This window comes from Eubalaena glacialis, chromosome 1, assembly GCF_028564815.1.
Source record: "Eubalaena glacialis isolate mEubGla1 chromosome 1, mEubGla1.1.hap2.+ XY, whole genome shotgun sequence".
Lineage (NCBI taxonomy): Eukaryota > Metazoa > Chordata > Mammalia > Artiodactyla > Balaenidae > Eubalaena > Eubalaena glacialis.
In genome coordinates, this window is record NC_083716.1 from 163,583,341 (window position 1) to 163,655,429 (window position 72,089).

General features: G+C 38.3%; 1 pseudogene; it reads left to right on the forward strand.

Annotated features, from left to right (window-relative positions):
- Positions 1–23,384: 23,384 nt before the first annotated feature.
- Positions 23,385–33,537, forward strand: LOC133091484 (lysocardiolipin acyltransferase 1-like; annotated as a pseudogene).
- Positions 33,538–72,089: the final 38,552 nt, after the last annotated feature.

A 72,089-nucleotide genomic window follows, 5' to 3' on the forward strand; every position in this document is an offset into this window, starting at 1 on the left:
TCATTTTGTAATATATTTAAATATACTATATTTTGCACCTGAAACTAACATATTGTATTGTCAACTATATTTCAATTTTAAAAAGTGGAAGGATTATCTGGAAAGTAATAAAAAATGGTTACTCCGTCGGAAGGAAAGAGTAAGAAAGGGAGAAGGTGAAGCTGGAAACCTAAAGTATTTCGGTTCATAGTTTTGACTTTGGAATTATGTCAATATTTTTCATGGATTAAAAGCTAAAATTAAATAAAAACAAACAGAAAACCAAAGCAATCCCTTAAAATGGAAATGAACAAAAATAAAATGAACAGTATATAAGGTTGGTGGAATAACCAGATATAGAAGGGTTATTTCAAATGATCTTTTAAAACACAATACTTTTTTTTTTTTTTGGGCCACACCGCACAGCTTGTGGGATCTTAGTTCCTCCGACCAGGGATTGAACCCAGGCCATGGCAGTGAAAGCGCCGAGTCTTAACCACTGGATCGCCAGGGAATTCCCAAAAAACACAATACTTTAAATAAAAATTGTAGAATTACATATTCTAAGGTCTGAAAAGAACCACACAGATTTTAAAATGCTTTCAGCTGGCAGGTTTATTTTTAATGACAATGCAGGTAACTATACTTTGTATATATACACAAACTATTTTATATACATATGTATTATTGTAAAATAAAGCAAATATAATTACGTTAATGTCTAAAATTTTCAGAAAGGGAAAAAATACACATACTTTAAAAATCAAGTTTTATACATTAAGTAAAACTCTGTAATGCCAATTCCAAATATCAGTATGAATTCAAGATTTATTGTTTTCCTAAAATTTGTGTATTTTCTGACTCTGTGCCCTGAAAAGTCCTAGAAGCAAAAAGCATCTCTAATGCTCATACTGTCATTTCTTACTGCAACTTTCTATGAAAGGAAGCAGGACTCCTTGGACAAATGGCTGACTCAGAGTCTAGGGCAGGAAATGTAAAAGATGAACCTGAAATATCTATTTGTACCTAAAAAAGGAAGAAATCCATCAAAGAAAGAGGAGCCAAGAACCTCTTGCATTGACAGGACAGCCTGAACATCAAAAAGAATAATGGCTGCAATGGACTGAAACCATAAAATATGTTAAAATCCGTGAGTTCTGAAAACAAAACAAAAATTAAAAATGACAAAGCAGAGCACAAATTATTGGTCTCCTTAAGAGTATACAAGGGCACCACATCATTATTTTGAGAACTGGCAAGGAGGAAGAATCAAGCATCTAGCCTACCTGTCTTCAATAGAGTTTCAGAGTCATAAAATTGGATATAAAGATCTCCTTTATGTAAGAATCACGGCTAATAAATGCAAGGATAATGATAAAACTACCAAGTCACTATTTTGCAATATCAAATAAAATATCTAGGCAATACCATTAATAGATGCTAAAATCCTTAGGTTAAAAATTTGATAGATATATAAGAGAGAGATGGCACTGTGGGAACCTATTGATGAATCTTTACAATAAATTTAGACAACCAGGTAAAACGTGTCTCTTGATGGCATGCAAGAGGATGCTCAACAAGTAGATCTAGCTACCTATTCACAGAAAATAAAGAAAATCATTGATGAAATAATCAGAGCAGAAAGTTTAGCATTGTTGAAGCTTGGCTATAGGAACATGGGAGTTTGTTTTATTATTCTCTTTATTTCTATGTGTAACACTGGTAAAGAAATATCTCTATATTGGTGAAGAAACATTTTAAGGAGTAGCTTAATTTAAGGTCCTTTGAAAATCTGCAAATTGTATGATTCCATACTTTTCTTCCTTCTCTATCATTTTACAAAGAATGGTATGTATACGTGTTACTCTACAATGAAAACAAAGTATTATAATAAGGTGTTGCCCTTGAAGTGAGAAATTTGGCAATATTTCTAATATTTGTGCAACGTGTGACTTACTAAAAAGAAAATAAAACACTATTCTGGTTTTAAAATGTTGTTTTTAAATTCATGTTTTGTAACAAAACTACAAAAATGAAAGACTTCTGCTTTTTTAAACCTTAAAAAAATCTTACTGGTAAAAAACTACTGAATAGGTGTGTCACTACAATTAATTTTGTTTGGGTCCAAAGTTCAGATTTTGATTATTTCTTCCTTTTGAAAATTTCTTCTAGCAGTGAATTTATGAAAGTGTGTGTCATTTTAAATCAATGAGTGAGTTTTATCTAATGAGCTCAGAATCATAGGCATATGATATAACAATGGCATAATAATAAGCTTAAATGAGTTTGGGAAACTCTTCCCTAGAATTCCAAGTTCTCGGTTTCCTTGTAACAGGTAATGGGTGGGCAGGGGACAAGCTTCCTAACAGCAGTAATCAACAAAAGTCATTTGCAAACCCATTTTTCTCTAAAGAAACTGTAACATGATGATTTTCTTTTACGGACAGTAACTGTGCCTTTGTGGCTTGCCCTTTGTTCTCCAGTCCACCTGAAAATATTACGGTTAATGGGTGGACAATAAGGAATGAATGAAGTAGGAGAAATTAGAGATCAGAATGCCCAGACCAGCTCTAAGAGGTTAAGCAACTAACAGTTAAAGAGTTGCTGAAAAAGTGAAGAGCTGCTCACCACAGCCCCATCAGGGAATGTTTTCCAAGGCAGCTGCACAAATAGACCCATGGAGTAGGGCAGCTTTCACCCTGCAAAGTTTGGAAAATATATCCTCTAGGCTTCTGCCTCCTGCTGTAGATCCATACGGTATATTAATGGCAGGCAAATAGTAGCATGCTGTGTCCAAATGCTAAGGGCATTATTTTTTTTCCCTAAAGTCTGCATCATGGAATATCTTACAAAATGTTTCTAAAGGTCATTTGGAATCTTCTTGAAACTAACAATGAGATGGCTGGAAATGTTGAGACACTTCCTTTCAAATTGATAGCTGAAAATACAATAAGCCTATATATATGTCATTATCAAGACAGCCCTCATTTTCCGCAGAGATGGTCTCTCCCAAAGGAAGCAACATACCTTCCTTCAGTATAATCAGTGCTGAAGTTCTTAAGATATATGTTGTTAAACTCCTATCCCAAACCATTTTGCATATTTCCAAAAATACTGGGTTGGCCAAAAAGTTCCTTTGGTTTTTAAGTAAACATAAAGGACACATTTTTCATTTTCACCAAGAACTTTATTGAACAACCTGTTCACCATTTTGTTCCACTACCTTCTGCCATTTTTCAGGGAACTTCATAATTCCACCTTCCCAAAACTTTTTATCTTTTTGAGCAAAGAACTATTCCAGGTGCCTTTTACAGTCTTCCAAGGAACTGAAATTTTTTCCATTAAGACAATTTTATAAAGAAATAAATGGAAATCCGAATGTGCAATGTCTGGTGAATACAGTGGATGAAACAGAACTTCCCAGCCAAGCTGTAACAGTTTTTCCCTGGTCATCAAAGAAACATGTGGTCTTGTGTTATCCTGATGGAAGACTATGCGTTTTCTGTTGACTAATTCCGGGTGCTTTTCGACGAGTGCTGCTTTCAGTTGGTCTAACTGGGAGCAGTATTTGTTGGATGGAATTAATCGTTTGGTTTTCTGGAAGGAGCTCATCATAGAGGACTCCCTTCCAATCCCACCATATACACAACATCACCCTCTTTGGATGAAGACTGGCCTTTGGTGTGGTTGGTGGTGGTTCATTTCGCTTGCCCCACAATCTGTTCCATTCCACGTTATTGTACAGTATCCACTTTTCATCGCCCAGCACAATTTGTTTTAAAAACAAAATGTTTTCGTTACATTTCAGTAGAGAATCACATGCGGAAACATGGTCAAGAAGGTTTTTTTCGCTTAACTTATGTGGAACCCAAACATCAAAGCGATTCACATGACCAAGCTGGTGCAAATTATTTTCAACACTTGATTTGGATATTTTGAGTATGTTGGCTATCTCCCGCTTGGTATAATGTTGACTGCTCTCAAGGTCTCGATTGGATCGCTATCAACTTCAACTGGTCTACCCAACTGTGACGCATCGTCCAGAGAGAAATCTCCAACACAAAACTTCACAAACCACTTTTGACACATTTGATCAGTCACAGCACCTTTTCCATATACTGCACAAATCTTTTTTTGCGTTTCAGTTGCGTTTTTATCTTTCTTGGAATAATAAAGCATAATACGCCGAAAACGTTACTTTTTTTCTTCCATCTTCAATCTTAAAATGGCTACATAAAAATTCACCAATTTTGATAAGTTTTTTTAAATGCATGCTGATATGACAGCTTTCACAATACAATCTAACAAAATTGTTTTGAATGAAGTTAAAGACAACTAAGTACTACTAGAGCCATCGTACGGGGAAACGAACGAACTTTTTGGCCAACCCAATATAACTTCATTCCTGTCACAGGTCATTCCCAATAATTAGAAAAGAGTTACTAAAATGTAGAAAATCAAAATCCTCACAAATGTGCAGCTAAAGATTCACCCAACGTTAAGATTCTTAAACACAAGTCTCATTTTCCCCCAATAAGCAGCAACACCGTTTAATATAAAATCCTCTGCGACCAATTCTTTTCAATTCTAATAACATTAGTAATGATGTTGATTAAAATAATCATAATGGTCAGAATTAACATGCTTCCATTTGAGAAATATAGTTATTTACCTGTGAACAAGTTAGTGGTATTTACTGCTTATAAATTAAGACAAAATGTTTACTGTATAATATTGTAATTATTAGCAAAATAAAATTTTGCTTAATAATTTTGACATTCATGAAAATCATGTCAAAGTATTCCATTCTGAGGAGTGTGTGAGAAGGGAGACTTATAAAATCATAAAACTTTAGAGCTGAAATGAACTGAGATCATTTCATATAACTTCTTAACTTTTTCACAGAAGGAAACAAGAGGCTCAGGAAGGCAGGAAAGCAATAAGGTCAGCAGGCATCACTACCTTTTTTAGGAGCATGAAAATTCTGGCCCTCCAACTTGGGTAGAGAGGTGTCCATTCCTGTCCTCTCTGATTTGCATTCTTCCTTTTGTATACTTATTCTTCATGCCATTTCCAAGTATATGGTATAAAAACAATTTGGGAGAGTAGCATTTAGGTCTGGGGTGACCAATTAATTTAAGGTGAACCTGCTCTCTCTGTACTCACAATAAACTCTGATTCCTCTATATCCAATTGGGAGGTTCATGGGCACCAGAGGCTACTCCATATCAGGATAAGATGACATAAATATAATACAGGTAACAGCTTCCTAAGGATCAGACACTGTTCCAAAACCCTTTATATGAATAATCTCATTTAAGCTGCCTGCCTTCCATGAGTTGGTTATCACAGATGATGAAAGCAGAGCACATAACATTTCAAGTGATTAACCCAAATCATATAAGCAATGTAAGTGTTGGATCCAAAATTTCAATCCAAAGCTTATGAATCTAGACCCTGTTCATGACAATTATTCTATGCTAAATATGAAAATTATGCCAAATCGACCATTAAACATTGCATTTGCAGTTTTTAAAGTTTCGTTTTGGTTAAGTTCAACTTTAAGAAGCATGTGTTCTATCACAACTCATAAAAAGTAAATAACACTGATAGGATATTGTCTTGGGGATGGGAGGTGATTCCTATGGAAATAGAAAACATCAATCTATTCAACAAATAGTATCTATTTTGCATATCAGGCATCAGGCATAGAGATACAGGAGGAAGCAAGAAAGATGTAAGGAACACAAGTTGTATGACAAACAATGAAAAATAAAAATCCAATTAAGTTTTAGATTTTAAAATTTTTCATGAACTCTCTTTAAAAAGTAGAAGAGATGGTAACTTGATGATTAGAAAGAAGAAAACAAGATAGCTTCTAGAAGCAGAAACATGAAGACTGACTTTTAAAGAAATACTGAGCACTGAAAACACTTGACATCAAAGACCTTTTTTCTCCAATATTGATTAGTGTAGAGGAAAGACCAAATTCTCTTTTGAAGGAATAACCTTGAAAGAGATTTCATTGGGGCAGTGAGTGAGGAAAGAAAGAGCACCTCTTTCTTTAGCTCTCAAGAAAGCATCCATTTTTATTTCTTATTCTTCCCTGAACAAAGAAAAGGTCAAGGGAATTTTTTTTCAACCTCTGCTATACAGCCAGTAAAAGAAGTTTCTTCCATATTTCTGAAGTATGGCAATGAGATTAACAGACAATAAGACCATCCAGAACATACAACGTGGAATGTGATTTAGTCTTTTTCCCCCTCAAGATACATCAGAATATTAGAAGGGAAAAATGAAACTTATTAACACTACAATGGGAAACAGCAGTGAACTTGGCACTGATTTATTTTTATTTATCTCATTCTTCTAACACAGTGTACTTCCCCTTGATCAAAATTAGAAGCAAACAATCCATGTAATATTCATATAAATTTGACTGAGGACTTCTGGGCTATATTCTTACAAAATGATTGTGTATGTCCATATTAACACATTAGTCTTATATAGAAAAATCTGCTGGGTTAATTCTCTTCCTGCTATTCTAGACAACACATGTAATTAGCTCTGAAACTAAAGCTAGCTGAAGAGGGTGACTCATATGCAAATATATCTTTGCTCCAGTGTGCAGCAGTAAGGAAAACCTCATCATCTCCAGTCTCTGCCAACTGCTTTAAATCTCAGCACCTAGATACTTGTTAGTCATTCTTCCCTGAGGTCAAGAGATCTTTTTTCCTTCAGGACCAGCTGAGGAGGCACCACAGTGGCTTTCGGACAAGGGCTCGTGTGTGGCCACATTTGCAGGAAAAGAGTGCTCCTGTCTGGGTCCCAATATCTAAGGAGGGGCTGTGCCAATTCTTATCCAGGACATTTGTTTCTTAAATAGCAGCACAGAGCTTTCCTATTCTGATGCTCCCACGTGGTTTACTCTCTACTTTCTCAGGGCTAGAATATTTTGTGAGTGAAAACTCAGAGAAACACAGGTGGCACCTGAGTTCTTGACAATGCAATCACAGAATTACAGAAGGGGAGAGACAAGATGGAGAAGTAGAAGTACGTGAACTCACCTCCTCTCCCAAAAACACCAAAAGCACAACTAAATGCTGAACAACCAACAAAAATAAACATTGAAACCTACCAAAAAAGATATTCTACATTCAAAGACAAAGAAGAAGCCACAATGAGATGGTAGGAGGGGCGCAAATGCGATAAAAATCAAATCCCATACCCACTGGATGGGGAACCCACGAAGTGAAAAATAGTTATATCACAGAGGTTCTCCCACAGGAGTGAGAGGTCTAAGGCCCAAGTCAGTCCCCCTAGCCTGGGGGTCTGGCATCAGGAGGAGGGAAGGAGGAGCCCCCAGAGCATTTGGCTTTGAAGGCCTGCAGGGTTTGATCACAGGAACTCCACAGGACTGGGGGAAACAAACTCCACCCTTGGGGAGCACACACAAGGTCTTGTGCATACTGTGACCCAGCGGAAAAGCAGTGACTTCAAAAGGAGCCTAAGGGCTTCCCTGGTGGTGCAGTTGTTAAGAATCCACCTGCCAATGCAAGGGACATGGGTCCGAGCCCTGGTCCGGGAAGATCCCACATGCCGCGGAGCAACTAAGCCCGTGCACCACAACTACTGAGCCTGCACTCTAGAGCCCAGGAGCCACAACTACTGAGCCCATATGCCACAACTACTGAAGCCTGCATGCGTAGAGCCTGTGCTCTGCAACAAGAGACACTACTGCAACGAGAAGCCCGCACACCGCAACGAAGAGTAGCCTCCACTCACCGCAACTAGAGAAAGCCCATGCACAGCAACAAAGACCCAACACAGCCAAAAATAAATAAATACATTTATTTAAAAAAAAAAAAAAAAAGGAGTCTAAGCCAGAACTACCTGCTGGTCTTGGAGGGTCTCGTGGCGAGGCGGGGGGCAGATGTGGCTCACTGTGGGGATGGAGACACTGATGGCAGTGGTTCTGGGGACTGCTCATTGGCATGAGTGCTCCTGGAGACCACCATTTTCTCACCAATACCTGGCCCCACCAAAGAGCCTGTAGGCTCCAGTGCTGAGATACTGCAGGCCAAACAACCAACAGGGCAGGAACACAGCCCCACCTATCAGCAGACAGGCTGCCGAAAATCTTCCTGAGCCCACAGCTTCCCACTAAATCCACCCCTTGACATGGCCCTGACAACCAGAGAGACAAGACCCAGCTCCACCAACCAATAGGCAGGCACCAGTCCCTCCTACCAGGAAGCCTGCACAAGCCTCTTAGACCAGCATCACCCACCAGGGGACAGACACCAGAAGCAACAGGAAATACAATCCTGCAGCCTGTGGAACTGAGATTGCAAACAGAGAAAGACAAACAAAATGAGATGGCAAAGGAATATGTACCAGACGAATGGAAAAGATAAAACCCCAGAAGAACAACTAACTGAAGTGGAGATAGGCAATCTACCCAAAAAAGAATTCAGAGTAACAAAAGTAAAGATGATCCAAGATCTCAGAAAAAGAATGCAACCACAAATGAGAAGATACAAGAAATCTTTAATTAAGACCTAGATAATCTAAAGAACAAACAGATATGAACAATACAATAACTGAAATGAAAAATACACTAGAAGGAATGAGAAGAATAAATGAGGCAGAAGAATGGATAAGTGAGCTGAAAGACAGAATGGTGGAAATCACTGCCATGAAACAGAATAAAGAAAAAAGAATGAAAAGAAATGAAGACAGTCTAAGAGATGTCTGTGACAGCATTAAACATACTAACATTCGCATTACATGGGGTCCCAGAAAAAGAAGACAGATAGAAAGTAACTGAGAAAATATTTTGAGATAGTAACTGTAAAATTCCCAAACATGGGAAAGGCAACACTCACCCAAGTCGAGGAAGGGCAGAGAGTCCCAGGCAGGATAAACCCAAGACATATAGTAATCAAACTGACAAAAATTAAAGACAAAGAAACAATATTAAAAACAACAAGGGAAAAGCAACAAATAATGCACAAGGGATCTCCCATAAAGTTATCAGCTAATTTCTCAGCAAAAATTCTGTGGGCCAGAAGGGAGTGGCAAGAAGTATTTAGTGATGAAAGGGAAGAGCCCACAATAAAGAATACTCTACCCAGCAAGGTTATCATTCAGATTTGATGGAGAAATCAAAAGCTTTACAGACAAGCAAAGTTAAGGGATTCCAGTACCACATAAGCAGCTTTGCAACAAACGCTAAAGGAACTTCTCTAAGCAAAATAGAAAATACCACTACTAGAAAAAAGAAAATTATGAATGGAAAATCTCACGGGTAAAGGCAAACATAAAGTAAAGGTAGGAAATCAACTGAACACAAAATCACATCAAAACCAGCAACTGTGAGAGGACGAGAGCACAAATGAAGGATACTGGAAATGAATTTGAAATTAAAACACCAGCAACTTAAAGCAATCTTGTTTTTATATAGACTGCTATATCAAATTCTCATGGTAACCACAAACCAAAAATCTACAAGAGATACACACACAAAAAGAAAGGCAGGGACTTCCCTGGTGGCACAGTGGTTAAGAATCTGCCTGCCAATGCAGGGGACACGGGTTCAAGTCCTGGTCCAGGAAGATCCCACATGCTGCGGAGCAATTAAGCCCGTGTGCCACAACTACTGAGCCTGCTCTCTAGGGCCCACGAGCCACAACTACTGAGCCCTCGTGCTACAACTACTGAAGCCTGCATGCCTAAAGTCCATGGTCCACAACAAGAGAAGCCACCACAATGAGAAGCACATGCACCGCGACGAAGAGTAGCCCCTGCTCGCCACAACTAGAGAAAGCCCGTGCGCAGCAACAAAGACCCAATGAAGCCAAAAATAAATAAATAAAAGTTTTTTAAAAAGTAAAAAAAAGAAAGGGAATCCAAACACAACACTAAAGTTAGTCATCGAATCACAAGAGAAGAATGAAACAGGAAGTGAAGAAAAAAGACCTACAAAAACAAATCCAAAAGAACTAAGAAAATCGCAGTAGGAACATAGATATCGATAATTACCTTAAATGTAAATGGATTAAATGTTCCAACCAAAGGACATACACTGGCTGAATAAATACATAAACAAGACCCATATATACGCAGTCTACACGAGACCCACTTCAGATGTAGGGACACATACAGACTGAAAGTGAGAGGATGGAAAAAGGTATTCCATGCAAATGGAAATCAAAAGAAAGCTGAAGTAGCAACACTCATACCAGACAAAATAGACTTTAAAATAAAGACTCTTACAAGAGACAAAGAAGGACACTACATAAGCATCAAGGGATCAATCCAATAAGAAAATATAACAATTGTAAATATATATGCACCCAACATAGAAGTACCCCAATATATAAGGTAAGTACTAACAGCCATAAAGGGAGAAACCAACAGTAACACAATAATAGTGGGGGACTTTAACATCCCACTTTTATCAATGGACAGATCATCCAGACAGAAAATCAATAAGGAAACACAAGCCTAAAATGACACATTAGATCAGAAGGACTTAATTGATATCTATAGAGCATTCCATCCAAAAGCAGCAGAATACACATACTTCTCAAGTACACATGGAACATTCTCCAGGATTCAGCACATGCCGGGCCACAAAGTGAGTCACAGTAAATTTAAGAAAACTGAAATCCTATCAAGCAACTTTTCCGACCACAATGCTATGAGATTAGAAATCAACTATAAGAAAAAAACTGTAAAAAACACAAACATCTGAAGACTAAACGATATGCTACTAAACAACTAAGGGATCACTGAAGAAATCAAAAAATGCCTAGAGACAAATGAAAACGAAAGTGCAATGATCCAAAACCTATGAGATGTAGCAAAAGAAGTTCTCAGAGGGAAGTTTACACCAACAATCTTACCTCAGGAAACAAACAAAAAAAAATCCCAAATAAACAACCTATCCTTACATCTAAAGCAACTAGAGAAAGAACAACAACAACAACAACAAAAGCCTAAAGTTATTAGAAGGAAAGAAATCATAAAGATCAGAACAGAAATAACTGAAACAGATGAAGAAAAAAATAGAAAAGATCAATGAAACTAAAAGCTGGTTCTTTGAAAAGATAAAATAAATAAACTTTTAGCTAGACTCATCAAGAAAAAAAGGGAGAGTGCTCAAATCAATAAAATTAGAAATGAAAAAGGAGAAGTTACAATGGATACAACAGAACTACAAAGGATCATAAGAGACTACTAAAATCAACTATATTCCAATAAAATGAACAACCAGAAGAAATGGGCAAATTCCTAGAAAGGTACACTCTCCCAAGACTGAACCAGGAAGAAATAGAAAATATGAACAGAACAATCACAAGTAATGAAATTGAAACTGTGATAAAAAACTCCCAACAGACAAAAGTCCAGGATCAGATGGCTTCACAGGCAAATTCTATCAAACATTTAGAGAAGAGTTAACACCTATCCTTCTGAATCTGTTCCAAAAAACTGCAGAGGAAGGAGCACTCCCAAACTCATCCCATGAGGCCTCCATCACCCTGATACCAAAACCAGACAAAGATACCAAAACCCAACAAAGATACCAAAAAAAGAAAATTACAGGCCAATATCACTGATGAACATAGATGAAAAAATCCTCAACAAAATACTAGCAAACTGAATCCAACATCACAATGAAAGGATCATACAACATGATCCAGTGGGATTTATCCCAAGGATACAAGGATTTTTCAATAACCGCAAATCAAACAGTGTGGTACACCACATCAATAAATTGAAGATAAAAACCATATGATCATCTCAATAGATGCAGAAAAAGCTTTTGACAAAATTCAACACCCATTTATGATAAAAACTCTCCAGAAAGTGGGCATAAAGGGGACATACCTCAACATAATTAAGGCCATATATGACAAACTTACAACTAAAATCATACTCATTAAAAGCTGAAAGCATTTCCTCTAAGATAAGGAACAAGACAAGGATGCCCACTCATGCCACTTTTATTCAACATAGTTTTGGAAGTCCTAACCTTGGTAATTAGAGAAGAAAAAGTAATAAAAGGAATCCAAACTGGAAAAGCAGAAGTAAAACTGTCACTGTTTGCAGATGACATGATACTATACATAGAAAATCCTAAAGATGCTGCCAGAAAACTACTAGAGCTCATCTGAGAATTCAATAAATTTATGGGATACAAAATTAATACACAGAAATCTGTTGCACTCTATACACTAACAACAAACATCAGAAAGAGAAATTAAGGAAACAATCGCATTTACCATCACATCAAAAAGATAAAATACCTAGGAATAAACCTACCTAAGGAGGTAAAAGACCCGTACTCCAAAAACTATAAGATGTTGATGAAAGAAATCAAAGATGAAACAAACAAATGGAAAGATATAACATATTCTTCAACTGGAAGAACCAATATGTCAAAATGACTATGTTACCCAAAGCAGTCTACAGATTCAATGCAATCCCTATCAAATTACCAATGGCATTATTCACAGAACTACAACAAAAAAAATTTTTTAATTTTTATGGAAATACAAAAGACTCCGAAGAGCCAAAGCAATCTTGAGAAAGAAAAACGGAGCTGGAGGAATCGGGCCTACTATACTAAGACTACTTCTTCAGACTATACTACAAAGGTACAGTCATCAAAACAGTATGGTACTGGCACAAAAACAGAAATATAGATCCATGGAACAGGATAGAAAATCCAGAGATAAACCCAAGCGCCTACAGTCACTTAATCTATGACAAAGGATACAAGAATATATAATGGAGAAAAGACAGTCTCTTCAATAAGTGGTGCTGGGAAAACTGGACAGTTACATGTAAAAGAATGAAATTAGAACACTCTCTAACAACATACACAAAAAATAAACTCAAAATGAATTAAAGACCTAAATGTAATGCCGGACACTATAAAACTCTTAGAGGAAAACATAGGCAGAACACTCTTTGACATAAATCGCAGCAAGATCTTTTTTGATCCACCTCTTGAGTAATGAAAATAAAAACAAAAATAAACAATTGGGACCTAATTAAACTTAGAAGCTTTTGCACAGCAAGGAATGCATAAACAGAAGAAAAAGAAAACCCTCAGAATGGGAGAAAATATTTGCAAACAAAGCCACCAACAAGGGATTAATCTACAAAATATACAAACAGCTCATACAACTCAAAAACAAAAAAACAAACAACCCAACTGAAAAATGGGCAGAAGAGCTAACTAGACATTTCTCCATACAGATGGCCAAGAGGCACATGAAAAGATGCTCAACGTCGCTAATTATTTGAGAAATGCAAATCAAAACTATGAGATATCACCTCACACAAGTCAGAATGGACATCACCACCAAATCTACAAACAATAAATGATGGAGAGGGTGTGGTGAAAAGAGAACCCTCCTACACTGCTGGTGGGAATGTAAATTGGTACAGCCACCATGGAGAACAGTACGAAGGTTCCTTAAAAATCTAAAAATAGAGCTACCATATGATCCAGTAATCCTACTCCTGGGCATACATCCAGAGAAAACTGTAATTCCAAAAGATACGTGGGGACTTCCCTGGCAGTCCAGTGGTTAAGACTCCATCCTTCCAATGCAGGGGGCGTGGATTCGATCCCGGGTCAGGGAACTAAGATCCCACATGCCATATGGCGTGGCCAAAAAAATATATATTTTTAATTAAAAAAAAAAAAAGATACATGCACCCCAATGTTCATTGCAGCACTATTTACAATAGCCAAAACATGGACGCAACCTAAATGTCCATCAACAGAGGAATGGGTAAAGAAGACGTGGCATATATATACAATGGAATATTACTCAGTCATAAAAAAAAGAATGAAATAATGCCATTTGCAGCAACATGGATGGACCTACAGATGATCGTACTAAGTGAAGTAAGTCAGACAGAGAAAGACATATCATATGGTATCACTTATATGCACAGTCTAAAAAACTGATTCAAATGAACTTATTTACAAAACAGAAACAGACTCACAGACTTAGAAAACAAATTTATGGTTACCAAAGGGGAAAGGCAGTGGCAAGGGATAAATTAGGAGTTTGGGATTAATATATATATGCTACTGTATTTAAAATAGATAACTGACAAGGACCTACTGTATAGCACAGGGAACTCTGCTTAATATTCTGTAATAACCTAAATGAGAAAAGAATTTGAAAAAGAATCGATATATGTACATGTATCACTGAATCACTTTGCTGTACACCTGAAACTAACACAACATTGTAAATCAACTATACTCTAATATAAAATAAAAATTAAAAAAAAAAAGTCTCAGCACCTAAATGATTGTGACACTTAAAAGTTCTCTGTTTCTTACAGCCCTTTTGGATTGATCCATCGTTATTTTAATCTTTATAAAATAAACAACGCTTAAGGGTGGTGGAATTATTTGCTATGATTCGATTGATACTGGAAGGGCCTTAATACCAAAAAAAAAAAATTCTAACACAGCCTGGGTCATACATAATATTTTCACATTTAGCAACAATACATGGCAGGCATTGTAAGTGTTTGTTGAATGAATGGATGAATCCCTTTTGGTCCAAAAGTTCAGAAGAAACCTATCAAAATGAGATTAGAGCTAATTGAAATCAAGGCCCTTTTTAAGTGGAACAGCTTAGGCCTTTGAAGGGACAGAGAAAGGAGAGTGGAGCACCTGGAGGTCATTCACAGGCCATTAAATCCAGAGGAGAAGGTCTCAAAGACCAACTCTCCAATTAACTGCTTTGTACAGCACCTTGGATAGAAAGTCATAAAATCATAAAATTATGTGTGTAGACCTTATATATTGAAACTATCAGGTAACAACACTGATACTGTTATTATATAAATGGGAATTGTGTCAATTATGAATTATTGCTCTGGCACAATACTAACAATGAATTATCAGAAATGAAGATTTAGGGACTTCCCTGGTGGCACAGTGGTTAAGAATCTGCCTGCGAATGTAGGGGACACGGGTTCGAGCCCTGGTCTGGGAAGATCCCACATGCCACGGAGCAACTAAGCCCATGCGCCACAACTACTGAACCTGTGCTCTAGAGCCCGCAAGCCACAACTACTGAAGCCCACGCGCCTAGAGTCCGTGCTCCACAACAAGAGAAGCCACCGCAATGAGAAGCCCGCACGCTGCAATGAAGAGTAGCCGCGGCCTACCACAACTAGAGAAAGCCCATGCGCAGCGACAAAGACCCAATTCAGCCAAAAAAAAAATAAATAAATTTATTTTTAAAAAAGAAATGAAGACTTAATAACCTTCAGAAAAAATCATTAGTAAGCCTCTGTTATTTCAGGCATTGCAAAAGATCAAAGAAATATAGGGAGAGGGCTCCCACACTTTATGATGCACATTATTTAATGCTTATAACAATAAATGGGTATTATTTTCTATTATGTTACAGATGGGCAAATGAAGCTCAGACAGGTTAAATATTTTGTTTACTGTCAGAAAAATAGCAAGAAACTAAACTAGAAAATTTACCAGAAGCCCATTTCCTTTTTATTATTCTACTCTGAAAACCCACGGTAGAAAAAAAAAAAAAAAAAAAGCATAGTAAGCACCAACACTCTTGTAGAAATCAGGACAGAAAAATTATATTAGCAGTGTGCCTGGCTCATAATAGCTCACCTAACCAATACGTAAGGAGTTTGTTAGTGAATGAGTAACACATTTAACACATTGACCTTTAAAATATTTTTATTGGTTTGTATCACTGAGCTAGTACCATTAGACTAACCCCTCAGTCCTTACCACCCTTTTGCCTAAATTAGCTGCATGGTTGTTTCTAGTCTCTATTTTCATGTCAACTGAAAAGACATGGTGAACAGGGTCTTCTTTTTTCACTACAGAATCTGCAAGTCTAGCCACAGAGGAGTGACTTATTAAAGATTAAATTAGAAAAGTGTTTTCTCATCCTCTGTCCTTCAAACAATTTTGGATTTGAATCTTCAGACTTAGAAACCAAGTTTTGCAAGTTCCTAAGTTACATGAGAACATGGAATGCAGTCTTTAAAAGACAAAAAAGGGAAGAGAGTGCATCCTAATCTTCAGAACATTCTCAGGGGTTTATTAATATTTCCCCCAATAAGCTGAAACTATGACTTCAAATGCCCTTGAGGAAATTTGTTACCAAGCCAGGGATGTGGGTGTGGACTTTGGTCTATTTTTATTCCTTCCTGAAAATTCTCTTTGGTTTTCACAACAAAGAAGTGGTGGAAAGGATGGCATTATTAATTACTTTCTCCGTGGTTTATTTATGTTTTCATACCCGGAGGCTACTGGATTGAATTTCTGGGGAGAATGTGAAACATGTCAGAGTCCAAGAATGGTGTGAATACCCACCTGGAGATTCTAAGATAGTGAGCCTGCACAAAAAACCTATGGAGCGGGTATAGTGACTTGTTACTTGAATTACCTCACGATACCTGGAAGGTGAGGGCCTGGGAGAATGCTACCTGGGAAGTTTCCTGATGTAAACATTTGAGTTTATAAATAGAAAAGAGTACACTGAGAATTTACCTTCCAATTCAGCATGCTTTTTTTTTTTTTTTAATGCAGCTATAGATAAAGAGTTATATAATTTGTGCTAGGTAAGGAGACAATTCAAAACCCAGATAAAATACCGGCTCTAACACTTACTAAATATACCACCTTGAGAAGTTAGTCTCTTTTTAATCCTTAGTTTTTTTAATGTATAAAATGGGGACAGTAATAATATCTACTTCACACAGTTGTCTGGATAGTTAAATGAGATAATCTATATTTATTACTTAATAACAAGGTCAGGCACAGGAGTGCTCAAAAATTATTTTGTTGGTGATTATATTTATAGCACTCAAGTTGTTCTCACATTTATGATCTTAAGTTTCTTCAGATATCTACAAAATAAGTAGTAGCCTCAAATTCATGGAGAATAAGGTTTCATGAAACCAGCAAAGGAAACAAACACTTCATCAATTAATTTAAAAAACGATAAAAATTAGGAAGAACAGAGTAGAGAAGGAAGGTTTTCTTGCCTCGGTGCATTCAAGGTTGAGATATTCTACCCTTAAAAGGTATCGGAAGAGCAAAATAATAACCCCCTCCTGTTACTATCAATGGGGATATTTAGTTGACTAGAATAAGTGACTTTCTCAGGATCACAGAATGATTTAGTCACAGATGGAAACCAAAAGCCTCGTGAGTGTTAAATCCCCATGGTCAAGGCTGGGTCTTTTCCAGGCTTTTCCGTTTTTACATTGTTCTTTCTACTGCTTGACAATTGTTCTTTCTACTACTTGACAATGGCACATTAAAAACACTAAGAAATTTTAAGACTAAGAATATTTAGGGAATTCTCTGGTGTTCCAGTGGCTAGGACTCTGTGCTTTCACTGATGAGGGCCTGGGTTCAATCCCTGGTCGGGAAACTAAGATCCCACAAGCTGCGCAGTGTGGCCAAAAAAAAAAAAAAAAAAAAATTTAAAATTTTACTACATACTTATGAGGTAGTATCTGTCATCACACAGTAATGACAACACAAATGATAGATAACGGTAGTTACTACTCTTCGGGAACCACAAGGAACATGATCCAGACCAGGGCTCTATTCATGGAGCCCAAGCTTAGCCCATATACCTGATAGAACTTACCGGAGGGAATCAAGCATATTTAATGTAAAAATTTTGACTATAAGCTATATTCAAAGATTGTGTCTGCCACTTTAACCACATTTTACTTCTTATCCTTGTTAACAGTGATCGTTCATATTGTATGTGATTATAAAGATCAGATTGTGGCTGAGGCTGAACTGCATCCTTTGCAGGGATATTTTTTTTCAAACTGCAGAGGTTCTGGTGTGTTTCAGTTAAAGTTGAGTTACTCTTACCTGGTTAACTTCTTTAATCCTTCGCTCTCTCCCATCCTGTCACTTCCCCAGGATGTTCTTGCCTGGGTGTCAGTCAAAGCCAGGTAACTAGTTATAAGTGCAAGCTAGGGCTCTTTTGTCCTGCAGGGCACTTTTCTCTGTTAGTAATTCATGTTTGTTACTGAGCTTATTTCATTAATGCTCAACTACCTGCACTAAGCTATAGTTTCAGCTAAAGCAGAGACCGTGTTTCATTTACTCAACAGTATCTCCCCAGTTCATTATAGTGCTGGGCACCAAATGACATCCAACAAATATTTGGTGACTGAATACTTGTTTTGAATTGGGTGGAGAAATGGTTCCCTGGATTGTCATAAAAAATTTACCCCCTGTTCATTTTTGGATAAAAGATTTATCTGAAAGTAGTATCAATAGTTCTAAATTTTAGTTTTAATGAAACTTCTGATCAATGGCATTTTTAGGCTTTTATCCAAAAATAGATTTTTTATTTTGGGTGGAAGGAGTCACTGAGTGTGTGTTTATAGTGGATAAGCAGATAAATTCAAGTGTCAGGTTGGTGACTGGTTCTGAACTTTTAGAGAAGGGTGAAACCTTTCTGTCATACCTGAAGTCGCCACATGAGTTTTGTATGCAAGGCCAGCCCTAGACAGCCTGGTCCTTACCAAGGTCCTCTGCGGACAGCTCCACAGCAAACAGCTTGATGACTGGTCCAGGCATGGATATCTGAGAGGGAGTAGCAGCCAGCACAGATCAACTGGCCTATGCCTTTCTTAAGAAAAATGAGCTCTTGAATGTTTTTGTTTTTGCTAGTTAATTTTGGTAATTCAATTACAGTTTTAACCCAGAAGTTTGCTGACTTATAACCCCTCACTCAGGACTAAGGGAGCACAGCTAGGAGCTCCCCAGTTGTCTCTAGGCATTACAAAGGGGTGCCTCACCTGCACCATCAAATTTTTTTGTTAGCTTCAGTACCACTGTGGTTTTTTCCCATCCTGCTTTGACTCCCTCTTGAGTCTTGTCTGACCCTGTTGGGAAAATTTTGCCATTTCCATGACATACATGGGAATGCCTATACCCAATGCCAAGAGACGCTATCTCTCTCTTTCTACATACCGGTAGCTTAAGTGTGGAAACAGTGCTGAGTTCCATGTAGGAAGAGGAAGAAGGTTCTCTCCAACTTCTAGACATGTCACTCATGCTATGCAGCCTAGGCTCCAGTTGCAGAAACTGTTTTTAATCATATAGACTGTTTGTGTTTTATCAACGGGATGCCACAAAGGCCCCCAACAAAACCAGACTGAACCTCCTAGATCCAAGATATCGGGCAAAGTAGGCTAAAGGTCACAACTTTCCTTGCCCTGATTTAACGCTGTGTTTGTTTCAAAATTACCTGGTGTTGGGCAGAGATGCTCTGCAGCTCTACGTTGAGAGATATACAGTGGTCAATGGCCCTAACTGGCTGACTTGACCACAGGAACACACCTGTGCAGATGAAACCTAGAGGTGTCAGAAAGTCACCTTTGCTTCATTACCATGCTAAGATCTTTGCCCAAAGGGGGGATCTGCCCTCTGCTAGGCACAATATGTGCCTGAAGGACTGCGCAATGCACAGGCTATTCCTGGAAATCTCCACCCTTTCCCCCAGTTTCTGATCCTGCACGTGTCCCTTACCCCTTAAAAGTCCCCCGCTTTTCACCCTTCAGAGAGAAGGTGCCTTTAGAGCCTGAGCTCCCCTTCTCCATTCTCTGGCCATTGAATGAAAGGCTGTTTTGCTTGCACCAAACTCAGTTTCCTTACTGGCAGCGTGAACCTGAGCAGGAAAGAACTCCCTGACCAGGCAAGAACTCCCTGACCAGGCAAGGGGACTTTGGTTCAGCTAGGGCCCCAAGAGGAGGGCTTCATGTCTACTTCGGTAACAGACCTAACTTCCTACCTGAGAACTGAACTTTCACAAACCATCCAAGGAACTGTTTCTGCAGATCTGGCCTATAATTCCCATTCACAGATAACCAATTCTATGAAAATTATATGCTATACACACTGCCCTAAACTGACACTGAAGGAGAAAGAACGATGCAGGTTCCCATCTCATCAGTTGTTTTCCTGCTCTCCATCCCTTCCTGCTACAAAGAGGGCACGATTTGAATGTAGAAAACTGGGACTTAGCTTAGGGTGACTTAGCTAGTCTTAATGTCTTCTTACCTAGGCAGCAGTACTGATAAGAAGAATTTTCAGGGGCACCCTAAAAAATTAATATTATTTTTGCCACCCTCTCTTCTCCATCTCTTATCCCAACTTCTTCTCTGTGGAAATTAAGAGCTTCTTAGTGTTCAGTGTCTAAATATTGTCCCCCTGTTTCTTACTGGCCATCCTAATAGTTTCATGTCATTTCTTACCCTTACAAAGCAAGAGGCTGGGAAAAGAATTACATACATTTCAAAGAAGCAGAGAAAAAATGTACAATCACAATTTTTCTAAACTAAATGCTTTAAGAAAAGGGAGGACAGGGACCTATGATCAAGAAGAAACTTGTTTAAGCTGAGGGGAATGTTAAAACTGCCTCGGTCAGTTACAATTCAGAATTGTCTTGGGACATGTAAAACCAACCAACCAACCAACACCCAAACCAAGAAATCCCCAGACCCCAGCTGAGACCAATTAAATCTGTATCTTTAGTGACCTGGGCATCAATATATGCATTGTACTTTGGTAAAGAACGTACAGCATGAAATCTACCTTCTTAACAAATTTTGAAGTGTAAATACAGTACTGTTAACTATATGCAAGTTACTGGACAGATTTCTACAATTTTCTACAATTTTTACATCTTGCATGGTTGAAACTCTAACCCATTAGAAAATATGGTTTATACATAAAATATTATTCAGGCTTAAAAGAGAAGGACATTCTGTCACATGCTGCAACATGGATGAAGCTTGAGAACATTAAGTGAAATAAGCCAGCCACAGAAAGATAAATATTGCATAATTCCACTTAAATGAAGTATCTAAAATGGCCATCAATATTTTTAAAAGCTTCTCGGGCAACTGTAATGTGGCTTGAGAATCACATATATAGTGCTGCTCCCATAACACCCATACTCCAAAACCCGACTGAGCTATGAGGATATTCCTCATCCTTCACTATTTTACCTTCCTTGCTCCATGATTTCTTTACTGGAAAGGATTATTTCAGATTTGGTGATGGTGCAGTCATTTCAGTTTTAGTGATGGTGTAAGCGTTAGGGAACCATTGACCAAAACCACCCACCCTGGCCAGGCATGATAATGACTGCTTGCGGGAGTTATCTCACGACAGGAGGTCCCAGTAAGGAACACGGAACTAACCAGCTACCACCAGCCAGAAGAATTCAGGAGGGGCCAAAAGGAGGGAGGAGACGCCAGCCCATAGTATGTCCTGCCTACCTCCCAGAAACCTTCACATTGGAATCCATCTTGGCTGAGAGATGTGCACACCACCAGGAACGACCCTGAGTCAGACTAAATATGGGCACAAGCAAGATGACTGGCCAGAGACAACCCAGATATTAACCCCATTACCATAAAACCTGAGACTGCAAGCCACGTGGCAGAGCAGTTCTCCTGGGTTCCCTTACCCCACTGCTCTCCGCCTGGGCACCCCTTCCCAGTAGTCTTTTGTTGTCGGTACCTGTGTCTCCTCAGACAATTCATTTCCGAGTGTCAGATGAGAGCCCAGTCTTGGGCCCTGGAAGGTGTCCCCCTTCCAGTAACAACTGGTGACTCTGGTGGAACCCCTTCTTTGCTACGACTGACATCCCAACCACTCAGGGTACTCAAGGACCAGCTCACCCACCGACAGACTAGACCCAGCAGCCACAACCAGGACCCTTTTACCCCTGGTCTCCTCCAGACTCGAATGCCTGACCAGAGTGCTCCAAATGGGTAAGGAACAAGAGACTTTGTTGACCTCTCTTCCCCTCCCTCTCCCTTTCCTCTTTTCAACACCCACCTATCCTACCCTTCTTCCTTCTATCCTGGTCCTGGATGCAGGAGTCTGGTTGAAGGGCCTCAGTTATCTGAGGGCCAGAGCCTGATCACCTCCAGTGGGCAGAGAACTCGAATTATCTCATATCTAGTTTCTGATTGGCCCGAGTTCCCATCTTCCCTTCCTGGAAGCCCAGGGAAAAGTCCCGTAATGCCTGGGCATCTGCAGGTGGCAGGAGATGTCTGTAAGTCCACCCCTCTTGTCCCTCCTCCTTCCCCTCTTCCTTCAACCTGGCCCCCTTTCCTCCTTTTGAAATCTTTGAAGACCCAAGATATTTCCATTTACTCTGTTTGTCAGTACTCAGATCTGAAGTTCTAAGTCTTCATAAGAGATTTTCTGAGACACTACACTCTTTCCTCCCTGTCAATTGTGCTTTCTGTTCCTGAGGGTATAATTGGGTGACAGAAGCCCTCCATCAGACACCCTGTTTCTATAAATTCAGTCATTTGGTTGTCCGACTGACCGACTGCTTCCAAGTGGAAGTGGTTGACGGGGTTCCATACAGTCTCACCTGGTCTTGGATGAAAGTTAACACCTTAGACGTATGTCTACAGGTTAACTTACCAATTGGGACCAGCCCTACAGTCCCTCTGATTGTGCTCACCACTGAGCATTTCCTTTGGCACACACACAATCAGGCACTCTGGGACCAAGAGAGAACTTACAACCTCTCTAGAGGTTGTAGAAGCTGGCACTGGTCCTCTGGCGACAGGATACAAACTATACAGCCATCAAAATGGGAAACAAGCCTAGTTTCCCTTCGGACACATCACTGGGTTGTCTTTTAGTTCACTGAGAGGGATACCGGCTGGATGGACTAAAAAGGAAAAAAACGTATCAGATGTTGCACCCAGGACTGGCCTACTTACTCCTTGGGGTAAGAGGAAAAATGGCCCCCTTCAGGGGTCACTAGGATTTAACACCATTTAACACGAGGGTAAGAACGATGAGGTTCCCTGTGTCCAAGCCTTTATGGCCCTCTTCCAAGATCCCGAAAAAAGGAGAAAATGTAAGCTCAGAGACCCTGATAAATGCCCTTTCAAAGTACTTTTGGCAAAGGTTGGGACGGAAGACACCCTCTACGTTCTCCTGATTCCCCCAAGGCAGACAGGGAGGGCAAGGGAAGGGAAATTCTGGCTGCCCCGGAGACCATAAGATCTGGGGAAAGTCTCCTAGCCTCAGCTCTGCCTCCTTATACCCCTTCCCCCATGAGATTACAATCAGGAAATAAGCTTTACCCTCCACATGAGGAAAGGTCTTCCTCAGGCAAAATTCGTCCATGAAGAGAAGTACCAGATGGGGAAGGGAGAACCATGCAGGTTCATGTTCCCTTTTCCATGCAAGACATCACCCAATATAAGGAACAAATGGGTTCATATTCTGAAAACCCCCAAAATTTAGTGATGAATTTGAGCGTCTTAGCCTTAACTTCTCTTTCACATGGAGGAATGTGATGGTCATTCTCACCTGGTATTGTAATGAAGAAAAAGCTAGAATCCTAGATCAGGCCAGAACAGTGGCTGATGAACTGCAGTGGATGGATGCCGACCTGGCCCCTGCAGAAGAGGCAATCCCCTCTGCAAAGCTGGATTGGGACCCCAACACAAATGAAGGGAGGGAATCCCTAAGACACCTCATTATTAGCCTACTGCAGGGAATGACCCAGGGGGTCCAGAAGGCCATTAATTATAAGATAAAAGAGGTTACCCAGAGAAACAGTGAAAATCTGGCCCTCTTTTTGAGAACGCTCATGGAGGCCTTCAAAAATTTTACCCAAATCGATCTACAAAGTGTTGAAGGTACAGTCCTACTGGTCCATTCCTTCATAACCCAGGCAACCCTGGACATAAGGAGAAAATTACAAAAACTAGAAAAAGGACCAGAGACCCCATCTCTGAGCTAGTGGATGAGGTAAAAAAAAAAAAAAAAAAAAAAGGTGTTTCTAAATAGGGACCAAGAGGAGGAGGCCAAGAGGGAAAAAAGAGAAGCCTGAAAAGCTAGGAGGATAGAGAAACAGACCTGATTCTTCACCAATCTACAGGCTAAAGTCTTGACCCTGGTTCACCCTACCACTGGGTGAGGCCCATGGAGAGAGTGAGAAAGGGAAAAACACCTTAGGGGTCACTGTGGCTGAGACGAACCCAGTGTGCCTACTGCAAAGAGGACGGACATTAGAAAGGGGAGTATCCACATCGCCCTAATGGAAGGCATGTGGAGACCTGTAAACCTGCCCTGTCTGTGTTAGTCCTGGGAGACCAGGACTGAAGATGCCCAGCGGCTTGACAAGCCCCCTCGAATGGTGAGATCCAAATCACACTTCTTAATCCTTGGGTGATTCTGCAAGTAGAAGGTAAGGATGTGAACTTCCTTTTGGATACAGGGGATGCCTTCTCTGTTTTTCCTTTCCAGCTTAGGACCTTTAAACTCCCTGACTAAAACGGTGACAGGGGTACACGGAAAACCCCAAAACTCAAATTTTACTAAGCCCCTCCACTGTAAGGTGGGCAACTGGCAAGGGACCCTTCTTATATATTCCCAGTTGCCCTGCTCCCCTATTGGGGAGAGACCTCCTTTGCCACCTCCAGACCAGAGTGACTTGGGGAAAGCTAGAAACCAATAACTTTCTTTGTCTGGTGTCTGAACACTTGCAGTCAGACACAGGAAAGAACTCCCTCCCTTTCTCGGATGAAGTCAATCCCCAGGTGTGGGATGTCTCTAGACCGGGACTAGCTATAAATGTTTCACTAGTAAAGATCCTCCTGAAGCTAAATGCTCCCTACCCCTGGAAAAGACAATACCCCTTGAAACCAGAAGCTCTTGAGGGCCTTAGACTGCTAGTTAACAAATAGTGGGATTTTGGAATCCTAATCACCTGTGAGTCTCCCTGCAACACCCCAATCCTGCCTGTTAAGAATCTGAATGGATCTTATCAATTCGTCCAGGATCTAAGAGTGGTCAACGAGACTGTGGTTCCCATCCACCCCACAGTCCCGAAACCAATAATACCCTTCTATCCCAAGTCCTGGGAACCTCTAAGTACTTTTCAGTGCTGGACCTTAAGGATGCTTTCTTTCGCATTCCCTCCATCCTCAGTCCCAAAAGCTCTTTGCCTTTTTGAGTAGCAAGATCCAGAAACAAGGTAAGCCATACAACTTTGCTGGACGCAGCTACCACAGGATTTCAGAGACAGCCCCCATATATTCGGGACTTCCCTGCGGAGAGAACTAAGAGAATTAACCTTAACAAACAGTAACCTAATACAATATGCAGATGACTTGCTCACAGCAAGCCCAGACTTTACTAGCTCTCAAATGGATACTATTAAGACCTTAAATTTTCTTTATAAAAGGGGATATCAAGTGTCCCCTAAGAAAGCTCAAATAAGCTTAATCCAAGTAAAATACCTTGGGTTCATAATTACAGAAGGGAAAAGAATGCTCGACCCTCAGAGGAAATCCTTTATCTTAAATACCCCGTCCCCAAACTAGAAAACAGCTTTTAGGGATAACTGGGGTTTGCCAGATCTGGATTCCCATTTATGGGAATCTGGCCCGACCCCTATATGAAAAACTAAAAGGGAAAGAAGGGCCACTTGACTGGGATAAGACCTGTAAGGTGGCCTTTAATACTCTGAAAGAGGCTGTCACTATAGCCCCAACTTTAAGCCTCCTAAACCTAGAAAAGCCTTTTAGGTTGTATGTCTCTGAACGGGTGGGAACCGCTTTGGGGATGTTGGGACAAATGGTGGGGCCTGTATTACAGCCTGTGGCCTACCTCTTGAAACAACTAGACAAGGTGGCCAAAGGCTGGCCCGCTTGCCTCTGGGCAGTAGCAGCCACCGCTCTTATGGTTAAAGAGGCCTCTAAATGGACCCTGGGTCAACCCACCACAGTGCACACGCCCCACCAGGTGCAAGCAGTCTTAGAGACTAAAGGGGATAGAGGAATGGCGGGAGGGTGGGGGAGGGTGAGGGAGGGATTACCCAATACCAGACCCTCCTCCTTGTCACCCCAGAAATAAAACTAAGCATCTGTCAGACTTTAAATCCAGCCTCCTTAATACCAGATCCCCATACTTCCCCCGTAGACCATCAATGCATGCAAGTTATAGATGAATTATACTCTTCTCGTCCCAACCTATCTGAGACACTAGTAACTGACCCAGAAGGAGAATGGTACAAGGATGTCAGTAGTTTCGTGGAAAGAGGAGAGAAGAAAGTGGGATACGCCACAGGGAGCCTAGAAGAAACCAGGGACGGGGGTCTCCTCCCTCAGTCACCTCAGCCCAGAAGGCTGAACTTTTCACCCTGACAAGGTGAAAAGTTCACCACTGCTCTCCACCTGGCCGCCCCTTCCCAATAAAGTCTTTTGCTTTGTCAGTATGTGTGTCTCATCTGACAATTCATTACGGTGTGTTAGACAAGAGCCCATTCTTGGGCCCTGGAAGGGGTTCCCCTTCCGGTAACATAAGCTCTGAGTGCTTAGATACGTGGATATGTTCTTGCAGATGCTGCTGGTAACGAACTCTCCTTCTCCCTCCTTTTTGGCTTACATATTCTCAGTTGTGTTTGGGCAGTGACATGCGCAAGGAAAGCAGACCCCCACACCCACAGATTCAGGAAACGGGATATGATTGATCAAAGACAAGTAAGCTGAGGGCTACCCATCTGCTTAGGAGTAAACATGACCCAGTGCTGGCAAATAAGATGTAAGAGAAATTGTCCTGGGTTGCTACTGGGCAGGACTTTTCTTCCTGATATAACGAGTGAGAAATCTTGCCTTTTCTTCTTACTTTGGATGGATTGCATAGCAAGTGATGCTTAGAGCTGAAGCAGCCCTCTTGCAACCAAGAAGCAACAAGCTAAAGGATGAAAAATCACTACTGAAGATGGCAGAGTAGAGAGTTAAAAAAGAGCCCAAGTTGTTAATGATACTATGTGACTGTACGTCGCTTAGAATCACCTACTTCCAGATTACTTTATGTGTATATAAGATTTCTTTTTCTCACTAAGCCAATGCTAGTTAATTATTATTGTACTTACAACTTCAAGTATTCTATCTGATGATATATCATAACATGATGAGCAAAAACAGACTTATGAAGAGGTTGCAGAAGTCATCAGTACAAGAAAAGTGCTATTTTTACATCTTTGCACATAGCCACAATTCATCTCTCTTTCCACAACACAGTAGAAACACTTAGCAGAGATTCCCTTGTTTTAAAATTATTGATGTGTGTGTCTCTCTTCCCTATTAGACTGTGATCCCCCAGAAGGTAAAGGCTATGTTCTCTTTATCTTGGAATCCCCTCCAGCCCTAATTTAATGCTTTGCATGTGCTAGCTCAGTAAGCGTTGAATTGAGCGAATTGAAGTTCCAAGTCTGTAGCTGAGTGATTTATGAAGAATGGGATAATGTGTGAGTTGCATGAAGTTCTCATGGAGATAAAAATGTTGGGAAGATTAAACATGTCTTCAAAAAACACTTTATGAAATGAATGTCAAGAGATCTTTTTATAATAAGTTGGTCTTTGTACCATCACCATTTTCCCATAAACACTCAAATTATTAAGTTTAGGTAGAATAATCACACTAGAAAATCCTTGTAACTTCGCTTCAGTGATAAACATTTGGTATTCCTGATTAGTTCACTAAAATGGCTGTTTTATTTTATTTATTTGGATTGTGATTCTTTTTTCAATGCTGTCTACGACCTTAAAGGATCATGTGAAACTACTAGCTGCCCTCCATCTCTCTCACCTCAGCTACAGAAACATCACAGCAGTTTGGCTCACTTGCCCAGCAAGGACAGTCATGTGCACTGATAATGGAGTTAAAAATAACTCTCTCTGTTTCGAATTCAGGATGGGTAGGAGACCCATCAGCCTCCAAGGCCACAGCCTTTCAGAACTGTCAACTGCCACTCAAGCAACTTAACATAGCTGCGAGGCATTTCAATAGCAAATATGTTCCACACAGCCAGAATGATTCAAGAGTGTGCAAGAGAGAAGGAAATCCACTTAGGGTGGCATAAACTCAAAGGGTCTCCTTTGTTAAAGTTATGTGAACTCTCATTTAACATTATTATTTAATTGTACATAGAGCTCTAAGGTGTCTTAGGAGGCTCTGTAGTCATGTAGCCCTTTGACTCTAGGAAGGTCAGTGTCTGCACCATCCACCACAGATTATTAGCTATTCAATTTCTAAAGGTTGCCAGACATGGGGATTTCACTGACATTGAACAGAACCTGACCTGGTGTTAATCAGCATTAGAGTAAAGCAGTTATTTCATCTGATCTGTTAATCACTGTGATATGAAATAAATGGTGTATCTATCTGAACTTGCCAAGGAGACATGAGGAGCCATTTTAGACCAGCCTAAGAATAAAAATTTAAACTTCATCACTAGAAAAATTAACAATTCTGTGCACAACAGATTCCTAGACTTTATTCTCTTTTGACCATCAGTCTCATTGTAAATCCTTTTCAAGAAGACTCATTCTGGGACTTCCCTGGTGGCTCAGTGGTTAAGAATCTGCCTGCCAATGCAGGGGACACAGGTTCGAGCCCTGGTCTGGGAAGATCCCACATGCCGCAGAGCAATTAAGCCCGTGTGCCACAACTACTGAGCCTGTGCTCTACAGCCCGCGAGCCACAGCTACTGAGCCTGCGTGCTGCAATTACTGAAGCCCACGCGCCTAGAGCCTGTGCTCTGCAACGAGAAGCCACCACAATAAGAAGCCTGCACACAGCAACGAAGAGTAGCCCCCGCTCTCCACAACTAGAGAAAGCCCGCACGCAGCAACAAAGACCCAACACAGCCAAAAATAAATTAATTAATTAAAAAAAAAAAAAAAAAAAGAAGACTCATTCCAACCCTAAGCCTGATGCCACCCATCCTTCCTACTCTTAGCAACTCTAGCAACATGAACCACAGTCATTTTTCAGGAGACTCTATTGTCTTATTTTGTATACAAATAGTTGTATGTGTGCTGAAGTATGGCTCCTTGCTTTTACTGCAAGGTAAAGTCTATAGTTCTCATGTCTCAGAAAACTTTTCACTTTCATGTGGTCTCTTAACCAGATAAGGATAAATCTGAAAAAATATGCAAGGTCTGTGCACACACTGCAATCTACAAAATATAGCTGGGAGAAATGTTAAAAGATCTTTAAAGATGGTCTTTTTTTTTTTATTAGTCGAAAGCCTCAATATTGTTAAGATGTTAGTTCTCTCCGAGGGCATTCTCAGATTTAATGCAATCTCAATCTAAATCCAAGAAGGAATTTTTGTAGAAATTGACAAGTGGATTCTAACATTTTTAAGGAAATTCAAAGGACAAAACATCTTTAAAAATGAACAAAAAGTTTTGGAGCATTAACACTATCTGATTTTAAGACTTATTCTGAAATGACAGTAATTTTGGAGTGTGGTGTTGCTATCAGGACCAACAATACATCAATGAAACAGAGCAGGGAATCCAGAAATAAATCCAGATATATTTGGACAACTGATTTTTGACAAGGTGCAGAGATAATCCAGTGGAGAAAGAATTTTTTTCTAATAGTGAGGCAACAAATGCAGCTCTAGATGAAGAAGATGAACACAAAGAAGAAAGAACTTCAATCCATAGTTCACATCTTTTACAAAAAATTATTCAAAAATTTAGTAAGTTTGAAAACTAAAACAATGAAACTCCTAGAAGAAAACAAAGGAGAAAAATCTTTGTGACCAGAGTTAGGCAAAGATTTCTTAGATGACACTAAGATGATATTTAGATGAACACATACAAGGGAACAGTTGCTTCTGCTGGAGTGGTCCTGTGCAAGAACGGAAGGGAGCTGACTGCAGGATCAAGGGAGGAAGGGCTTCTAGCCAAAGGAGAAAGCAATGCAAAGTTAGGATGAGTGAGAGGGCATGGGTGCCCAGGGGTCAGACCAGAGTTTTGCACGTGTTGCTGAGAGAGAAGTCAGGAAAGGTTAGAGCAAGACTGTCAATTCTCAGCTAAGAGACTGACTTTATTCTGTGGGCAGCGGTACATATAGAAGGATCTTAATCAGATGAGTGACATGATCAACTTTATGTTCTGGAGAGGGGACTTTGGTGGTGACAAGGTTAAAGACAGAATGTAAGGAAGAGACCAGTTAAGGGCAGTTTCCATGGTCCAGACCATGAGAGATGGCATGAGAGGTGGTGAGGGAGTGATCCAGGGCATTAACTAGGACAGAGCAAAGTTCACATCCGCCACACACATTTTGAAGGTAGAATGGAAGATTGGCTGGTTGTGAGGACTAATGGGGTGGGGTGGGGGAGGGGAGCACCTACTGAGCAAGTAAAGAGAAAACTAAGGTGTTTTGTTTGTTTTTGATAACTATACTGTTGGAGATTGGAGATACCATTAATTAATTTAAGAACAAGGATAAAGCAGGGAGTTCTTTGTTACTGAGTTTCAGGAGAACTGTAAACCCCTTGAGGTTGTTGGGTCAAATAAGGTATAACAGAACCAGGCTTTACAGAAACCTCTAGGCTTCTGATTTCTGAGACTACAGAACACTTAATTATATCATCAAAGTGAGCAGGGTCTAGTGTAAACGTGGCCCACTGTAGGAAAGGCACTCAAAGGGAAGAATCATCTAAGGCACCATTGAGAGAATGAAAGGCAAAATACAGACTGGAAGAAGAAATTTGCAATTCATCTGTCTGACCAAAGACTCACATCTAGGATAATCATGGTATCATGGAGAGGGATTTACTTTATACTCACTCTATTTTGGGGAAGCACTTTTGGAGAGGGATTTACTTTATACTCACTCTATTTTGAGGAAGCATTTTTGGAGAGGGATTTACTTTATACTCTATTTCAGGGAAGCATTTTTGGAGAGGAATTTACTTTATACTCACTCTATTTTGGGGAAGCATCTTTGGAAGCATTTTCATGTTGGGTCCCTTTTCACCTTTGATGTTTGTAAACCCATCTTGGTGTCACTGGATCAACAACTGCCTTGTGGCAACCTGGCTCACACTACCTGTGGCACTGCTGGAGACCATGTTTGGTGTAAAAGTGATTATAACAGGTGAAGCATTTGTTCCTGGAGAAAGAACTGTTATCATGAATCATCCAACAAGAATGGACTGAATATTTCTGTGGAATTGTCTGATGAGACATAACTACCTCAGATTAGAAAAAATTTGCCTCAAAGCCAGTCTCAAAAGTATTCCTGGATTTGGTTGGGCCATGCAGGCTGCTGCCTATATCTTCACTCACAGGAAATGGAAGGATGACAAGAGTCATTTTGAAGACATGACTGATTATTTCTGTGATATGCATGAACCACTTCAACTCCTCATATTCCCAGAAGGGACTGATCTCACAGAAAATTGCACGGCTCGAAGTAATGAATTTGCTAAAAAGAATGGACTTCAAAAATATGAAAATGTCTTGCATCCAAGAACTACAGGCTTTACTTTTGTGGTAGACTAAGAGAAGGTAAGAACCTAGACGCTGTCCATGATACCACGGTGGCATATCCTTATATCATTCCTCAGACAGAGAGGCAACTCCTCCTCAAGGACTTTCCCAAGGAAATCCACTTCCACGTCCACCGATACCCAGTGGACACCCTCCCCACGTCCAAGGAGGACCTCCAACTCTGGTACCACAAGTGGTGGGAGGAGAAAGAAGAGAGGCTGCACTCCTTCTACTGGGGAGAGAAGACTTTTTACTTTATGGGACAGACTGTAATTCCACCTTGCAAGTCTGAGCGCAGGATCCTTCTGGTCAAATTGCTCCCTATACTGTACTGGACCCCGTTCAGCCCTGCAGTGTGCCTGCTCATCTATTTGTACAGTCTTATTCGGTGGTATTTTATAATCATCATTATCATCTTCGTGCCGCGGGAGAGAATATTTGGTGAACTGGAGATCACTGAACTTGCATGTTAACGTTTTTTAGACAAACAGCCACATTTAAATACAAAGAAAAATGAGTAAGATTGTAAGGTTCACAGTCTAAAAACCTAGGAGATATTCTGTAAATGTTTACAAATGTCTCAGTCTTTGTAAAATGAGATGCATTTTTGCACGACTATGTCAAATATTTCTTACTACCATCATTATTTGTTAAAGATATTTTGCACTTAGTTTTGTGGACAAATACTGCTACACACACAATTTTTTTTTTTTAAATCTCTGAATGTAATTTCAACACTGTGTAGCAGGGAGCGACCCCTGTGAAATAACTTAGGCCAGAGTATTAGTAAACAATCGTCAGGCTGTTAGCAGACAAGGTACACACAAGATTGTCTTCAAGGCCCAATCCTACTTCCTAACAAACTCCCCAGACTAGAGGCAGATTTGGGGCTCCTGGGCACTGGCCCAGATCAAGTGTTGGCACTTGCCCGCGGAGGTGAGGGCCCTTCCTCCTGGCTTCTTCTCGGCACTTTCCCCACACTCCTTTCTATGCCAATCAAACCCTTGCATTCTTCTTTAAGACCAGAAAACAGAAACCCTTTGTCCTTAAGCTGAACAAACATTTTGATAGGAAGCCCTTAATTATTCATAAAATCTTGGCATTTAGCCTTGCGCTGACCTAGACGTCAGAAGACCACCAGTGCCCTCTACTCACCAGAAAATAAGACCTAGATGAGTCTCACAGAGCAACCACAGGCTCTCCACTCAGAAACCTTAGTTTGAATTTTTAATGCTAGGAATTCATACAGTTTAGCTCTTCCGCGTCTGCATAACCTCGCATGTTTAGTGCTGGTTTCTTCACAGCTTATCGGCAGGTGTCGCTTTTCTGCATTAAAAACGGTGCTCATCAAGTCATTTACCATTTTAAAGGAAAGCGTAGAAGAACGTTCTGGTACTGCCATCAGAAACTCTCTTTTGAAGTTATGTCTTGGTTGACACAAAAAGGAAGGTTATTGTATTTTCTAAATGTCCATGGGTGTTTAATTTCTGCCATTAAAACAATAACAACAATGCTTACACACAGGGCCCTATGGTTTAACCTAAATTATTCAACCGTTGTAGCTTTGACAAATTTTATTCTTAAAACCAAAACGGTCACGCAAAAGTGAATTCTTTTTTAATTATAGTGAGGGATCTCTCTCTTTTTTAGTCCCAGTTTTCCTCTTTCATTAGTAAAATTTAAACTCACTTTTGACCAATTGTTCACCTAAAAATTCCTGTTTATTTAGAGTCAATGGAAAATCCAGCAAACCAATGGCACCAATCTCCTTCTGAGGCAAAGAAATGTGGTCATTGTTTCCACTCCACTGAAGCCCTACAACTACTTTTTTTGTCATTATGGGAAGGCTGGTCTGAGCAGCAGAAAATATGGGGCAGTTACAAGTCTTTAGCAAACAGCAGATTAAGCAAACCTGTCAGCTTATTTCTGCCTTGAACCAGCCTAAAACGCTGTTTCTTGCTTTGTGTACTCTTTTGGCGAGAGTGCCTTCTCATTAATTACAACTCACTTTTGCTGGACACTGATTTCCACCCTTCAGTGGACACGGCTTCGCTGCGAGCTGGACTTACCGAGCAGACTTCCAGAAAGTCCTGGTTCCGGCAGCACTCTGTTGGCACACCATTTTTACTGGAAGAGTACTAACTGGCTCTATTGAAACGCACCAATCTATATTTAACTCCTCCCCCCAAAGCTGTTTTTAATCCTGCCAGGGGCTACTAATTACTTATTATGCACATTTGCTCCAAACCCAGCTATTTAACTTCCCTGGGTTTTAAGGTGGTTATTTTTTTTAACATTTTTTTCCTTAATAAAAGAGGTTTCTAATTTAGGTCTCTCTCAGACTTATTTTGGTTAGATTTGGAAACCAGAAATAGTTTAACAATCAGGACTGCATTTGTCCTGGGTCAGAGAGAAAAGCTGTGCATTCTACCCCACAGGTGTTTGTAATGTAGCCCTTCCCCCCTTCCTCCAACTTCTCATGGCTTTTTCATTCAAGGTTTGACTTTAATGGCATGTCCTCTTTAACCCTCTGAAACCTGTAAAAGGAGAACTCTTTTTTCCTTTTTAAAACGTTTTCTTTTGATCGTAAAAAATAGCCTTAAGATAAAATGCAAACTCTTTTTTACCTGACCAGAATTCATAAGCACTGAAACTGAGACATTGTACTTGCCCTAAGAGTTAGAAATGATAACTTCAAAAAGAGAAAATTTGCCTTTTTTGTTTTTTGTTGTGGGTTTATTTTTTTTTTTTCAATAAGGCTTCTTTTAAAATTGTAATTATCTGTGTTTTCCTACACAGCTTTTTCTTATTTAAAAAAAATTTTAAAGAAATATACAGTCTATGATTTGAAATCTAAAATTGATAACAAAGTGTCAAGTAGAGGTTAATGCAGCTTCAATATTGTGCTTGGCCTCAGGAGTGATCCCCCTCCTCACCTCCCACTCTTGTCACTCTGGACTCAGCAGCTGCTTGTCCGGCTGCATCTTATTTTGTCCACTTTGGAAAACAGTTTGAAAGTTTCTAGAAAAAAAAATACACCTACCATATTATCTAGCCATTCCACTCCTAAGTATTTATCAAAGAAACTTAAAGTATATATTCATACAAAGATTTGTGCAAAAATGTTCATAGAAGCCTTATTTGTAAAAACCCTAAACTAGATATAATCCAAATGCTCATCAACAGAATAAGCAATTTGTGGTATATCTATGCAATGAAATATTACTCAGCAATACACACTATAGATAAATACAAAATTGTGAATGAATATCTCCCCAATTATGCCATGCATAATTGAAACAGAAAAAAAGATTATATATTATATGATTCCATTTATATAAAATGCAAATTAATTTATACAGATTGAAAGTAGATTAGTGGTTGCCTGGGGAGAAGGTTAAGGATGGGCAGAAGGGAGGGATGGGTCACTGGGAAACTTTTGGGGTTGATTGATATGTTAATTACCTTCATCCTCGTCATGATTCCTTGCGTATACATGTCAAAATAGCAAATTGCATACATGAATGTGTACAGTTTATTCTATGTAAATTAAATATTTACTATTATAATCAGCAAGATCATCACCAGTTTTATATGTGCAGTAAGTTAACTCTCCTAAGTTTCTACTCAAATATTTGAGTCAGCAGTGATGCACTTAGCTTAAAAAGAAATAAATTAAAAATAAAATAAAAACATGAAGAGGAATAGAGTAGTTGGCAGTCATGAGCGAATAAATGAGTGAATTCCAAATATGCTCCTTCCTGGCAGATTCCATTTGAGAGCAAAGAGCAGAGGGAAGAGTGCTAATGTAGAGTCTTGCCTTTGCAGGTACCAGTTATCCAGCTTTGGGAAAGACAACTGACATTTTTTAAGACCTAGCTTCTTCATCTCAGAAAGGACAGCAATGATATCTATTCTGGCATCTGCAGGTTTTTGGTGATGATCAAATTTGATAACTACATAAAAGCATGTTAGAAGCTGTGAAATACTGCATAAACGTAAATAGTGAAAACCACAAAACCAATTTACCAGTGGATCAATATAAGGAAATGCAGTATGGGCACATTAGAAAATGGATTTTTTTTTTCCATTACTATTTTCAAATAACTTTTGTCACATCCTTTTCCTCTTTTCTGCATGTTCTCTCTCAGATGCCTTAGATTTTTTTAGACAGTCTCAGGAATTAATTAATTTTTCCAAGTATAAAAATATTAGTTCAATCGAAGTAAAATTTTCACTCTCTCATTTGACTGAAAGCTTGCTCTTCCCTCACACCTCAGGCCTGGAGGGCTTGGAGGCCTGCAGGGGAAGTGAAACCCAGCAGGACCCTGTGGGGTTCCCGGGCACAAAAGTCTGTGTCCCCCATTTTCTTGTTTGCAAGAAATAGGCTTTATTCAGCCTCCATAACTTTCCCTAAGTTCCAAAGGGCAGGTTCAAACAGTTGCTAATCAGGGAAGGGAGGGGATGTAGAAACAAGGGAGGAGCAGTCAGGGAAAAAAAAAAAAAAAGCAACAATGCTGCCTTGGGGCAGGGTCCTGGTTTTCCCCAAGGGATATTCATAACAATACCTTTGAGCTGTTTTGCAGACACTGAACCACCCACCAGGTGGGAGAAGTTAACTGTATGCTGCCCACAAGCACGTAGACCCAGACCAGTTGTAACCAGAAGGTTGATGACGCTGACTCCCACTTACCTCATCCCCAAGCAATCAGAAGAATGTCCCCCAGCTGATCATGCCCTCTTTGAACCATTACTATAACACTCCTCACCACCCCTTCCAAGTCGGGGACACACAGTTTTGAGGGCATTAGCCTACTGTGGTCCCCTTTGCCAGACAAAGCGATAAAGCTGTTCTTTTCTACTTCACCCCAAACTCTGTCTCCGAGATCAATTTGGTACTGGGGTACAGAGGCCGGATTTCGCCTACAGAAGGCCGGTGAAAGGTTAATGTCGCTCTGTGTCATCTTTTCCACCTGCTGGCTCCCTGTCTCGTAACTCCACAATTGCAAGCACGGGTTGACCAATTCTAACTCGAATGGTGCTCTCTAAATTTGGCTTTGGCGTTCTCTGCGACATGCCCAAATGCTATATTTCTCATGCAGTGATTTTGTGACTTCGTAGAAGATCCACTCACCTGTGACATCCCACAGTCGACTGTCTCCTCATAAGCGACTCCTCCCTCAGCTCCTGGCTTCTACTGAGTTGACGTCCACCATCCCTTGAGGCCTTGCATGTGGGGTGCCTTTTAGGAGGACTCAGTTCTAGCTCAGTTCTGCAGAGGCCACGACTGACTCTTGAAAAACAAGCACCTCTGGCCGCCCGTGGTAGATGAGTGACTCGTTCCTACTGCCGACTTCGTGTTTCTTTTTACACGGGCAGCTCCGGCCAGACTTTTTTTAGAAGTTGTTTACATATGAGACATACACAGTTGTTGTGGCCACCCAATTTCAAAGGACACATGTCAAGTTCTCCAAGGGGTTCTTTTTCTTTTCTTTTTTTTAAGAAATGTTTATGGCAGCCGTCGCAAGAAGTCTCCGTGCTCTCACACGGTGGACTCAAGTCCACCGACTGCTTGAGTCCCACAGCTCAGATGCCAGGTGCCAGAGCGCTGCGAAGCACCGCACAGACAGGCTTCTTTGGCTTCAAACATCCCTGCAGGAATGCAGGGCAAAAGACGCGACCGCAGGGCAACTGCACCGGCTGCTCGGACCCCTCTCACCATACGGGCCACGCGAAGCGGCCCAGGAGGCCCTCCGCGCCACGGAAAGGCCGGCGGCGCCATCGCCATCTTGCTGCCTCGGAGCCGCAGCGCTAAAGCGGCCGGAAAGGAGGAGCCGGAAGGGGCGGGGCGAAGGCCTCCAAGGGGTTCTCTTGAGCGCCGTGCGACTTGATTAAGGGAGGTGAAAAACCTGTCCTTTCTCTGAACAGGTGGACAGGGAGAAAAAGACAACCCTTTGACAGTCTTCACAAGAAGTTTCCCCGTGCATTCTTCCTCCTGATGTTCCTCAGCCTTCCTTTCGGTAGTCTTGAGGTGGTAAGAGGGCTGGTCTCTCTCATTGCTTTGAAAAGTGAGGGTTCTTTGACAGAGCTTGTTCTTAGTTTAGCCAGAAATTTCCAAACAGGAAAAGGCTTTTTAACCTCCTATTAAAAAGACTAAAGTTTGATTAAAGAATGGAGAAGAAGAAAAAAAATAAATGCAAGGAATGATCTGTTGAAAGTATGTTGATATAATTTTTAGGTCCTGGTAATGAAACAATACAATTATATGTCTTTTTATTATTTTTATTTTTGCATTTTTTGAAAAAGAAAGCATGTCTTTGCATACTCTGATCATTTGTAAGCCAGAATAGTTTGTAAGGACTATTAAGTATGTGATGGTTTTCTCATCAAGAATATAAAATGGAAGGAAAGTAATGATTATGGGAAGAGATGTACTCATATAATTGCTAATTTGACTTGTGTGCTCGTCTTTAATAAAAAAAAAAAAGGATAAATCCGTTGCTTTAATTTTCAGAATAAGCCTAGGCTGTGGAGTTCTTCTCTTCAAAGTTAAAATTATAGTGATAATTTTGCTTACTCTGAGTATAGCTTTTCAAAAACCATGAAATTATGGGAGCAGATGTCAAAGTCGATAACCGTTATTGTAAATAAGACTATTCATCTTTCCTATCCTTTTCATGTGCTATGACCAGACAGTTTCCACATGAGGGAATGTACCTATGATTGGAAAAATAATTTATATCCAATATCTCAAAATCATTAGTGTATATACATATTTAACAATTTAATTAACAAAAACAGAATAATCATTTTAAAATATTTATGTGTAAATACTTCAAAATGTAAGAGTTGTCCTGCCTTAATTATACATAGTAAAAACAATACTTAAAATCACTTTATATATAATAGTTAAAATTTTGTCTGCTCTTCTTCAAATCTGTTAATGTGAAAACTGTGACTTGTTTACTTTCTTCGCTAGTCCTAGAAGAAATATTTATAGCTTAGTTACTGAGAAACTGTCATTCTGTATTCTTAGGAGGCCACTTGTTGTCAGACAAGTAATGCTAGGAGGATAAAACATACGCTGAAAAAAACTACACACAAACAGGATATTTGTTTTATTTTACTTTTGATGAGTAAAGTTACATGGTATTAACATCTAATAGCTCTGACTCCATACAGGGAGTATTTTAATGTCTTCATATATAAAACAAAACAAAACTAAGAACCAAGCAGGATATTAAATACAAAGGGTGTTACATATGGTTGTAAATATTTTATATCTGGATTCAGAATTGGATCAAATACCCTAAAACTGCTTAGTCCCCACATCCTAAAAATGTGTCAGTAGTTTATATATTATTTTGATTGACTTGGGCAATGAACGGTAAGGTAAAATTTGACTCAATCATTTAAAATGCTTTCTAAAAAATTTAAAGAATTAGAAGCTTGAGAATTTATTTTATTCTTGGAAGGTTGTTAACAGTAATTAAACGTGTATTTTAAAATAATTAGATTATTCATGTACGACATAATTCTTCACATTCCCCATGAAGCAGAATTGGGATTGCCTGCAATAGCTAAACCAAAATACTTAACCCTCTAGTTTTCATTTGTTCTATCTCCATCTTTTGCTTCTACTTTGTCCATCTCCTCTTCCCTTCTACATTTTATTATAGATGCTAAAGTGCTTTTGCTCTCTTCTTATCTCTTCATCCTTTCAAAACCAATGAGGCATTTAGGTAATCTTTTTAAACTTGCTGATTTATAAGCTGATGACCCATTCATTTTAAGAAGTTTTAGCCAGTGCCTTAACTCTACCAATGCTTGGTCTTTTAAGCCTTTCTAATTGGGAATGTTGACATCTTCAAGCATAATGCAAGGTATTTTAAGGGGCTGGCAGATCCCTGAAATTATCCTAGAGCAATTAACAAGAATTGTTTTAAAGATCAGGATGACGGTGATGTAAGGATTGTCAAGGAGATATAAGACAGAAAGGACTTGTTCCCAGATAATCTCTTCAGAAGTCAAAATTGAGACCAACTGCATCCAGTTTAATTGCCAGGATTTGGACATGAGATCACCTGTGTCAACTTGACTTAAGCACTTTTTCCAGGAAATTCTTACCCAGGAAAATAATGCTGTAAAATTACAAATAACTTCAGAAAATTCCTAAGAACCAATTTGTCCAGGCAAATATTTGTCTCACCTAAGCAAACAGCTAATTTATCAAATAAAAATTTAATTAAATTTGAATTAAACTACTGAGACGAAACCCAAGCCTTATAAATATCTTTATCTGATCTTGCTCTTCTGAGATCCTATTAAGACTGTCAAGATGTTGTTCACCCAGAAATAACTTTGATAAACTTTGCTTTGCTTGATCAAAATGTTATTTTGATGGTCTTTTCAAGGGAGTAGACAGTTGGCAAATCTTAAGTTCTGCTTCTGGAGGGGATTGTTGTTATTTTATTCTAAGCTGACCTGTCCTGCACAGATGACCCATACAATATCCACTGTCCACTCTCTGCCATCCTCCCTATCCTCAGAGGGACACTGTGGGTCTCTTCTCTGTTCCGGTACCACAGGGGAGATATTCTGTTTGTAAAACTATGTACAATTTAGTTTTTATTATCATACCCTCACCAGAAACTGTGATTTCTACCGTCTTGGAACACTTTCTTATCTCTGATTGCTACTTCTAGAAACTACATTTCTGATAGAATTGTCTAAGTTTAGGTAATTTAATTAATTTTGGCACAAGACTTTGGGAGTAGATAACAACTGAGGTGTCTGAATGCAAATATTCCAAGATTCTCTGACTCTAGCTTGTTCTTGGATTGTGTTCTCTTTATGACTAGGCAAGACAACAGGACTACAGTATCTGCCATTCCACTAATTATCATAGTTGATTTAGCAGATTTGCCTGGCACATCCTTTTTTCTTCTCAGAAGAGCTACATGGAATTTTACTGAATCTCAGAGTTTGTTTAAAAGTATAACCTTCTTTAGTAGTGATCTATCACAGTTATTGGAGTTCAAAGAACAGAACAGTGGGCTTCCCTGGTGGCGCAGTGGTTGAGAATCTGCCTGCCAATGCAGGGAACACGGGTTCGAGCCCTGGTCTGGGAAGATCCCACATGCCACGGAGTAACTGGGCCCGTGAGCCACAACTACTGAGCCTGCGCGTCTGGAGCCTGTGCTCCGCAACAAGAGAGGCCGCGATAGTGAGAGGCCCGCGCACCGTGATGAAGAGTGGCCCCCACTTGCCGCAACTAGAGAAAGCCCTCGCACAGAAACGAAGACCCAACACAGCCATAAATAAATAAATAAAAATTAAAAAAAAAAAAAAGAACAGTAAGTGTGAACTCCAGATTAGCAGTCTGTGAATACAATGCATTTATTCATTTACTTTATACTCTGAGGTCTTAATAAGATTATGATGAGGAGACTTTGCATTCCAAATGACTACTAATAAAAATAATTTAGAAAGTTATCGTTATTAATGTGACCTAAAACCCAGTAAAGAATGGACAGACTTAAATAAAAACTTTGTCAGCTGCACTCAGGGTGACCAAAAATTTCATGAAGTCATTGGGCTTTAATGTATTAAGTTCTGATTTTTGGTTGATAAACACATGTATGATACTTTCCAGAAATGAAAATGGATTGTAGAATATGGTAAATTGGGTTTTAAGACAGTATAAGTAAAATATTTACAGATTTTATTTTCTAAAATTTAAAGTGTTTGTATAAAAGATACTTACATAATACTTAAACATTTAATAAAACTGATTAAATTACAAGCTAGGTCAGCATGTATAACTTATTTTAGGGAAAATAACATCATGATGTATAATAAATCCTACAGATAACAATATGAACATTCAAATGTAAAATAGGCAAAATAATTACATTTGAAAATACATAAATTGAAATATAATGGTCAATAATGATATGAAAACATTCCATTTTGCTAACAGTCAAATAAATAAAATTTAAAATACCAATAAGATATAACTTTTCAGCTGTCACATTGGTAAAATCTTTTAAAAGTCTGATTGTAGCCAATATGAAGGCTCATACACAGCTAATAGAAGTCTCAACTGATGCCATTTTTAAAAAAGAACAATTTGGCAATGTATACCAAGTATCCTTAAGTGTATCCTTAAATATATATCAAGTAAGCTATCCTTAAAGATATTCACACTAACACATAAGTATGCAATGCTACAGAATCAGGATACTTTTTGAAGCACAGTAATTGCACAATAAAATGACACAAAATAAATATTTACCCATAGAAATTTGATTTTTTTAAAAATGGATCATCCATACAATGGATTACCTGCAGCCATTAAAATAATGGCGTAAATCTACATACACTGACACTAAGATATGTTCACAATTTATTGTAAATAAAAGTGCATGCTACAAAACACAGTATATAATCTCAAATTGAGAAAATTGAAAGTATAAGGAGGTAAGGAGTTAGATATGGAGATAGGTAGCCCCCTGAAGACTAACCATCTAGTTTAACAATGGTTGTTTCTGCAAAGTGAAATTGTAAGAACAAGGTGGGAGGGGTTCATTTTCTGTTTTAAACACTTCTTTATTATTTAAATGAGCCTATTTTATTGGTTTTATATCAAAAGAGAAACTTCCATATTAAGAATAAACTAATTTTGGAATCCCTCTCTGGCTATTATCCAATTTATAGTGTTACTTCCATATGCTTTACCAGTTATTCTTTGTCTGAAAATTGCCATTCCTACATACCCCAGTCATTCAGATATTTTTCCAGTACTGCTTCTTTGAAAAGGCAAGTAGGATTACTTACCACTTTACCTGGAAATTTCTAATATCTGAACCTTTGCTGTTGAATCCCCCAAGATGGTAATGTAGAAAGTGGAAAAAGGGCAATATCAACTCTCCAGATACCTACTTTGCACAGTTAACAATGGTGCTGAATTGACCCTGGAGAAAAAGTTTTTATAAAATACTATACACTACTGTATATCAGAGAAGCTCATGGGTGCTTATCATTCCTTCTTAGATTTATGAGACTTTGAGCCTTGGTCACCCACTTTGGGTGGTTAAATGCTGTTCCTGGCAATTGCCACCTGACAATGCAACCACCACCAGTACTAGGTATAATGACCCACCAGGGTACTATCATTACCACTTCCATGTTTTACCAAGCAAGCAAAATGGCATAAGCCCTTCTGCATTTATAGAAGATGGTTGAGTTCTCATGGTCAGACATCCAACAAGTTTGAGTTTAATTCCCAACTCTTCCACGTAACAGCTCTGTGGATTGAGACAAGCTATGAAGCTTCTCAGGCTCTGCACCCAATCTGTAAAATTGCAGTAATAGTAGTATCTACGTCACAGAGTTATTGTAATAATTAAATAAGATAACACATGCAAAGTGGTTATCACAGTGCCTACACATAGAAACACTCAAAATATTGGATCTTATTGTTTATATACAGTAATAAGATATACATATTATGATAGGGCTTAAAGTATGCTTATGAAATTTTAGTGTTCACATAAATCCATAAAAATCTTCTTAAAATTCAGATTATTATTCACCAGGTCTAAGAAGGACCTGAGAGTCACTGAGTATCGAAGCATTAAGGGACACTGACAACCAGCTCACTCTAAAGACTAAAGTCTGAAAATAGTGTCTGAAATTCCACACCTAAGTATTTCTTTAGGTTGATTAATTGGACCCAGGAAGGCTAAATTAGCTTTTACCAAAGACGGAGGACATTTTACCATGGAGTCTCATGAATGAATTAGCATTAGAGGTCATCAGATTAGCTAGTATTCACTAAAACCTGGTCTTAAGAGAATGAGACACACAAAAAATGCATGTTTACATTGGAATATGAAAAAAGAGGCAAAGATCTAGAGCGCAGAGATGTGTCTGGGTAGAGGGGCTAGCCGGGGTCTTTGTGGCAAATGACATCAGAGTCTGCAGAGTCTGTAAACGGGATTATCTAAAGGAGAGGGGAGCACTGTTAGAAACAAGAAGGGTGTTGGAGATGAATTCCCATCCTTGACAGTTCAGCACAGAGACAGCCCTGAACATGTGAGTATGATATAAATACTGGGAATTAAAAAGATAAATATCATTCTGGTGGCATTTGGTCTTAAAGACAATTGTACAATTTTGTTTCTTTTAAAAGGGTTAGGAATATGAAATTATTCTTTAAAAAAAAAAGAAATTCTTTGGTTCAAAAATACTGAATTTAATAGAATTGTTGATTGATTTATTTCCATGCTGGAAAAACCTAATTGCCTACACTAATGAAAACTAAACAGTATAAGTAATTAATAGCACTATTCAAGTTGTTTAATAGTGTCTTATTTCTCAAAAGTCTTATGTCTACAGGCAGCTTCAATCCAGTTTTTCAAAACCAAGTTTAGATCCATCATGTATTGTTACCCTCAAAAACCCAGTTTAGTAGATACTGTGATTCTCTGGAATATTCAGCATCAGCCCCAATCAAGGGCAGTTCTACTCCGGTTGGTGTAGCATTCCAAGGAGAGTAAAAGGAGAAGAGCAATGTCCATTTTCTGGTTTTTGCCTATGTTACATGCTTCTGATTAAGGGGGTATTGCACAGTAGTTACAAAGATGTTAAACAATCTCATTGTCTTTCAGAGAAGGCCTGTCAATATTCTTTTGAAACAGAGCTATGCCTATGCCGTGCAGTGTGGCCAAAAAAAAAGAAAAGAAAAAAGAAACAGAGCAATGAATTAAAAGCTAGCTGAGGGATAAAGAAAATGTTAGAGGTAATGATCATTTTTAATGAATGAAGGGGAGCTATCAAGTGGGATGCTAAAGAAATTGTGTGAGACCTCACAATAACCATCTCTCACATTAATCACCCAAGAACGAAAGTAAACATACTTTAATTAAATCTGCAGATAGTACTAAATAAAGTTCATTGTTAACTCTGATGGAGGACAGTGTTTTTGTAAAAAGGACTCTCTCAGTTGGAAATAAGGTAATAAAATGCCTGAGATATGGTTCCCAAACAATCCCTATTTATCAGGATATTAGCATCTTGCAATGTAAAAAACAACTACCTTTTCTTTTTTCTTTCTTCTTCTGCTTCTTTTTTTTTTCTTCTCTCAATTTTTCATTATGCAGTGCTCATTATGGACAAAATTGAAAATATACATAATTAAAAAGAACAAAAATTAATAGCTACTATTAACATTTTGTTCTGTGTTTCCAGATAATTTTCCCTTATGTATATAACACATTCACTACCATGTTTGCAAATGGATTGGTTTCTCTAATTTTTAATTTTTAATAGCAATCTATTTCTCCATTTTCAGGAATCTGGAGCTGCCTGCTGCTTCAGCTGATCAAGCACAGGCTTTTACATGGACACCGCTCATCATGGAAGCTGCATCTCTTATTCTGGTTATGTCCATAGCTATTCCAGTAGCTGGCTGAACTCTGAAAAAAGTCAGGCAGGTGGAGCAGAGAGAGTGCAAGGGAATTTTTAACCAGTAGAAGCAAGGTGACCACATTTTCAATGATGTTACTTTAGCTGTAAATACATATTAATATAACCAGAAAACTCAACGATCACATTTGAGTCATACAGGTACTTTATAAGAAAGAACAACTATTTTAAATCTTATTTCACCATTTGAAAAATTATTATTTTATTTATTAAGTGGTAAAATGTACATAAAATATTTTACCATTTTAACCATTTTCAAGTGTTCAGCTCAGTTCCTTTCAGTACATATACACTGTTGTGCAGCCATCGCCACCATCCATCCCTGGAACTCAGTTTATCTTGCAAATCTGAAACTCTTTACAATAACGCCCCATTCCCCTCCCTTCAGTCCCTGGCGACCACCATTTCATTTCCTGTCTCTATGAATCTGACTACTTTAGGTACCTCATGTAAGTGGAATCATATATTATTTGTCCTTTTGTGACTGGTTTATTTCACCTAGCATAATGTCTTCAAGGTTCATCCATGTTGTAGCATTTGTCAGAATTTCCTTCCTTTTGGAAGCTGAATAATATTTCTTTGTATGTATAGACCACAGTTTGTTTATCCATTCATCCGCTCATGGACATTTAAGTTGCTTTCACCTTTCAGCTATTGTGACTAATGCTGCTTTGAATATGGGTCTAGTCCCTGCTTTCAATTCTTTTGAATATATGCCCAGAAGTAGAATTGCTGGATAATATGGTAATTCTCTTTTTAATTTTTTGATGGATGGCTATACCACTTTCCAAAGTAGATGTACCATTTTATATTCATGCTACCAGTGCTCAAGAGTTCCAATTTCCTTGCCCACACTTATTTTCTATTTTTATAGTAGCCACCTCAATGGGTGAAACTTTATTTCACTTACATTTGACAATGTATTTTAACTGAGTTATAATTAACATACAATATTATATTAGTTTCAGGTGTACAGCATAGTGATTTGATATACTGGTATATTATGAAATGATCAATGCAATAAAAACAGTTACCATCCATCACCATACAAAGCTGTTACAATACTATTGACTACATTCCCTACGTGTACATTACATCCCCTGACTTACGTATTTTAGAGCTGAAGTTTGTACCTCTTAATCAACTTCAACTATTCCTCCATTCCTCCATCTCCTTTCCTCTGGTAACCACCAGTCTCTGTGTCTATGAATCTGTTTCTCTTTTGTTTCCTTTGTTCCTTTGTTGTGTCTTTTAGGTACCACATGTAAGTGAAATCATATGGTATATGCTTTTCTCTCTCTAACTTATTTCAGTTAGCATAATACCCTTTAGCTCCGTCTATGTTGCCTCAAATGGCAAGATTTCATTCTTTTTTTCTGGTTGAGTAATATTCTGTTGGTGAGCATCCTTATGACCATTTCTTTGAACTCTTTATCAGGTAAATTACTTATCTCTGTTTCTTTAGGGTTTTTTTTTCCCCCTTGGGGATTAATTTTTTCCTTTCATCTGGAGCATATTCCTCTGTCTCCTTATTTTGTTTGACTTTCATTTTTTGTTTCTATGAATTAGGCAAAACAGCGGTCTCTCCTGGTCTTGAAAGAGTTGTCTTGTGTGGGAGTGTCACCTGTGTAGATTGCTTGTGCCTGGGGCTTTGGCAGGCCAGCTGGAGCCAGAACAAGCATGGTCCAGGAGGAGTCCCTGCAGGACTCAAACAATGGTGCTTGCCAGCACCCCTGACTCCTGAGACAGCTCCAGCAGTTCCCTGCCTGTTTGGCAGGAGCTCTAAGGTTAATAAATGGATTTCCTTCCCTTAGAGTCTAGGTGCCCTTTAAACTGCTGGGTTTTTGTTTTTTATTTTTTCTGCTGTGTCCCAGAGCAGGAGACTCTGCCCTTGGGACCCTCAGCAATATCCCTCCCTATTGCAATTCACTGCATTGGGGGTGGAGTTCCCCTGGATACTGTGTCTGCATCTTCCTTACCCATTTCTCTTGGTCTTTCATGTGCAGTAGGTGTTCAATCAACCCTCAAGTCTTCAAGAGAAATTGCTCTATATGTAGGTATAGATTCAGTGTGTCCATGGTAGGAGGTAAGCTCAGAGTCTTCCTACTCTGCCATCTTAGACCACTCTTGACAGTGTTTTTAATTTAAGCTTGAAAAAGCATGGCTATTAGACATGTTAGTTTTTGTTTCCATTTCAGGGAAGGACAACTGTTATTGATAAAATAATAATTTGGTAGATTATTTTTGTAAAATGAAGTTACTAATTACTATTCATTGAAAGAGAGAAGTAGATTTCCATTTCCCTACAAATATATTATGGAAAGCTTTCTTCCTAATTCTTTATACTGTCCATTAGAATATTATATTTGATTTAGAAGAACACTACATTTTTGCAGAGACAAAAAGGAATTTGTAAATGATAAAGTCATGCAAATGTGACATATGTCAGCTCACCATTGCTTCCATACTGACCTGCTGTTCTCTACTTTCAAGTTGGCCAAATATATCATAGATATTTCTGTTAGCAATTAGAAGCATGAAATTTTATGATTAAATATTTTAAGTCTTTAAAGAAAAAGAATTCATAGAAAATTTTAAATACAGGAAATAACCTTTATTTGTTACATGTCCAACTTTTACTCACTGCCAAACAGAAGCAAACAGAATGTAAGCAAAAGAGGTAAATAATACACCAGAAAATAAAACAACAATAAGCTTGATGAAATCTATTTTGTTTCTCTCTATTATTGCATAACGATACATAAGCACAACCGTCTCCCAGTCGCTCGAACATCCCTTTCTCTTCAAGGCCCTTCATAATAAGCCTATATGCTAGTGCAGGTATTGACTGCATACTATAGAACAAAGGAATAAAGAGAATGCTGATCTCATACATTTACCTAGTATACATATCATTCAAAATTATATCAATTCTTAGGGAGAAGTAGTACAGTGTGACATTAGATTGCCAAACACATAAAATCTCTCACTTATTTCAGTGATTGTGAGCCATTTCAACAGACACCTGTGATTGCTGAGAGCAGAGTACAAAGGAAAAGAGTAAGAATTGAGTGGGAAGCTTCAAACAGAACTGTGGTCAATGAACACATCAGTAAAGTGAAAGTATCTAATTCTCCAGTTGCTGCCCACAATTAAAGAGATTTTAAGATCTTGACTTTTGCTCCTCACCTAAAATTGATGTTTGGCTTGATTTACTTAATTTACTAGTCTTTAATTCTAAGCTCTCAAAGTCTCATAGTCTCCTAGTTCTTTCTGAGATGGAACCAACATATGTGGAGCATGTGGGATTTGTGAATAATGCACTTCGTTGGGCCAACAGCCTCAATGCCAACTTAATTGTTCCAAGTAGTGGTTTGTTCCTTAATGAAGATTCCACAATGCAATTGTTGTAGAAAAATAATCATTACTTTAGGACAGATGGCAAAGTGGCAAGATGGGGAAATGGTCCATATAATTCTGACTCAATCCTGAGTCTGATGAAGGATAAGAGTTTGAGTACTCCAGGAGGTGTATTTATACAGCTCTGAATCACCCACTTATTGCTCAGCAATTCATTCTCTCTTCCTTAAATAATGCAAACTTTGCCTATGGGGCTGAAAAAGTAAATGACAATGTTTATCCTTTAACTAATTAAATACTTTGAGTAATGCCAAAGCATGGTTATGTTTTTCCCTCTGTGTGTATGTGTTCTAAATTCTGAAATACAAAGGGAAGAAATAAAACTGGAAGTCCAGATAAGTATATTTTTAAAATTAAAACATAAATGACTCAACCATCTGTATTTTTTTTGATTAAATGTGAATAGCTCTGTTTTTTGACTTTGGCATTTGTTGCTGTAGCTGTAGATCTATATGCAAATATCATGTATGTATCTACTTCCCCAATATGCCTCTCTCGGATTATGAGCTTATGGACACATATCTTAATTTAATAATGAAAATCTTTGGTACATTGCATCAATAAAACTAATACTTAATTAACCTATTATTCTATTACTTATTATTATCAGTCATTTTTTGGTTCAATCATCTACTAGAATATAAAATACTATTGAAATTTTTCTTGACATAACATTTAAACCTCACCTAACCAAGCATTAGCGAAATTAATGATTGATTATATCAGGAACTTTTAAGCCAAGCTCAGTAAAGGCTTGTGAAAATTTTACAGAAAAATTTGTGAATGCGAATACACTTTTCTTCTAAGTGATGTTATTTGAATAAAGCACCTAAATACTGTATACGGCTATGAGACTTTACATTGCCTGGCCCCTACATAACTCTTTATCCTCAACTTGTACAAGCTCTCCCCCTCCCCACCCACATTTATTGTTCCTTAAACTTGTCTTCCTGGCCTGCAAATATAAAGTCCACTCCTATGCCCCAAATTTATAATTATTTACCCTTAGTTCACAATTCAAAATCAGCTGTCATTCTCTATGGATTTTTCCGTAACCCTAAAAATGTGCTTTGTTTCCCCTGTTTGATATTCCCATGACATTACGTGACTTCCCTTCAAAGCACTTATTATAGTTAAAATTAGACTCATGGTTGGTTATTTGATTAATAGCTCTTCCCTCCTTTGGACCCAGAGTTCCACGAGGGCAGAAAAAACAGTTTTTTCTTGCCCATCATATAGTCCCCAATACCTTTCAAGGAGGCAATAAATATCCTTTCAATAAATGAGTGAATAAGTGAACCAGTGTTGATAAATGTTATGAGGAGAATCAGTATTTTCTATAATATTTAAAATAATAGCAACAATAATAATTTTTATAGAGTAATTAAATCCCAACTCTCAGGATTTTCTTTTCTCTATCCAAGGTGTCAGGTTGTATTTTACAAACCTGCATAAAAGAAAAAAAAAAGCCTACTGGAGAATATGCTATATGTACATGTAAATAGGAAATTAATCTCAATTAGTTGAAGGCTATTTAACTACTAGGAATGATCATTTAATGAACTGGGGGGGTTCATCAAATAGCACTTTCTTTTTTCTATGCCTTCTATAATGAACCAGAAAAGGTCTGCAAGGGAAAGTATGTGACTCTTGCAAACCCAGCTGTAATCTGGACCATCCTGATGGCAGTGAATTATTCTCTTGCTAAAGCGTTTTATCACCACTGCTGAAAATATGTTTCTGACTAGGATGAACTATCTCCTTTTGCTCCAGTTTCCCCCAAAATGCTCAAATTAAACTGAGTACATATTTCCAATTACAAGTAAATTCTAGTGTTATAATTTGCCTGCTACGCTAAAGGATCTTACTAACTAAAATTAATGAGCTGGAAATGCTGCTGCAGCTTGGCCTGTGAGGGGGATGTTGAGGGGCTATGGATACAGGTGCTGATAGCGAGCAGCAGCCTGGCCCACTTCTAGGTGGGAAATATTTGTGAACACATGAGTTAGCTGCTCAGCATGAAAATTTCCTGAAAAGTATCGGTCTCATGCTATAATAGTTTCCTACTGTGGGCTTCCAACTTTCAATACCTAGAGAACTTGTGAAAAATGATGATTCTCAGCCCCATACTCAAATATTCTGATTTGGTTGCCTTCACAAACATCTCAGATCATTCTGATACCAGTCAGTGTTCTATGGACTACAGTTCTGGGCACACTGGCCTCCTCAGCAACCTGCGATTGACTCCTGTTGGACTCTCTAGTCCTGTTGACTCTAGTCACTCACCCTGCTTCTCTTCCAACCTACTTTCTAGTTCCAGAGAGTGCTAACCTTAACACTGAGGCTGTTTGATAACTTTTGCCTTTTTTCATACATTTCCCTCTTCTTTTTCTTTTATATTTATTTATTTATTTTTGGCTGCGTCTGGTCTTAGTTGTGGCACGCAGGATCTTTCACTGTGGCGCATGAGCTTCAGAGCACATGGACTCTGTAGTTGCGGCACACAGGCTCTCTAGTTGTGGCATGCAGGCTCAGTAGTTGCGGCACACGGGCTTAGTTGCCACACAGCATGTGGGATCTTGGTTCCCCAACCAGGGATCGAACACGTGTCCCCTGCATTGGAAGGCAGATTCTTAACCACTAGACTACCAGGGAAGTCCCCATTTCCCGCTTCTTTGACTGACCTTAAGCACCTTTGCCATATTGAGGTCCAATTTTCAAGGCTCTTACAGATGTCAACTCTTCTCTAAAACCTCAGATCACTACCCTTCTCTGTGTAGAGCTATTGTATACCACACAGCAGAGACAGCAAATAGACAACATGCAGATGGACCTTCTCCATCCCATATCTATGGTAATCATCACTAATTGATCATGCATTTGACTCAGTTCCAAACCCTTCTAAACCGTGTTCCAGAAGCTACAACCTACCTATGACGTTTGGCAGCTGAAATGAAACCTGTTGGTCATTCTGGCTGTTAGTTTTTTAAATTCTTCTTCTTATTATTGTTATACTATTCTATAACATTAATTTGTTTATATGTGTGTCTCCTACTAGACAGAAACAGGGATCATGCTTTATCTTTATACACCACCAGCTCCTATCCTAGTACCTGGCACAAAGTAGGCCCACAGACTTCCCTGGTAGTGCAGTCATTAAGAATCCGCCTGCCAATGAAGGGGACACGGATTCGAGCCCAAGTCCGGGAAGATCCCACATGCTGCGGAGCAACTAAGCCCGTGCACCACAACTACCGAGCCTGCGCTCTAGAGCCTGTGAGCCACAACTACTGAGCCCACATGCTGCAACTACTGAAGCCCGCACGCCTAGAGCCCATGCTCCACAACAAGAGAAGCCACCACAATGAGAAGCCCTCACACCACAATGAAGAGTAGCCCCTGCTCTCCACAACTAGGGAAAGCCCACGCACAGCAACGAAGACCCAATGCAGCCAAAATAAATAAATAAATTAATTAATTAATCTTTAAAAAAAAAAAGTAGGCCTACAATAAATGTTTGAATAATGAGTTCATAACTGAATGATACTGCTTTCTTGAGGAAGGTAAAGATTTTCTGTGTTCACCTACTCTTCAGAAAGAACTTCTGCTCTTTTAACGTTAAGATTATAGCTTCACTCAATAAGGTCTTTATAATCATTCAATTGAGGGCAAAAGCTAGATGTAAATTAGTCTGACTGAGAAATAGTTTAATTATATCATTTGTATTAATATGCTGTGAAGATCTCTAAACCAAGACATATAACCATGAACCTTTTCTTACTGATATTTTGAGTAAAGAATTGGATACTGCTCTACCTCTGATCATCGGAATTAACAGGTGATGAGAAATCTAAGGCTAAAGTCTCCTCTGTCAATTCTTGGGCAAATGTCATTTTATCATCATAGCAATAGCATTTGTTAAATATCCTCTAAGCTTCTGACTTTAATATACAAGAGTTTCACTCTACTGACCTGCCCTTAAAGAGCTTCAATAAAGCTTATTCCTCTTAATGGTGTGCGATAAGATTGCACTGGAATGGAATTGGCATAATCAGAAAGAAGGAACCAAGAGGAACAAATGTTCAGAGCAGAATAGATACAATTAATAAATATCTTCAATATAGAAACATTAAATTTTCTAAAGTCCTTGTTATTAACAAGAATACTATCATTCATAACATTACTGTTGGTTTATATAACAAGTATCCTCCAAAGAACTCAAAATAAAATAAATGTACTGAAGATAGCTGTTCAGTTTTGTGAATTGACTCTCCAAATAAGCTATTAATATGGGTGAGAAAAAAATAACCTATAGGCCTAATTAGTCTAGCTTCCAGAGCTCTTTAAAATATGTCTAGGCATCATGCAAATGTTTGGTGAGAGAATTAGCTGGCAATATACATGCAGTATATTAGCTGGTATATACATTTATGGGAGGTCAGTTTCAAAGAATAGCACTGATGTTTTTCCTGAAACATCAGGAGATTCATTATTTTAAAAAGATCTCTTTATGGCTGTTCTTGATTGTCACCCTTGAGTTTCGTAAAACTCTGTTCACCCTTTTTTTCTTTTTTAAACATCGTCCGCATTCATTCTATTGGTTTAGCAAATGCTCTGAACTGAGCATTTATGTTTAACCTCCTTGCCTAATAGGAAATACAACAGTGAGAGATTGGCATATCTCAAAATGCTCTTACTTAAAAAAAAAAAAGAAAGAAATCTCAGAGTTGTAATTGCCAATAAGGATGATGTGGGTTCTTCAGAGAGGCAGCATGGTATAAGAATAAGACTGACGGGCTTGGGAGAAATGCAAGATGAAGTACAAGGTTGTTAATTATAGCAATGGTTGTAATAGCAATGACTGGGAACAATCTAAATGCCTAATAACAGTGGACTGGTTAACAAATTATGATACATCCATGTAAAAGAAGACTAGGTAGCCATAATAAAAAACAAGTTTTATTTCTAAGCTGATATTGAAAATTAATAACTTTTTTTAAAAAAAGCAAGTTGTAGAGGAACATATATTACGTGATAGTTTGTGTTTTAAAAGAAACAATTATATATGCACATATATACGTTTTTGCTTATTAATGCTTATAATTTTTCTTTTAGGACACATCCGAAACTGTTAACATTGATTATTAACATTTAGAAATTGAACAATGTGATTATAAAACATTTTCACAAAATAAACAAATACAGTTTTAAATCATTAGTTATGTTATAAAGGATATGGACACCAGACTTTTTCCTGGGTTTGAAGCTTGGCTCCACTGCTTGTAGGCTATGTGAATTTGAGTAGTTTCACTTTGTGGATCAGAGTCCTTGACTACACAGTGGGACTAAAATAGTGCTTATTCCACATCCTCTGGGAAGGACTAAATGAGATAGTACCTTGAAAGCATTGTCTGACACATAACACCACTCAGTAAATGATGCCACTATTATTAAAGTATAATACCTCACTGAGCTCATTTGCCTGGTTTAATAGTCCCTTCTCTTTCAAAAGTGGCCCAGAGTTAAAGAATGTTTTCACTTCCCATCAGCTAAGAATTAGAAGGAAAATAAAGAAAAAATCCATAAATTTTAAAGTCTGATTTTTTTAAAAGCTTTATTGTGGTTTCTTGGTTACATACTCATTGAAATGGGATTTCTCACTCTATGAATTTGCAATTTTTAAGGTTTCACATGACCTACTTGCTAAATGTAATTCCTTTCTCCGTTTTCTTTCTTCCTAGCTTTTGCAGCTTCACATTTCCTTTCTCATTCTCTGAATTCCAACAAATGACCATATTTACACAAACGAGAAGTGATACGGAATCCTTGCTGTACCATGTACAGATTCCTGATGTTCCAGCTTCTCAAGCTTTCCCACCATCAAGTTCCCTGTAGTGGATATTCTCTACTTTGTCGATATTTTCTGAGGATCAAATTAGGCTGTCAGTGTGAAAAGGCCTGGCTTACATTAAATGTCCTATTTCCTTTCCATGAACAATTCTATTCTTACTGAGTCTGTAATTAGTTATTTTTTGTTTTTATTTTGCCTTCTTTGCTGGTTTTTTATCTTCCTTTATATGCCACTCTTTCTACAAACCCTAGCCAAATGCAGACTTTCCCAGGTTTAACACCTGGTCAGTCTGGTCCCATAATGAACAGGTGAAGACAGTAGAGTTAACATCATGCTATATCATTGGTTATATTTGTAAAGAGTTGTATATTCATTTTCTCCATTGTAAAATACACACTTCCTGAAGATACAATCCTCCTATCAATTTGTTTTCTTCAGGGCTGTTTTACCTCTCAGACAGCTGGCACTCAGAAATGATTTGTTGATTGTTCATTGTAAGCAGGTGAAATCTGAAGACTGTATTTTTATGAGAATGTGGTATTTTTTTTCAAAACACACTTCATACTATTAAAAAAAAAAAGGACACCGAGCTTGAACAAAGGACATTTTTCTCTAATTTGTGATTTATAGAAAAAGTTCATAAAGGAATAACCATTCAAAACTGAGCATTTGTAAAAATATCTTTATTGCATCTAATTACATGACATGAAGTCTGTCTGAGACAAATATGGAAGAGTGGTCAACTGTTTCAGTGATTTATTTCTCTATTACAAACTGGTTATATTGATTCGGGTCTTCCAAGAAGCAGGTACCAAGATAGGATTAGATGCACAAGACATTTCTTGGGAGAAACACCTATGAAGTAAACAGAAAGGAAGCCATGGAGGGTTTGCCCCTGTGAAGGACAAGAAACGAAGGAGGATTGGGTAAAAGGAATTTTAGATTGTAGCACAGTTCTCATAATGTTTTCACTCAGCTGATAAGGAATCCTCAAGCCAAAGTCATAAGCGAAAGCATTCTTACGCCTCTGCATTAGCGCCCCTGCCAAGGAAGATAGTTTCCACCCATTGATGGTGAAGGAATAAATAATTTGTGGCCATCTTTAACTCACCACTCTTCGCCCTCAGTCTGATGACTCTCACTTAACTTCCCTTGATTTGACAGGCCCACCCTTCAAATCCCCTTCTTTGTATGGTTCTGGATTACGTTGGCCAACAGGGAAATATGTGTGAGCTTTGGAAAGTGGAAGTGAAGTAGCACTCCCTCCTCTCTGAAAGTCTGGAGTGTTAGGTGCCATGACAACACAGACCCATGGGTGGTAAGAGGTTCCAGCTTCTCCTTGCTCTCCCCCACTCCATGTCCAGCTTCCACCCAACTGCTGATCTTATTGACCAACAGTGGTCCAGAGCTCATCAGCAGCCTGTGGGCTGAAGACCAGAGAGGCAGCAGTTTCCCTTAGACTTCTCCACCAGCTCACCCTTCAGAGTTCTACCTCAGTGGCTGCACTTGCTGGCTTCTCACATTGATTGGTAGGCATCTCACATTGACTGGTAGGCATCTCCTCTGATCCTCCTACTCTCACGTTCAAACCTTTCCTTGTCCAGTGTTTCCCCTAATTGTGTAAGGTCTGATTTTTTACAATAAATCCTTTATCACATAACTCCTAGGAGTTCTGCTTCTCTGATTAATTCCTGACAGATATACCATGTAACTCTCTTCCTTACAAAACTTTTTAATTGATCTTTTAAATCTCTGAAATGCAACACTTTAAATTTTATGAGGAAGAATTTTAGATCATTATAATTGATTTTATTTTTATCACATTACATTTTCTGGGACCAATTATGCTTATGAAAAAGTACACAAAACAATAAAAGGCATGTAGTCAAAAGTATTTATTGACAACATTTGTGTAGAAGTCTATACAGTATACTGTGGAGAGAACCATAAAATCAATTAAAGAAATGGTCCCTTACCGAAATTCATTTGACTAAAATTGAAGACTGTATTCTTTAGGTACAAACAGTAGAATCTCAGTGGCTTAACACAAAAAGGTTTGTTTTTGCTCTCACTATATGTCTGGCTTAGGCCACTAGGGAGATTTGCCTTATAGCATCAGTAGGGGACCCAGGCCAAAGTAGATATCACCATTTGACACGTGCATTCTTCTAGTGGAAGAGACAATTGGAAGGTTGAACTCTTCTATGCTTTTGCTCAGAAGTGACATATCACTTATTCTTCAGCCCATTAGCCAGAACTATTCACGTGTCCTTACCTAACTGCAAAGAGGCTGGAAAATATGAGGGAAAAGATGGAACGTTTCATGAGGACCACTCACTCGGCCACAAGTGGCAAATGATCTGCTGAGCAAGGATGAGTGGTTGTATATAGGTCAGACTTCCTAGTAAAAGAAGAAAATTAGAGATTGTTGATTAAATGCTGACAATTAAGTTGAAATCTCATGAGTGAGAAAAGTGAATAGAAGGGAAAATAGTTAAAGAGTAGAGAAAGCTTAAAAATCAGCTGAGGGGATGGTTAGTAAATAATAAATAAACACGAATAGATAAAACAAGATAAAGATAGATAAAGGTAAAGAAGATACGGAAGAGAGTACTATTATGAAATTATGCACAATGGGTAAATTTACAGACATAAAATTAAAGACTTTAATGCTTGGCTATAATCTAGAACAAATTTTATTTGTTCTTTAGATGAGAGAACTGAGATCCAAAAAGGTTGGGACTTATGCAAGGTCTTACAAGTATTTTCCTGCAAAGATATAGGATATAAGACATGTCTTCCTTGATTGGCCTCCATAATACACTTACTGACCATTGGCCTTTAATGCAAATGAGACATCAACACAAATAAGCATTTAGTGTTAACTATACCCCAGAGGAAAGTAACCAGTGAGTATCAACCTAACACTTGCAGTGAAGTAATGACAAAATAGATCTGATAGTGCAGCCAGGAGGAGTGGAACTGGTTAAGAGAGGGAGAGACAGCAGATAAAGACTATCTATTTGCATGGTTTAGACAGTATTAAATATCAAATTAAGAGGTATTGGTACTTAGGACATCTGAGCTGAATTGTGGCTTAAGCTTTTTTAAAATTACAATTTGTGTTTCATAATTTTAGAACTTTGCTGTTTTATTTCTTCCAGGTTTTCTTTTGGCGTAGCCTGTCACAAAATTCAATTTTAAAAAGGTCAAATCTATTAAAAAGCAAAAGTGCTTGAGCTATTTTCTTGTTCTTCCTTTATACATTCTTCCTTAATTTTGAATGGTTAATTGGAAACCAGCTTCAACTTCAAATGCCCAGTTGTAGTTGAAGACAGCTACCCTTGTAACTGTTGCTAGCTGACTGTCAGACCTCCTCTAGAGACCTGTCCTTACTGATTTGGGAAAATTTGAGAGCTGAATTAACCAATTGTACCCTGTGTAAGGGAGAACAGCAGGGCTTTTAGCTTTGGTGTCAGCAGAGCAAGTAGGAAGTGATCCTTTAACAGTTCCCTCTTGATAATGTTAGAAATTCCTTTGATCTCATGTGTCTGGTTCTTCTTGTAATTAGGAAGGCTCACTTCTTCTTGTCAGCCCCCAAATAACCTTGAAATCCATTTTGCTATCAGGTAAAAGGCTAGGTGGGTATACAACCAATGTGTTGTCTTTCTGTATGTTTAATACACCTCTCTCTGGGTAAGACCAGAGCTCTGGCTCTCAGTAAGGGAAATCCTGGCCCCTCTAGTTACCAGTTTCTATCCTTAAGTAGACTATCCAGGCTTCACTTCCTTTAGTCTTAAAATTGAGCTAATAGGCGCTGTCATGCAAGGTTGTGTTGAACATTAAATGAGATAGCACTTGTGAAGTCTTTAATATACTGTCTTAGAAATACTAAGTAATTTGATGAAAGCTAATAAATGATAGAGTCTGGATTTGAACTGGATTCTACATCTTTCCTCCACAATAAATATAATGGTGGGCCCATAAATGTATCTGGTTATCATCACTATTATTATTGTCTTCAAGAAAATCGGTTAGTTCCTGTGGAATTACCAAAGTTATGTGAAAACTTTTACTCTCCTCTCTATTGCCTTAGTGCAATACAGTTAAAGGGGAAGGACCTTCATACAAGTGACAAATACTATTCAGTAGCCCATAATATGTGCCAAGTGAACAGTAAGTTTTAGGTATATTAAGATTTAGGTTGAGGGAGAAATTTCTTAAAACTGATGTGAACAGGCAAACTTCGTGAAGAAGGGACTTGACTAAACTTTGAGGGATTAATCAAGTGTGGATAAGCATAATAAGAAATAGAGTGTATTCCAAGGAGAAATTAAATGAACAAAGACAAAGAAGCTGGTATGGATGGGGGATAATTAACATATTTGGCTGCTGGAATGATTTGTGTAGAGAAATAATAGGAAATGTATTAAAAGAGAGAGACAATGATGAATGGGAGAGCACTTCGAATGCCAAGCTAGAGTTTACGGATAATGGTAAATTGATGAAAGGCTTAGGACCTTTGAAGAAATATTTTATATTCTGATCAAATTTGCTTAAAAATGCTGTCTGAAATTGTGCCATGTTTTCAGCTAACATTGGCTCAAATTTCATTAGTTAGATAAGAATCTCCCATTTTTCTCAGTTTAGTAAAATCTATCTTTCCATCTTTTTTACAATGAAAGAAGAAATCAGAATGCCTATTTGAAGCTCCTTAGGAAATATTAAAATAAACACCAAAAACATAAAACTTATAAACAAAAAAATTCCTGACAGAAAAATTTTCAGTAGAAAAAATAAGACAAATCTTTATTTATAGAATAATTAGAAAATAATTTATGTCGAATATTATCTTTACTATTATGAACATAAGGCTACATCAAATCTAAAGCCTGGAAACATGCTATTGTTTTCATGGCCACAGAGGATGCTATATTATTGATGTAGAAATTGACATTCTGTAGGCTGTGGGATGGAACTATGGGCTATACAGCTTTCCTCTCCTGGTCTTCTACAGACTCTGCCTTTGTTAACTTGGTAAGTGATTCATAAAACTAATTATAGATATTACTTGATCAAAAAACCCAAAATACTACCTCTAAACCTACACACTCACACCCTCTCTACCATGTTCTATCATTCTTTTCTAGCGTTCTCTATTTTAACAAATAGGACAGTCATCTATGATTTTTAAAGTCTGGTCAGTGTTTGTAGGAACATAATCCAGCTCAGTAGTTAATGCTTACCAATATTTCTTTTTTATAAATCTCTGGTTTTAGAGGTTTACCAGTTAGCTTTAAAAATTCTGTTATGGTTTAGGACTTCGTGTACATGAACTCTGTACAAGACAAGGTGGTTTGACCTCTTTTTGTTTCTCTTTAAAACAAGCTATTTTGACTACTTCTTAGTTTCAGAATAGCTGGGCTAAAATGAGATTGTAATTTTTATACTTACTCTCTCACAGCTACAAAAATGGCTTCATTAAATGAGTAAAACCGTTTTAGGTCATCACACTCTTATGTGAAGGGAAATATATTTAGTAGCATAACAAGAATTTGACATTTTAAATGTAGTCAAATTCTAAAAAGTATTAAGTTGCTGACTGACTGCCAATTATACATATATTAGGAGTGTTTAAACAAAAGTTAGCATTTCTTTCCAGATTTAGAGAATATGTTTTTGACAGTCTCAGACTCAACTCTTTTTCAAGATTCGCTTACAGCCACCCATGCTTGAATAAACTTTTTAATTCATTTCTATTTTTTTTTACTCACAGAGTCTTAAATTTATTGAAAAGTATTAGAAGGATACTGTTTGAATCTCAGATATAGGGTAAACCTTTTTTGTTATTAAAAGAGACATGACAGTATTAAAAAAATTATGACAAAAAGTAGCTTATCAATAAATTGCAGATATTTGCTCATTTAAATTTTAGTAATAAGAAATGTTACTTACATTTTATAAAGCTTAATAGCATTTAAATCACTTTCTAAGAAGATTATGTAACTTTATACTCACAGTGATAAGAAAGGGAGGAGAAATGTTATCTCCATTTTACAGCAAGTAAAAATAAAAGCTTCGGAATTTGTATTTCTTTTGATTCAATCGCTCTCACCTCTCCCAGTAATCTTAATTGTGAAATCAGGGTGCATTTCTGGGGATATATATTCATTGCTCTGTCTGACATCAATACTTAGCTCTCCCTATTTCACTCACAGCTCCAAAGTGAATTGGAGAGTGAGGTTGCGACCTAGCTTCTCTGAGTAGCTGTAGCACTGTCATCTTGCCATTCAGCCAAGAACAGCATGGCCTGAGCAGGAGGTGGGAGCTGCCCTAGCTGTTGGGTCAGTTTCTTCTGTCCTCTATTTTGCTTAAACTTGCTTTTTTGGATTAGTATCAAATTTCAAATCCCCTTCGTTTTCACTCTTTCTTACTGCATTTCCATCCATTTTTAAATTACCTGATAATACTGTGAACACAGACATATTCATCAGTTTGAGGTTGTGGGGTTTGTTTTTGAGTGTGTGGTTAGTAATACTGCCGCAGTGGTTGTTATAGTAACCAGTTCTCTTCAACAGAGGAAGGAATATGGGCATTTGACAATGCCTAAGATTTAATAGAAGGAGATGAAGTTCCTAAATTTCATATTTCACTAGGAGATGAATCCAGGGCAACAGCTATCTTTTAAAGTCTCTCTTTTTAAGTAAAGGATAAAGTAGATGCAAGTGCCTACTTCCCTTTTTCCTGAATTAACTTGGATAAATTGTCTCCATCAGGTAGTTTGTTTTGTTTATGTAGTTATTCATCTAATGTGTGTCCAGAGATATTAGGCAAAAGTGCCCGAGTTACCAGGAAAAATGAGCACATTACATAAAGCTGCAAAGTTAGTTTTATATGACATGGCCACTCACAGCAGGCAATTTGCAAAGAACAACATTCTCAGTGGGCTCTTCCGTCTTGCTTCTTGGTTTGATTTAGCTCATTTGTTTTAATTATTCTTTATTTCATCTGTTGGTTTGAAGCACATTACTTCTTTACTCTCCATTCTCAGTTGTTTCCCAGAAGCGGTGTCACTAACAGATTTATTTTTGTGCAATAATAAGAATATCAATATATATACTCCTGCTTAAATCAGTGTTCATACACATATATAAGATTTAAAATATTTTATCATAGAGTATTGGAGTTACTTTTATTCACTTAATGTACTATGGAATACTTTCCAAATTAATACATGACAATATACCTTATTAAAATTAAAGAGTGCATAGTCTGTTTGCCTACTAATGAAAAGTTAGGTGCCTGCCAACTTATTGCCCTGAGTAACCAGTGTTGTAATGAGTGTTCTCATCTGCAGAGTAAGCATTGATGGAAGAGAAATGGCTGCATCATGAAACAGGAACATGTCATGTTTTATAAATATTGCTAAACTGCCATCCAAAGGATGTCACCACTTACAATTCTATGAATGACATATCAATATAAATGTGCCAATTTCTTTACATCCTCATCAATGACAGATATTATTTCTCTTTCAAAAGTGTGTTGCCAATCTGATAGGCAAAAAATGGTATTACATGGGTGGCTTTATTTTGGAGGAAATAGGGGAGTGAAGACCTCTTTATAATTGTAAGTATGGATGCCAACCCTTGAACAGGTTTATCATACATATGGAATACGTATATATATATATATATATATATATATATATATAAATTACAAGAAATTTTCTTGTAATTTTTATACAATATCATTCATTACACAAAACTACATTTTTGTGCAGTCAGATCTGTCTGATCTTTACTCGGGAGCTTCTCTGTTTTCATATGTTTTAATACCAGTATTTTATTTTGTTGTATCATTTTAAACTTTTACATCTTTAATGGAACTTGAGTAAATTTTCATATATAGTATGACATACACATATAATTTTTTCCCCAAATTGAAAGCTGAATTTATCAACACATTGAATAATTCATCCTTTTCAAATGGCTAGAAAAACACTTTACTATTTACTAATTTCTACATATAAAAGCATCTACTGTTAACTTTATTTTCATCAATTGATTCAATTCCTGTAACAGCACCATTATATACACATGTACACACACACACAATTTATAGAGTAATATGATATATCTTTACAATATTGTGTCTTCCCATGCAGAAATATATTATTTTTCTCTAGTTTTACAGAAAGTCTCTTATGTTCTTAAATAAAATAGTATATATTCTATTAGGTAAGTCTAGCATATTTTGGGTTACATTAACTTTCAGTAGGTTATACATTTTGTTGCTACTATGATAGGGATAGTCTTAAAAGTATGTCCCAATTTGTCTTATCTGTGTGTAGAAAATTTTAGATTTTTATTGGTTATTTATCCAAATAACTTTCTAAATTACCATGTTAGCTGTATTTGTACTTTACAGGGTATTCTTTAATGAGAACGCTTCTCATGTTTTACCATTTAAATACAGATACTATAAGTTTCTAGATGATACATTTTATCAGGTTAAGTAAGTTGTTTTTGTTGTTAAAATACTTAGAAAAACTTGTTTGGTGTTAAGTATTGAATTATGTAAACTTTACAAAATGTATCAAATGCTTCTGGGAAAATTTAATGCAAGATGTGAAAAATCTACATACTGAAAATTATAAAATATTTCAGAGAAAATAAAGAACCAAACAAATAGAGATACACACCATGTTTATAAACTGGAAGACCTAATAGTGTTACAATGTCAATTTTTCACAAAATCTAAAGATTTAAAGCAATGTCAGTGAAAACCCCAACAGGTCTTTTTTTTCTAGAAATGACATGGTAATTTAAAAAAGTATTTGAAAAGAACTAAAATAGCAAACAAAATTTTTAAAAAGAACCATTGGAGATTTTGCCTTACCTGAAATAAAGACTGAATTTTTAAATATAGTAAGAAAGACAGTATGATATGGGGAAAAAATAGATCGATTACTGGGACTTAATATAGAAACCAGAAATAGAAACAAAGCATATATGGTCAAATGATTCTTTTTCCAACAGTCAAAAGCAATTTCTTTCAATTAAAAAAAAATCTCTGTAATAAGTGGTACTGATATATTTATGAAAAAAAAGAAATCACTTTGATTCTTATCTCAGACAATTTAGAAAAATCAGTTTGAGAAGGATTATAGGCCTAAACATAAAGTCTAAAATACAGAAAAAATAGAATATTTTCATGATCTTCGCAAAGATTTTCTCCTTCCTTCCTTCCTTTCTTTTTTTCTCCTGTTCTTTCATTTTTCATTTTTTTAAGCAAGACGTCACAAAATAGGAAACATCATATTTACAAATTAGACTACATCAAAATTATAAAAATAACTGCTACGGAAGTCCCATTAACAATATGAGAGTAAAGCTACAAATTCGGAAGGATTTCTATATAGACTATATATTTGAAAAAAAAATTCCAGCAACACAATGATAAAAAGTCACCCAAGAAAAAAATGGGCAGAAGACACACTCAGACACTTCCTCAAAATTAACATACAAAATGAAACATGAATGGCCAAAAAGTACATGAAAAACTATTAAATATCAGATAATGTAAATGAAAACTTCCAGGAGATACTACAACACACCCATAGGGATTCATAAAATAAAAAAATGATTGACAAAATCCAAATATTATAGAGGGAGTGGAACAACCAAAACTCTCATCCATGGGTGATGAGAGTGTCAAATTGTACAACCACTTTGAAAACTGTTCGATGGTTTCTTAGAAAGTTAAAATCAACTTACCAATACCACTCATAGGTATTTATCATAGCTACATATCTACAAAAAGCCTTACACTAAAATGTTCATAATAGTATCATTATCATAGCAATATAATAGACAAATACAAGAAAAGATCCAGATTTCTATCAATGGATGGACAAAAGTGGAAGCTAAGCAGCAATATAATAAACAAGTGATAATGCAATAAAAAGGAAAGGAATATTGCTACATTCAAGACCATAGATAATTTTAGAAGTATTAAGCTAATTGAAAGAAAATGTATGAGTCCATTCATATGAAATTTTTGAATATGCAAAACAAACTTATGATAGAAATCAGATCAGTCGTTGCTTCTGTTGGGAAGGGTTTGAGGTTGACCAGGAAATAGACATTAGGGCACGAGGAAACTTCCTGAGGAAATGGAAATGTTTTATATTTTGATCTGAGTATATCACTATATGTAAATACCTCAATTAAACATACATTCTTCTCATCAAGAGGCACTATCAAGAAAGTAAATAGACATGCTAAACCATGGGAGAAATTATTCTCATTACATTATATCTGACAAAGTAACTTTTATCCGGAATATATAGTAAGCTCATTCAAATCAATTTAAAAAATAAAGACAACTGAATTTAAAAATGGGCAAGAAACTTGAATGGATACGTCACAAAAAAGATGTATGAATAGCCAATTATCACAAGAAAAATTTCTGCATATCATTAGTGATCAGGGATTGCAATTAAAATCACAAAGAAATATCACTATGTACACATTAGAATGACTAACTCTAAAAATACTGAAAACATCAAAAGTTGGTGAGCATGCAGTGCAATTGAACCCTTACATTGTTGAAGGGATTGGAAAATGGTACAATCACTTTGGAAAACTCTTTGGCACTTCCTGATAAAGTTAAATGTGCATCTACCTTACTACCCAGCAATTCTACTCCTGGATATTTACCTGAGATGAAAATCTATGCCCACAAAAAGGCTTGCACAGGAATATTTATAGTGGCTTTAGTCATAACAATCCAAAACTCAAAGCAGCGCATATGTCAATCAACAGGGGAATGTGAAAACAAAGAGTGCACTGTTGATACAGAAAAACAACATAGATAAACCTCAAAAGCGTATGTTGAGTAAAAGGCCAACACAGAAGAGACCCTACTGCATGATTCCTTTTATACAATGATAAAGAATAAGAAAAAAGAATCAGGGACTTACCTGGTGGCACAGTGGTTAAGAATCCGCCTGCCAATGCAGGGGACATGGGTTCGATCCCTGGTCCGGGAAGATCCCACATGCCATGGAGCAACTAAGCCCCTGCACCACAACTACTGAGCCTGCGCTCTAGAGCCCACGAGCCACAACTTCTGAGCCCACATGGCTACAGCCCGTGCTCTGCAACAAGAGAAGCCACTGCAATGAGAAGTCTGCACACCACAATGAAGAATAGCCCCCGCTCACCACAACTAGAGAAAGCCCGAGTGCATCACCAAAGACCCAACACAGCCAAAAATAAATAAATAAATTTATGGGAAAAAAAAAGAATCAGAACAGTGGTTGGCTATTGAGTGGTAGTATTTGAAAGGGGCATGAAGAAACTTGGTGGGGTGATAGAAATGTTCTATATCTTGATGGGTTGGTAATTATATGAGTGATTACATCAATCAAGAGTTATTAAATGTTTATTTAAGGTCTGTGCTCTTCACTATATGTAAATATTACCTCAGTTAAAAGATATATGTAAGGTCAGGGCAAGATGGCGGAAGAGTAAGACGCGGAGATCACCTTCCTTCCCACAGATACATGAGAAATACATCTACACGTGGAACTGCTCCTACAGAACACCCACTGAACGCTGGCAGAAGACGTCAGACCTCCCAAAAGGCAAGAAAATCCCCACGTACTTGGGTAGGGCAAAAGAAAAAAGAAATAACAGAGACAAAAGAATAGGGACGGGACCTGCACCAGTGGGAGGGAGCTGTGAAGGAGGAAAGGTTTCCACACACTAGGAAGCCCCTTCGTGGGCAGAGACTGCGGGTGGCAGAGGGGGGAAGCTTCAGAGCTGCGGAGGAGAGCGCAGCCACAGGGGTGCGGAGGGCAAAGCGGAGAGATTCCCGCACAGAGGATCGGCGCCGAGCAGCACTCACCAGCCCGAGAGGCTTGTCTGCTCAGCCGCTGGGGCGGGCGGGGGCTGGGAGCTGAGGCTCGGGCTTCGGTGCTAGCCGGGAGGGAGCCCGGGAAAAAGACTGCAGCTGCCGAAGAGGCAAGAGACTTTTTCTTGCCTCTTTGTTTCGCGGCGCACAAGGAGAGGGGATTCAGAGCGCCGCCTAAACGAGCTCCAGAGACGGGCGCGAGCCACAGCTATCAGCGCGGATCCCACAGCAACAGGGGTGCAGAGGGAAAAACGGAGAGATTCCCGCACAGAGGCTCGGCGCCGAGCAGCACTCACCAGCCCGAGAGGCTTGTCTGCTCACCTGCCGGGGCGGGCGGGGGCTGGGAGCTGAGGCTCGGGCTTCAGTCGGATCGCAGGGAGAGGACTGGGGTTGGCGGCGTGAACACAGTCTGAAGGGGCTAGCGCACCACAGCTAGCCGGGAGGGAGCCCGAGAAAAAGTCTGCGGCTGCCGAAGACGCAAGAGACTTTTTCTTGCCTCTGTTTCGCGGCGCGCAAGGAGAGGGGATTCAGAGCGCCGCTTAAACGAACTCCATAGACGGGCGCGAGCTGCGGCTATCAGCGCGGACCCCAGAGGCGGGCATGAGACGCTAAGGCTGCTGCTGCCGCCACCAAAAAGCCTGTGTGCGAGCACGGGTCACTCTCCACACCGCCCCTCCCGGGAGCTAGTGCAGCCCGCCACGGCCAGGCTCCTGCGATCCGGGGACAACTTCCCCGGGAGAGCGCACGGCGCGCCTCAGGCTGCTGCAACGTCACGCCGGCTTCTGCCGCCGCAGGCTCGTCCTGCCTCCTCCGTACCGCTCCCTCCTCCGTACCGCTCCCTCCCCCCAGCCTGACTGAGCCAGAGCCCCCGAATCAGCTGCTCCTTTAACCCAGTTCTGTCTGGGGGGGAACAGACGCCCTCAGGCGACCTACATGCAGAGGCGGGTCCAAATCCAAAGCTGAACCCTGGGAGCTGTACGAACAAAGAAGAGAAAGGGAAATCTCTCCCAGCAGCCTCAGAAGCAGCGGATTAAAGCTCCACAAACAACTTGATGTGCCTGCATCTGTTGAATACCTGAATAGACAACGAATCATCCCAAATTTAGGAGGTGGACTTTGGGATCAGGATATATTAATTTTTCCCCTTTTCCTTTTTTTGTGAGTGTAGATGTGTATGCTTCTGGGTGAGATTTTGTCTGTATAGCTTTGCTCTCACCGTTAGTCCTAGGGTTAGGTCCGTCCTTTTTTTTTTTTTTTTTACTTAAAAAAAATTTTTTTTTCCCTAATAAACGTTTTCTTAATAATTTTTTCCTTATTTTCTATTTTTAAAAAATTTAAAAAAATTTTTTTAGTAAGTTTGTTCATATTTTTTATTTTAAAAAATTAAAAAATTTTTTTCTAAATAAATTTTTTTCTTAATAATTTTTTCTTATTTTTTATTATAAAAAATTAATAAATCTATTTTAAAAATTAAAAAAATTTTTTTCTTAATAAATTTATTCTTAATAATTTTTTTCTTATTTTTTATTATAATAGCTTTATTTTATTTTATTTTATCCTCTTTCTTTCTTTCTTTCTATTTTTTCTCCCTTTTATTCTGAGCCGTGTGGATGAAAGGCTCTTGGTGCTCCAGCCAGGCATCAGGGCTGTGCCTCTGAGGTGGGAGAGCCAACTTCAGGACACTGGTCCACAAGAGACCTCCCAGCTCCACGTAATACCAAATGGCAAAAATCTCTCAGAGATCTCCATCTCAACATCAAGACCCAGCTTCACTCAACGACCAGCAAGCTACAGTGCTGGACACCCTATGCCAAACAACTAGCAAGACAGGAACACAGCCCCATCCATTAACAGAGAGGCTGCCTAAAATCATAATAAGGCCACAGACACCCCAAAACACACCACCAGACGTGGACGTGCCCACCAGAAAGACAAGATCCAGCCCCATCCACCAGAACACAGGCACTAGTTCCCTCCACCAGGAAACCTACACAACCCACTGAACCAACCTTAGCCACTGGGGACAGATACCAAAAACAATGGGAACTACAAACCTGCAGCCTGTGAAAAGGAGACCCCAAACACAGTAAGATAAGCAAAATGAGAAGACAGAAAAACACACAGCAGATGAAGGAGCAGGGTCAAAACACACCAGACCTAACAAATGAAGAGGAAATAGGTAGTCTACCTGAAAAAGAATTCAGAATAATGATAGTAAGGATGATCCAAAATCTGGAAATAGAATAGACAAAATGCAAGAAACATTTAACAAGGACGTAGAAGAACTAAAGAGGAACCAAGCAACGATGAAAAGCACAATATATGAAATTAAAAATACTCTAGATGGGATCAATAGCAGAATAACTGAGGCAGAAGAACGGATAAGTGACCTGGAAGATAAAATGGTGGAAATAACTACTGCAGAGCAGAATAAAGAAAAAAGAATGAAAAGAACTGAGGACAGTCTCAGAGACCTCTGGGACAACATTAAACGCACCAACATTCAAATTATAGGGGTCCCAGAAGAAGAAGAGAAAAAGAAAGGGACTGAGAAAATATTTGAAGAGATTATAGTTGAAAACTTCCCTAATATGGGAAAGGAAATAGTTAATCAAGTCCTGGAAGCACAGAGAGTCCCATACAGGATAAATCCAAGGAGAAACACACCAAGACACATATTAATCAAACTATCAAAAATTAAATATAAAGAAAACATATTAAAAGCAGGAAGGGAAAAACAACAAATAACACACAAGGGCATCCCCATAAGGTTAACAGCTGATCTTTCAGCAGAAACTCTGCAAGCCAGAAGGGAGTGGCAGGATATACTTAAAGTGATGAAGGAGAAAAACCTACAACCAAGATTACTCTACCCAGCAAGGATCTCATTCAGATTTGATGGAGAAATTAAAACCTTTACAGACAAGCAAAAGCTGAGAGAATTCAGCACCACCAAACCAGCTTTACAACAAACGCTAAAGGAACTTCTCTAGGCAAGAAACACAAGAGAAGGAAAACACCTACAATAACAAACCCAAAACATTTAAGAAAATGGGAATAGGAACATACATATCAATAATTACCTTAAATGTAAATGGATTAAATGCTCCCACCAAAAGACACAGACTGGCTGAATGGATACAAAAACAAGACCCATATATATGCTGTCTACAAGAGACCCACTTCAGACCTAGAGACACATACAGACTGAAAGTGAGGGGATGGAAAAAGATATTCCATGCAAATGGAAATCAAAAGAAAGCTGGAGTAGCAATTCTCATATCAGACAAAATAGACTTTAAAATAAAGACTATTACAAGAGACAAAGAAGGACACTATATAATGATCAAGGGATCGATCCAAGAGGAAGGTATAACAATTGTAAATATTTATGCATCCAACATAGGAGCACCTCAATACATAAGGCAAATACTAACAGCCATAAAAGGGGAAATCGACAGTAACACAATCATAGTAGGGGACTTTAACACCCCACTTTCACCAATGGACAGATCATCCAAAATGAAAATAAATAAGGAAACACAAGCTTTAAATGATACATTAAACAAGATGGACTTAATTGATATTTATAGGACATTCCACCCAAAAACAACAGAATACACATTTTTCTCAAGTGCTCATGGGACATTCTCCAGGATAGATCATATCTTGGGTCACAAATCAAGCCTTGGTAAATTTAAAAAAATTGAAATCGTATCAAGTATCTTTTCCGACCACAACGCTATGAGACTAGATATCAATTACAGGAAAAGATCTGTAAAAAATACAAACACATGGAGGCTACACAATACACTACTTAATAACGAAGTGATCACTGAAGAAATCAAAGGGGAAATCAAAAAATACCTAGAAACAAATGACAATGGAGACACGACGACCCAAAACCTATGGGATGCAGCAAAAGCAGTTCTAAGAGGGAAGTTTATAGCAATACAAGCCTACCTCAAGAAACAGGAAACATCTCGAATAAACAACCTAACCTTGCACCTAAAGCAATTAGAGAAAGAAGAACAAAAAAACCCCAAAGCTAGCAGAAGGAAAGAAATCATAAAGATCAGATGAAAAATAAATGAAAAAAAAATGAAGGAAACAATAGCAAAAATCAATGAAACTAAAAGCTGGTTCTTTGAGAAGATAAACAAAATTGATAAACCATTAGCCAGACTCATCAAGAGAAAAAGGGAGAAGACTCAAATCAATAGAATTAGAAATGAAAAAGGAGAAGTAACCACTGACACTGCAGAAATACAAATGATCATAAGAGATTACTACAAGCAACTCTATGACAATAAAATGGACAACCTGGAAGAAATGGACAGATTCTTAGAAATGCACAACCTGCCAAGACTGAACCAGGAAGAAATAGAAAATATGAACAGACCAATCACAAGCACTGAAATTGAAACTGTGATTAAAAATCTTCCAACACACAAAAGCCCAGGACCAGATGGCTTCACAGGCGAATTCTATCAAACATTTAGAGAAGAACTAACACCTATCCTTCTCAAACTCTTCCAAAATATTGCAGAGGGAGGAACACTCCCAAACTCATTCTATGAGGCCACCATCACCCTGATACCAAAACCAGACAAAGATGTCACAAAGAAAGAAAACTACAGGCCAATATCACTGATGAACATAGATGCAAAAATCCTCCACAAAATACTAGCAAACAGAATCCAACAGCACATTAAAAGGATTATACACCATGATCAAGTGGGGTTTATTCCAGGAATGCAAGGATTCTTCAATATACGCAAATCAATCAACGTGATACATCATATTAACAAATTGAAGGAGAAAAACCATATGATCATCTCAATAGATGCAGAGAAAGCTTTTGACAAAATTCAACACCCATTTATGATAAAAGCCCTGCAGAAAGTAGGCATAGAGGGAACTTTCCTCAACATAATAAAGGCCATATATGACAAACCCACAGCCAACATTGTCCTCAATGGTGAAAAACTGAAACCATTTCCACTAAGATCAGGAACAAGACAAGGTTGCCCACTCTCACCACTATTATTCAACATAGTTTTGGAAGTGTTAGCCACAGCAATCAGAGAAGAAAAAGAAATAAAAGGAATCCAAATCGGAAAAGAAGAAGTAAAGCTGTCACTGTTTGCAGATGACATGATGCTATACGTAGAGAATCCTAAAGATGCTACCAGAAAACTACTAGAGCTAATCAATGAATTTGGTAAAGTAGCAGGATACAAATTTAATGCACAGAAATCTCTTGCATTCCTATATACTAATGATGAAAAATCTGAAAGTGAAATTAAGAAAACACTCCCGTTTACCATTGCAACAAAAAGAATAAAATATCTAGGAATAAACCTACCTAAGGAGACAAAAGACCTGTATGCAGAAAATTATAGGACACTGATGAAAGAAATTAAAGATGATACAAATAGATGGAGAGATATACCATGTTCTTGGATTGGAAGAATCAACATTGTGAAAATGACTCTGCTACCCAAAGCAATCTACAGATTCAATGCAATCCCTATCAAACTACCACTGGCATTTTTCACAGAACTAGAACAAAAAATTTCACAATTTGTATGGAAACACAAAAGACCCCGAATAGCCAAAGCAATCTTGAGAACGAAAAATGGAGCTGGAGGAATCAGGCTCCCTGACTTCAGACTATATTACAAAGTTACAGTAATCAAGACAGTTTGGTACTGGCACCAAAACAGAAATATAGATCAATGGAACAGGATAGAAAGCCCAGAGATAAGCCCACGCACTTATGGTCACCTTATCTTTGATAAAGGAGGCAAGCATATACAGTGGAGAAAAGACAGCCTCTTCAATAAGTGGTGCTGGGAAAATTGGACAGGTACATGTAAAAGTATGAAATTAGAACACTCCCTGACACCATACACAAAAATAAACTCAAAATGGATTAAAGACCTAAGTGTAAGGCCAGACACTATCAAACTCTTAGAGGAAAACATAGGCAGAACACTCTATGACA